This window comes from Lacerta agilis, chromosome 8 (genome assembly GCF_009819535.1).
Source record: "Lacerta agilis isolate rLacAgi1 chromosome 8, rLacAgi1.pri, whole genome shotgun sequence".
Classification (NCBI taxonomy): Eukaryota; Metazoa; Chordata; class Lepidosauria; order Squamata; family Lacertidae; genus Lacerta; species Lacerta agilis.
Window position 1 is genome coordinate 68,307,179 of NC_046319.1, and position 67,671 is coordinate 68,374,849.

At 44.4% G+C, this 67,671-nt stretch overlaps 2 protein-coding genes across 2 annotated transcripts; both read right to left on the reverse strand.

Annotated features, from left to right (window-relative positions):
• Positions 1-1,190: 1,190 nt before the first annotated feature.
• Positions 1,191-22,137, reverse strand: LOC117051983 (IgGFc-binding protein-like). The gene is made up of 14 exons (XM_033158710.1): positions 22,131-22,137; positions 19,631-21,040; positions 17,623-19,543; positions 17,363-17,454; positions 16,455-17,239; positions 14,382-14,955; positions 12,356-12,945; positions 10,953-11,520; positions 9,635-10,239; positions 5,852-6,425; positions 4,819-5,018; positions 3,739-4,119; positions 2,243-2,531; positions 1,191-1,321 (listed from the first exon to the last, which is right to left on the reverse strand). The coding sequence occupies exons 1-14, from the start codon at positions 22,135-22,137 to the stop codon at positions 1,296-1,298; spliced, it is 8,022 nt and encodes a 2,673-aa protein (XP_033014601.1). The 3' UTR covers positions 1,191-1,295.
• A 1,137-nt stretch (positions 22,138-23,274) lies between these two features.
• On the reverse strand, positions 23,275-24,587 carry LOC117051984 (IgGFc-binding protein-like). Its single transcript, XM_033158711.1, has one exon. The coding sequence runs from the start codon at positions 24,585-24,587 to the stop codon at positions 23,337-23,339; it is 1,251 nt and encodes a 416-aa protein (XP_033014602.1). The 3' UTR covers positions 23,275-23,336.
• Positions 24,588-67,671: the final 43,084 nt, after the last annotated feature.

The following is a 67,671-nucleotide window of genomic DNA, read 5'->3' on the forward strand; positions in this document are numbered from 1 at the left end:
AGGTTTTACATACAACTAGTAATCTTGAACTTGGCCCAGTAACAAATTGGCAACAGTGCAGATCTCTGAGCAGAGGTGTTATATTCTGACAGAGTCTCACTCAGGATCCAGAGTGGTCACTTTGTGATGGGAGTTGTACTACAAAACATTTGGAGGTCACCAGGTTGACAAAGGCTGGTCTGCAGCCTACAGGTCTGAGCTACATCTACCTGTAGGTGAGATGGGAAAATTGTGAAAGGGCACAACCAAAGAGTTGGAGGCAGTATTAGCAATCATCAACCATTTGAATGGTTGTCATGTTTTACATACTGGCCATGAGGAACAACACCACCAAAATATGGTCAATTTTTGCCTCTTGCTTTACCCCTGTTCTGTGGGAGTCTTCTTATGAGGCGATTTATTTGCTTATTTAACAAATTTGTTTCTATTGCTTTTCTATTTCCAAAACAGTTTACAGAAACAATGAATTGGGGTTATTTGCTCCCTCTCACTAAATACTTTTCCAAACATGACTACCAGTTCTTGTCTAGCAAACCTACTTGTTACACACACACTCCAAACCAGGAAAACCTGGGCAGTTGCTGATGGACTACGTCTTTGTGGAAGGCCTAGCACTCTCCCAAATGCCAGCTACAATCATCCAGGCCTGGTGGTACTCTCAGTGCTCCTTTGGCCAGCACTGTAGCCCAGGCAGCTGTGTAAAATCATTAAATTGCCAAGAAGCTGTCAAGATGGACTCACACAGATGCAAGGCCTTTACCAAAAGCATTTTTATTGATTTGTCTGTTAGATTCAACTTGGTCTGGGTCAAGACATTACTGTGAAATGCCCGTTGCCATGCCCCAAAGACAGCTGCAGCCTTGAACCAAGAATGAATTTGCTGTGTACCTTGGGAACAGCTATCACACATCAGATCAGAATGTGTTGTACTGTTTGGCAGAGCGACCCCTCTAGGTATGCTATGTGACACTTTGAGACAAATGTGAATGAGCTAGTGAAACAAACTGAAAACATCAAACAATGCAAATTCAAGGAAGCAGAGCCTAGCTAGTGACCGAACTTATGTACAATCTCTGTGGGGCTGAATCTCAGCATTACTGAGCTGGTGAACCCAATCTGCTTTGCTGCAGGGAAGTACATTTATTTAAAAGCAAGAGATGTTCCATTGTACTTGGGAGACCAGCTGCCTGTCCTATCCCTAGGATTCAGTCAGGGAGAAGCTGTTTCTGTCACAATACCGGTCCAGATATTGCCTCAGAGGGGTTGGCATCCAAAAGTGATCTCGATTCTAGGTTTCAGTAGGAGTGGATTTTAAAACGAGCTAAAAATATAAGGGAATAATAAAGCATTCAGTGCCTTGTATATCAAACAACAGTATTCCAAATCCCTTGCGGGAGTATACCCATACTTGGACATGCCCATGGTGGGCAATTCCAAACTGTATATAGACATTGTTCTTAACAGGAGACCCTAAAGAGCCACTGCTAAGGATGAATAAATCTGTCGAGGCTTGTGTCATAAAATTGCCGTTTTTGAGCTATTTTAAGGGGAAATCAGGGGAAATCAGCACTGCGAACACGGGCTGCCATACGTCTGGAATTTCCTGAACATTTAGTTGATTTCTGCCTGGACACTGCTGACAAATGCAGTTTTCTGGGTATGTCTGGGAAATTCTGGATGTATGGCAACCCTATTTCTACGCATGGGTCAGAGTAGTTTTCCCCTTTCCCCGCTCCTGCATGCAGAACATTCTTTCCACAACAGAGCTACGATGGTGAAGAAGCACTTTGTATATCATTCTTCCCTAATCTGGTGCCCTCCAGATTCTTTGTACAACAACTCTAGGCAGCCCCAGCCAGGATGACCAATGGGCAGGCTGTAGTCCAGACCACTTGGAGAGCACCAGGGTGGAAAAGTCTGCTGGTTCTCAAGCAATGCCATGGAAGTCCTTGTTTAGCCTGAGTCCTGCTTCTAGGGAAAAAAGTATTGTGGAGAGGGGGAAGAAAGGAAGGATGTGAAGAAAGCAAGAAAAGAGTTAAAAGGAAGCAAAGATGAAATAATGGAAGAAAGAAAAGAGGAGGAAAGAAGATGAGAAATCATAAATAGAGAAAGGGAAATAGGTTTACCTTAACACTCTCAAGTATGAGCGACAATTTGACAATAATAATAATAATAATAATAATAATAATAATAATAATGCAGGCATTGGGGGGAAATTGATAAGGTTTCTGTCCTTACATACCATTTTGCATTGCTGTTGTGACTCGCCAGTGGCTAATGACCTCTGTAATGGTGTGTGCTACTCTACCGTTGGGTAACCGCAAGTCATCTGCACCATTCCCATTGAAGTTTCCACAGGCTCCGAATACTTTGTTGGCCAGTTCACCACTGATGGCCACTGTCAGGTCTCCTCTGGTGCTATAGAGTACTCGCACGCCTGATCCGTGTGCCACTGTCACCAGGTCCTGAGCCAGGCTTATCGATACTTCCTTTGAGGGCTGGACTGGAAGATGCACTGGGTGCCCATTAACCTATAACATGCAAACCAACTGGTCATTTAGAACTGCTACAGATGATAAAGACAAAACAAGGTGAACAACAATATAACTTTAGAAAATGTGTGGTTGCTGGAAAGATATAGCTTCTGCTAAACTCACTGTTATTCCCCATGATATGATCATGACCTACCCCTTAAGCCTCTGCATTGGCTCCCACAAGCCTCATCAATTTCAAGCATTTGTCACAAAACTTCTAAAGCTCATAGCCTTAGACTACCACCCCGCTCCATTTTCTGTATCATATGTCTAGCACATTTACTAGGGAACCTTTCCAGAAATGTATATGAATACACACATGCCCATATATTTCGATACTCTTATCAAAATTCCTTTCATTTTCCTTTGAAATTGTGTAGAAGTTTCTCTTGAGAGGACCTTCGAATTCAACTTGAGTTTCAACCACGCCATTGCCTATGACTCAGAAGTGCACCTATTCTCTCTCTCTCTCTCTCTCTCTCTCTCTCTCTCTCTCTCTCTCTCTCTCTCTCTCTCACACACACACACACACACACACACAGAATTATGTCACTAGCCCCTAAGAAAACCACTGATAGTCTTCTAAATCTCTGGACATTTTGTTTGAGCAAGACTACCCTTAAATTTGCTGATTCAGTGGCAATTCTTAGCATCTTTGTTTCTTTCTCTGATCTCTGTGCCCCTGCAACTCTATGCTCTACATTTGTCAATGCATTCACCTCTCCAGAGATTTAATATAAAGCTTTCCTATATCAGACTAGTCTCATCCAACCTGCATCTCTATTGCCAACTGACTGTGTGGTGAGTGCTGAATGTGTGATGTGTGTATTTATGTGGGTGAGTATGGTGCATGCATGTGTGAAAGTGTAGAGTGGCTCCACCCATTGTCAGTTATTGTTTTTCCCGCTATAGGCTTTGGCCCTGCCCACTTCTGGCATGAATCCTATGGAAGGCTGGCCAAAGAGAATTAAGCCCACCCTTATAGAGTGTCTATTACAACTGTATACACTAATTTAATGCTCATTAGTTACAGCATTCCAGGGCAGATAGATAAAAAGAATGACAAGTTAGTGGGAAGAGTGGGAGGTGAGATGGTGGGGTGTTGATTGGGAAGGAAGCTTATGTGGAAATAAGAAGTGGATACTGAAAGGTATAAAGGCTGATAGAATATGAGTTCAGTCAACTTCCATTCTTTACTTCTTACCGTGACTGAGCTGTCCTGCTTCACCAACACAATAAGTTTGTGGAAATAGATTGTGACAGTGACCACAAGGGGTGTGGGGCATGTGGGACACTTCTGCAGCTGAATCACCACCCGGAACCAAGATGTAGACTTGGCGTTAATAAGCGCAGAAATCTCATAGGACCCTACAGGGGGAACCTTTCCAGAGACCCCGTCGTAAGTTGTGAAGATGTGCCCCTGGGAAATGGTGCAATGGCCCTCTTGCCGGACACAGGTCCACTTGGCATTACTCAGGACACAGGTTTGTCCAGCTGCACATGGTAGCGGTGTGCATACGACCCGACCTTGACGATGGCAGATACACTGCTCCCTGCAGTTGGCTGTGATCACCTTCACTCCAACCTGCCAATAAAAACACAGTTAGGAGCTGCGTTGAAAACAGGTGACTCTTGCATTTTGCCATATTTGAAATCTTATAAGGTATGGTGAGTTTACGTGGTATCTTCCATATGTTATCATCACAGTTTTGCTGACCCAACTGCAAATTTGTGTGTGAGAGTTTGACACAGAAAAAATAGCCTTTTCTTTCATCACTTCAGTGAGAGAGAAAAAAAAAAGTTGGTGCCTCCTGATTTCCAGTTGGAGCATATTCCAAAGCATGAATACCACCACACTGAAAGCTCTGCCTAACAAACTTCAAGGGCATGTGCTTCTGGAACCTACACCACTCCCATTTCTGCCTCTACAACATTATTTCTTCCCATTCCTCCATAAACTTCCCAGCTAGCCTTCTGCTTCCTGTTGGAGCAAAAATTGCCGAAACCCTTCTTCAGGTGTTATTTCTCCTTAGTGCAGAAGAATTCTTAACAAGAACAATCTGTGAGTGTGCAGCTGTGGTTATGCCTCTGTTTGTAAGTGTGCATGTTAAAGTTCTCTCTCTCTCTCTCTCTCTCTCTCTCTCTCTCTCTCTCTCTCTCTCTCTCTCTCACACACACACACACACACACACACACACACAACAAAATTCAAGCATTCCAGTGTAGCCAGCTTGTGTATTGGGATAACATGTTCTTGTTCTTTCAGAAAGTGCTTGTCACTTGCCTTAAACCATGTGCCCTGGTGAAAGCACCGGCATTGACTAATAGGCACACAATGATACCCAGCCATAAAGTAACCCTTTTTGCACTGGCAGCCTTCGGCACAGTTGCTAGAGCACTTGGTGATGCCGACTGCTTCTCTGCAACCTCTGGGGCAAGCTCTGACACAGATATCGTAGTGACTGTTGACTGGGCACTTCATAGCTGCAAGAAAGATTGGGGGAAATAAGGTTACTATCTGAAAGAGGGAGATGAGTATGGATTAGGAACATAGGGAACTGGGATACTTAGTAAGTTCAGACCATTGTTTCATTTAGCTCAGTACCATGGATAAGTACCATGCACCATGGATAAGAAATCACCATCCCAAGTGCCAACCTTGGCCAATCAAGGGTACAAATTTGAACTGTGAGATCATTTCCCCAAAACTGGATTCAGCTGCCTCACACCCGACAACATTTTGGGGGGGGGGGAGAGAGGATAGAGAATAGGGATTGGTAAATCTCACAGTTTTGTTTATTCCCAGTTCCTTGTTTTTCCAATCTTAAAATCCACCTTTCCACATCAGTTTGCTTTTTTATTTTTTAAAATCATTGGGAAAACTCAACAACATTTCAATTTGATTCTCCCCCACCCCCACGCGCCAATATACACAATTTTGTGTGCAGTTTTGCCTAACACACACATTTTTGCAAAGCAATTTCCCCTAATATAAAGCATCTTTGTGAATTATTCCCCCCAGTATATGAACTTTTATGCACACTTTATTATAGTATATGCACTTTTGAACACTGGGTTGCAGCACTGCATTTATAAAATTACCATTGTTTTGCAAAGTACAAATTGGGATGTTACATGCTGCCCCTTCCATCACCAAGCCCGGACTATGAGCAGACAAGTTGGTGACACCTGTTCTTGGATGTATAGTTGAGATTGTTAATAGATACTAGTGTGCACATATCAAGAGGGATGCTGCCAGAGGTTGTGAAAGTGGGGTGCCCGTGGCCTTAGAAAGCTAGTTCTGTAGGAGGACTTACGGCAGAATGCTGCTGTCCTCCAAGGCTTGATCTGGACACCTGCAGCTTGACAGGCAGTGACGTAGGCATGGATAGCCCGGCAGAGGATAACAGTGTTCCCTCTTGCTTTGCAGAGGTCATGCACACAATTGTTGTAGAAGTCCGCAGGGTTGATGGTGGAAAAGCAGGCACTGAAAGGCCCATATGGGGCTTGAAGTATGCCACATTGACTGCTGTGTACATAGCTGGCCTTCCGGCTCTCTCTGCATGCACCACATACTGGAGCGACACAATCATCTACGCAGACAGCCGTGGGGACGTCCACTCTCCAAGCAGCTGCAAAGACTTGGACGCTTGAGGCTGGGTGGCCAGTGGGCAGGAAGAGGTCATCATTGGATCTGCCATTATAATTACCACATAGGCCACAGGTCTGGCCCTGATAGGATTCAGGTACTCTGACAACAAGATGGTAGAGCTGGTCAAAAGAGACGAATAAGCCAAAGTCTGTCCGAATCACAATGTTGTCACCATGGTAGTACGCCCACATACCATCACTCACCAACCGGAAAGGTAAGTAGGTGGTCGCGCCATTGACCTGTGGCAGTGGAAAGTTAGGGAGAATCAGGCAGGCAGGCAGTTTAAGACAATGACCACTCCTCTGATGTAGTTTCACCTTTTGCCCTTTTTTATTGGTCTGTTTTCTACGTATGTTCCTTATGCGTATGTGCAAACCTAGCATTAGCACATAACATCCCTGAGCACTACTCTCTCCAGATTGCAAGCAGGGCCCATCATTGTACTGACATCTGCCCTGGACACCTTGTGCTGGATGGCTTGGAGCCACCATTTTAGATTTCCTGTAATGTCAAGGATATACTCTGTGGTCAAAGCACAAAATTAAAAAAGGTGTTGCCAAGCCGCCCATAGACTAATTGTAGCGCTGCTGCTGCTGCTGCCAGCTTTGGCTACAGGGACTCACTAATGAAGTAGAGGGCCCACCTATAGAGACTTTCCCAAGGCCTCCCCCAAACCTAGATGTAGCCTTGCTTATATGTATATTGATTGTCACCCACCAGCCACACATCAGTTCTACTCGAACATAGGAACATAGGAAGCTGTTTTATATTGAATCAGACCATTGGTTCATCTAGCTCAGGGGTCTGCAACCTTTAAGACAAAAAGAGCCACTTGGACCCATTTCCGAAGGAAAAAAAAGAAACTGGGAGCCGCAAAAACATTGCGACATTTAAAACAAATATAACGCTGCATTTTATTTTAAAAAATCCGATTTAAATTTAAAAAAATCCGATTTAAATAAAAAAAATCTGATTTAAAAAAAATGATTTTTTTTAAAAAAAAAATCATTCATTTTTATCCACCCTGGGGACCACTACCAGGTCACAGCCTGATCCAAGGTGGGTTGCAACAGCATACAAATATTTGATTTGTTGTTGTTTTTTTAAAAAATGAGTCCTCAACTGCACTCTTGTGTTAAATGTTTGTCCCATGTCTAATTGAAGACTGCTGGCTTTTACAATAATGCTAGTGTCTTTTACCCTTAATATTCCAGACCAGAGGCTATGCTCACCTCTTCCAACCTCCTCTCTTGCTAAATAAAGCACAGAATTGCACCAGAGAAGCCTGTGATGTTTGTGCTGACTTGCATACAGGTGGCTGTAGTAGTTCGTAGTGTTCAAAGCTTTTTAGGGGAGTTCCCTGCCCCCTTAATGACAATGGCGATAGATTTTGCACATGAACACAGATCCAAGTTAGGACTCCTCTCTTCCACGCCAACAGGTGCTTTGTCAAGGCTCCCCTAACACACACTCAGGACAGAGGAAAAACTGCAACCTTTTGGGGCGTCATTTTCCTACCCATGTCTCTGTGAGAACCAGCCCTTTATTCTGCCTCCCGTAGTACATCCTCCCACTTCAAGAATTCATTTCCTTTGGACTTTCGGCTCATCTCCACCCTTATTACTCCTTGTCCTCGTGAAGGAAGCATTTTCACAAGTTTTCTTTTTGGTGGGCTGTCCGTGCTTCCAAACGCCTGGAAGTCACGACAGGGGCTTCTCCCCCACCTAGTAAATTCTGCCTCTGCATAAGTTACGCAGGTTTGGTTTTCTTTACCAGCCCACCCACCCCACCCCCCGGTCGAAGCAGAGCAATAAGTCATTTACCTCAGCAGGGGACAAGCTCAGCTCCACTAATGAAACCCTTCCAAGGAGTGGGGGGGCGAAACTCGTGACCAGCAGGTAGGTGGTTGGAGAGCACCATCGGAGGGGGAGGGGGGAAGGAAATGAGAGGGGGAGGGGGGAAGGAAGCGAGAGAAAGCTTTCCCAGTTTTTATGCAAGCCGGAGCCTGAAAAGTTGCCAGAGCGCGTGCGGCAAGGAGACTAAAGAAGTGCTATTGTGGGTCGAGTGACCTAGAACTGGGAGAAAAGAAAGCGCGGGAGAACAAGCCCCTCTTTCAGCCGCCGAGGAGGAATCCCCCCGATCTCCTCCAGCCACAGGCTGCCCAACCAAACCGGGGCAAAGCCAAGGCACCGCTCTTTGCGCCGCACGTTTGGAGAGGCCACTTTGGAGAGGCCACAGCTGGAGGGCGTGGCGCAGGCGGCCAACTTGCGCTCCCGTGCTCCGCCCGGCAGCCTAAGCAACACACCTGAGGAAGCAGCGGCAGAGGACTCCCCCTCCCCAGTCCCAGTCCCCTACCCCAAGGGACTCGTTGGGGGGGTTGAAAAAGCCCCCCGCCCGCGGCAGGCAGAGAGCTCGACGGCGGTTTCTGCCCAGCCAGCCCAGCTTTGCGCCCTGGAAGGCGGGGGCGACGCGACTAACCTTGCCTGGTGAGGTCCGCCGGCGGCTCCGCTCGGCGCTGCTGCGGAAGAACGCACAACTGCCTTTTTCTCCATGCAGCCTTTTTAAGCAGCCACGTCCCTGCTGTGCGTGCTCAGGCTCCTAGGCGCCTCCAAGCCCCCTCGCGACACGTGCACCCATTGGCTCCTGAGACGCGGGTCCCGGGCAAGGGTGAGTCCCAGCCTTGCTCCAGGGCAGAGAGAGACGTGCGCCCGCAAGAGCGCGGTCTGAGGCTGTGAGCGGAACCAGGAGTGAAGGAGGCAGCGGCAGGGAAACAGGCGCTGCTTCCTCAACCATTTTTAAAAAGAGGGCTTCCCCCCTCGCCCTCGCCCACCATCCGCCGCCCCTGGCCCAGCCCGCAGCTGCCTACCTCGTCGTAGCCTCGACGCAGCAGCCAGCAGCAGCTCCACACCAGCAGCCACACCTCCGGAGGGAAACTGCTGCTGTCTGCTGCTGCGCCTGCGCTGGCAGAAACAAGGCACAACGCATGAGCAGAGCAGCACAGCAGCAGCGCCCTCAGCCTCTGGGGGGCGGGCCGCCGGCCAGCTGGAGGGCGGCCGCTGCCACTGGCCAGCTGGAAAAGTGGACAGGCGTATCCGCCCCGGAGCCGTGGCAAAGGTGTAAAAGAGCCGCATGCGGCTCCGGAGCCGCAGGTTGCAGACCCCCGATCTAGCTCAATATTGCAATATTGTCTACACTGACTGGCAGCAAACTTCGAGGGTTACTCAGGGGTTTCTGCCAGCCCCAGATGTTGGGGATTGAACCTGGAACTTTTTTCATACAAGGCAGATGCTCTGCACTGAGCTACAGCCCATCCCCTGACTTCATCATTACCCATAGCTATATTGTTACACAACCTCATTGCTGTAACCATTCACCCTATTCATTCAACCCCTCATTTCTTTCCAGCAAGCAACCATGTTCCATTGCTCTCTGTTTCACAAAGGCTTACCAGGACAATGCCTCTCTTTTCCCGCAAGATGGAGATGGTGTTTTGATAAGCTGTGACTGACACGACCTTTGTCACAGAGACCTTGCCCCTGGACCGCCTCTCATTCTCCACGTTGACAGAGAAGGGCTGAAGGGAGGTCTTGTGTGTGCAGCTCCTAGCCAGGGTGTAGGTGCAGTTGCTCTGGAGGTCAAATATGGTGCCATCAAAGGTGAGATAGTGTGGGTCACCAGCCACATGACAAGACCCACTCCTCTTGGGGGCAAGTGAGTGGCACTTCTGGACACCTTCCACCACACGACACTCCTCATTAGGACCGCAGGAGGAACGGTGGCAGTCCATGATGCCACCTACTTGGCATACACATCGCTCCTTGCAGAATCCGTTGAGATAGAAAGAGTCACCCGCCTTGTAGTAGAAGCTCTGGTGGACACAGCCACACTGGGAGATGGGAACACACTGGTCGCCACTCAGAACATAACCTTCATTGCATTCGCATCCCTCGTGGCACCTAGTAGTGCACACTACTGGGTTAAAGAGGCTGAGACATGTCACTGGGCAATTGCTGGTGCAGACTTTATAGTGGCTGTTTGCAATGCATTTAGGAGCTGGAGAGAGACAGGAAGACATTATTGACCTGGTTGAACCCCACTCAGTCTGGCATCTTCTCCTAATCCCCCCAACCAAAAATGTAAGTGTAAGAAGAGATAATAATTTCAGACATTTCCAGCTCTTAAGTTTGTTTCTAGCAGGGAGACCTCCTGATCCTGACTTTAGGAATAAGTGCATAAGCTAGATCAGGTCAAAAAGTCCATCCAATTCAACATCCTATTTTTCCAACCAGATTCTTCTGAGAAGTCCACAAGGAGAGGATGAAGAAATTGGTTTTCCCATCAGGCTCTCCAGCAATTGCTACCCAGATTTATATGACCTCTGAAACCTGGAGGCTGCCTATAGCTATCATGACTATAGCTATCATTGATGATGAACATAATATATTACAATGTATTTATATACCACTTTTCATCCCACAGATAGTTGTCTAATCCCCATTGTGTCTATGCAAGTGGCAACCACCACAATCTGTAGCAACAAGTTCCATACATTGTGAACATAGGCTCTTCCTCTTATTTGTCCTGAATCACCTGCCAATCAGTGTGGATGACCTCAAGCTCTAAGTACTGAGAAAGGGAAAAACTTTCTATCCACTTTCTCCATCAAATAAAATAATTTTGAAAATTGGCCTGGGAGTTTATGTACTCATCATTCCTTGGTAGGAACTGGGGTTCACTTTCTGTAAGGTTATTGCCCATGAACTTACTACAGAAACTGGCAGATCTCCACTCATAGACCCTGGTGCCATATGCTTGGCAAGCTGCGGCATAGGAGGAGATGATGTGACAGACGGCATTTTTATTGGACTTGTTGGAGCAAAAGTCAAAGACACAGTCTTTGAAATATGATTGAGGTGGCACCTTGCTGTGGCACTCCCTGAAAGGGCCGCGCATGTCCAGCAGGAGGCCACACTCCTTGCTCGTCTTCTGTGTGTGTTCAATGTTCACAAGGTCTGCACAGTCCTGCTTCTTCTTCTCAATGCACCCTGGGATGTCCCGGACTTTCCAGCTTCGGCCAAAGTCCTCTGGGTTAGTTGTCAGAACTTGGCTGTGTTGCAGAGTCATGTCATCATCTGCCCGCCCATTGAAATTGCCACACAAGCCACACACGTCACCCCTGTAGGCTCCTGGCACTGTAAGACGGATATTGTTAGTCCCATCAAATGCCACAGTTAAACCAAAATCAGTCGTGATCACAATATCAAAGCCGTGGCGGTAGAGGGCAACTTTGTTGTATTCAATGTTGTAGGGCAGGTGGACCAACAATCCATTCAGCTGGAAAAGGGGCAGGGAGAGGGAAAGAGAGAAAAGAATTTAGAGACGTTGTATAAAGCAGATGTGGGACAGCACATGCTTTTCAGGGAAAAGGTCTTGCCTTCACTCAAATGGACCAGGTAGCAGTAGGTGATGGGAAAGACTCTGCCTGCCAATCACTGTCTCAGGGCCACTGTCAGTCTAAGTAGACAGTAATGTGCTAGATGTCCTCCAGATGTTTTGGGCTATAACACTCATCAGTCCTAACCACCACAGCAAATAAATGAACACATAGTTGGACCACCTCTAGGTATTCAGCTTGCAAGTCTAGATATTTGGGAATTAAAGAACACAAGAACAGCCCTGTTGGATGAGGCCAATGGTCCTTCTGCTTCATTATCCTAGTTCCCAGGTGCCCCTGGGAAGCCTACAGGCAGGATATGAGTGCAACAGGGCTACTCTCCCCACTTGCAGTTACAAGCAACTGGTATTCAGAGGCATTCTGTCTTTAACAGTGGAGGTAGAACATAGTCATCATGACTAATAACCATTGATAGCTTTGTTCATGTATGCTACCTTGGATTCTATTACGGAAGAAAGTATGGATATAAAAGAAAGGGAACAAAGAAGCAAATACATAAATGAAAATGGCGAGCTGTGCCTAGCCCTAGGAGAAGATACTATGGAGACAGAAGAACTTTAAGAGCTCCACTTCAATACATAATTGTGAATAAATCACCCTGTTTGGGTTGTTTGCTGCTTTCATACTGAATAATCAACCTCAGAAATAAGAAGTAATTGATAAATCCAAGAAACTGCATGAGTTCTGGCAGAAGGGCAGAAGAAGTGCACTCACCAAGACTTTACTATGGCTGACTGTGACTGTAAAACCATAGACCTTGATCTCAATGGCTTTGGTGGCAGAATAATCCTTGCCTCCCTGCCTTTCATGCCGAACCAGGACTTGAAACTGGGTCAGGTTTGCTCTCTTGTGGCAGATTTCAACCAGGCGATAAACACAGGTCCCGTAGAAGTCATAACGCAACCCATCAAAGGTGACGTAATGCAACTGTCCCACAGCAGAGCAGGTCCCATAGAAGGTGGGGTAGCACTTTCTCATGCCATTGACCACATGGCACCCTTCCATCTCCCTGCAACGGGACTCCTGGCAGATTACTTTTTTATCTTGAGCTCTGCACAAGCAACGCTGATGGCACTGCTGGTCACCCCAGAACTGCTCGTTGGGTGCATAGAGCCGACCATGGTAGGCGCAGCCACACCGGTTTTTGGGAATGCACTTGCCACTATCCAGCACATAGCCAGCCTTGCACTGACAGGTCTCTACACAGGGCAGGTGACACTGCTTTGGAGCATCAGGGTTGGTGCAGGTGGCAGGACATGCTGAGCCACAGGGCATGTATTGGCTATAGTCAGGGCAAGACATGGCTGTAGAAAGGAAAGCAGAGGTGAGTAAAGCCACTGTTCTTACATAAAGCCCTATCTTTGCTTGATAGCAACATTTCATCTAATATATTGAGGTTCTAAACCAGGGTTCTCCTATCAGCTGGCAAGGCCAATGGCTAGGGATCACAGGAACTGTAGTTCAAGAACATCTGGAGGGCCATATGTTCCCCATCCTTGCTGTAAGCTTATCTATCAAAATAAAACAGCCATTTCCCCCCACAAGGTGGTTCAGGACTACTGAACTGTGGAAGAGCCTTTTAGCTAAATAGCAGGGTCAAATCTTTTTATTTTATTTTATGATAGTGTATTCCTGAACACACTTACTTAATATATGACCATATATGTGCATAGTATTTCAGTATTTCAGTTATGAAACACATTCCCTTCTGGAACCACAGGTTGCATTACTGCAATGGGTCTATGCAGGGCTGAATTTGAGGTTGGTCTGGAAGCTTCAGCAAGTGCAAACTGTGGCAGTTCAATTGCTCACTTGGGCAGGATATTACCACCATGTTATGACACAGCTGAAAGACTTGCACGGGCAGCCAACTAATACTGGGCTAAGTTCAAGGACTAGCTTACTTAGATCAACTCATCCCTTATATACCCAACTGATCACAGCACTCTGCAGGAGAGGGCTTCCTGCACACATCATCTTATCAGGAGGACCATTCTGTCCAATATAGTAATTAGTTCTTTAGCATCATAGACCTACCCTTGGGAACTCCCTCCTATTAAATATTAAACAGGCACCACCTCTGTTGTCTTTTGGTCCCTAGTGAACACCTCACTCTTTGCACAAGCCTTTTAAGCAGAGATCATTCCCAGTCTGCATCATTCTCAGTCTGTGTTAGAAACGTTCTTATATATTTTAGATGTTTTAATGACTTTATCTTTTGTGTGTTTGCTCCCCTAGACTCCTTTGGGAAGAAGAGCAGGATATGAATTTCACACATAAATAATAAATACTACAATAGGACCCTCATCTAGGTAAAGGTAAAGGGACCCCTGACCATTAGGTCCAGTTGTGTCCAACTCAGGGGTTGCGGCGCTCATCTCACATTAATGGCCAAGGGAGCTGGAGTACAGCTTCCGGGTCATGTGGCCAGCATGACAAAGCTGCTTCTGGCAAACCAGAGCAGCACACAGAAATGTTGTTTACCTTCCCGCCGGAGTGGTACCTATTTATCTACTTGCACTTTGACATGCTTTCGAACTCCTAGGTGGGCAGGAGCTGGGACTGAGCAATGGGAGCTCACCCTGTCGTGGAAATTTGAACCGCTGACCTTCTGATCAGCAAGCCCTAGGCTCTGTGGTTTAACCCACAGTGCCACCTGCGTCCCAGGACCCTCATCTAGATACCCATAATTGCATCAGTCGCTTGATCCCTGTCTCCATGAATGCTCTGCAGTACTCACGGCAGCCGGCATGTTTTCTCCAGGCAGATATCACTGCCCCTTCTCTTTGGCAGGCGTCAGCGTAAGTCTTCAGTGCTCGGCATAATATCTGCTTGTAGCCCTCAAAGGCACACAAATCAATCACACAGTCGTTCAAATAGGGCTTGGGGTCAATCAAGGCATGGCAATGTCTGAACAGGCCACCTCTGTGCTTAGTAAGCAGGCCGCAAAAAGTATCTGCTCTGTATCTGGTCGCCAGCTCCGGAGAACAGCGCCAGCATTTGCCATGGCAGCCATGACTGCATTGACTATCACCATCTTCCACCTTCCAGCTCCTGCCAAACTCCACAGGATCGGTGGCAAAGCCTCCCAAAGATGTCATAAAGTCATCACTGGGGTCCCCATTGTAGTTGCCACAGAGGCCGCAGATATGGCTCCGAAAGGCTGGCGTGACCTTCACCACTAGGTAATAGTTCCAGTCATAGTAAACTTTCAGACCAAATGATGTTTCAACAACCAGTTGGCCTCCTCTGTGGTATAAGGAAAGCTTCCCATCATGCATGCTTATGGGCAGGCGGGAGCGTACTTGGTTGACCTGGAAGTGGCAAAGGCAGATAAAGAAAAATCATTTTTTTGAAGTTAAGATTATATACACATACTCTGCGAATTAATTGTATTGAAGTGACACAGCAGCATTCCCTAACCCGATGCCCTCCTGTTTTTTGGGGGGGACTCCAATTCCCATCCGCCCCAGCCAATGTGGCTAATGGCAAGTGATGATGGGTGTTGGAGTCCCAACAATATCTGGAGGAACCCAGGTTTGCAAAGACTGTGATGAAACAAAATGCCAACATTTCCAGTGAGGTCAAACTTCTCTTTCAGAAAGTTTCTATTTAAAGAAGCAACTTTAGCTGTGATTCTGACTAATAAAGTAGAATCATTTGTGATCACATGACTTCCAGGTGACGTAAAACAAGCTCTCTGATTTTAAAAGACAGTCTATTGCATATCTCCAGGTTCCAAAAAGGATCAAGAAGACTTTGTAGCTGGAGACTTGCTGCCAGTCAAAGCAGGCAATACTAGGCAAGGTGGAAAAATAATCTGACTTTTCAAAAGGCAGCTTCTTATGTTTCTGTGGCTCAGTCAGAACATATTTACTTAAAAACAACAACACCGAGAAAGGAGTAGGTCCGCATGAATCTGTCAGTTTTTCTAGGCTTAAGTTCACTTTGCTGCATTTCTGCTTCACTTTGCAATTCGTTTATTTTAAAAATAATGTTCTCACAAAGTTGTCAACATTTCAGTATGCATTTCTCCAAATATGCACATTTTTGCTAGCAGGTTTTTCTAACAATGCATTTCACTGCTGTTGGTGTTTTTATGCCTGCTTTCCCCTAATACCACATTTTCGGCCCTTTTCTCGGTTGCAGAACTACAATGCAAAATTCAGAGAATTGCAAATTTTGAAAGTGAGCTGCTTGAGTATGCATATCATTTCAGAAAATGTGAACTTGGTAGGCTCACATTAAAATACGAACAGAGCCATATTTCTTCCTGATCCCTACGGATCCTTATACTTAGAATAGTCAAGTACTTTTGTGGGAAAGCACCTAGAGATGACAAATGCAAATTTGGAAAATCAGGGAGTTTGTTACTGAAAAACAGTGAGAATAGCACAGTAAAGAAGGATGGTTTCAGATAAGTGGATTCTGACAAATGTAGATAGGAGACAAAATCTCCACCACCTCCAAATGCAACAATTAAAAGAAAAATGGTGTGGGAAACTGTTGGCCTTGCAGAGGCTGCTGAACCTCTCTCTCTCTCTCTCTCTCTCTCTCTCTCTCTCTCTCTCTCGTAACCGACCCTGGAATGCTATAGTGAAGGACAGGCATGAGAGAGAAATAAAATAAATAAACAAGTTGTAGCCCTCCAGTTGTTATTGGACTTCAGCTCCCATCAGCCCCAGCCAGCATGGCCAACTTTCTGAGATGAGTGGAAGTTGAAGTCCAGCAACAACTGTAGGTTCCCAACCCCTGGCATAAGCCAGCACCACTTCGTCACTTTTAATAAAACCACACAGAGATGGGCTCTTACTCTGACAAGGCCATATTCGTACTTGACCATGGTGATGTTGGAGCCATAGACAGAGATGGTGACCTGGCTGACGAAAGAGAACCGGGAGTTCTTCTGGCTCTTGGTGTAGATATGGAAGAAAGGTAGCACGGAAGTGGGTTGGCAGGTCTTAACCACGGTGTAAGTGCAGGTACCTTGGAAATCGTAGCTGCGTCCGTCAAAGGTGTGGTAGTGGGGTTGTCCAGAGGCCCAGCAGATGGACTGAGCGGGCGAAACAGACACACACTTGGGTACACCATTCACAACTTTACAGGTTGTCCCTCTCTTGCAGTGAACTGTGCGGCATGCTTGTGCTGCTACTGGCATACATTTGGGCCGTCCATTTGTAACTTGACATACAGTTCCCCTTTGGCACTGGGTACTTTGACAGGAGCTCGGCAGAGGAATGCACTGGGGCCAAGCATTCACAATCTGACAGACAGTCCCCACACTGCAGCGGAATTTGTCACAGGAAGGTGGGTTGTGCACACATTGGGGGATTCCATTAACAAGCCGACACACAGTCCCTACTTGACAATGTACAGAAGCGCAAGAAGGTGCTGCTGCTGGAACACATGTTGGCCGGCCATGTGCAATCTGGCACATCATTCCCTGTGCACAGACAGTTTTGTTACAAGAAGACAGAATGGGTACACAAGTTGGCAAGGCATTGATGACCTCACAAACAGTCCCTCTTTGACAATGTGCTCTGTTGCAGGATGGTGGGAGAGCAACACATCTGGGCCAGTAATCCACAATTTTACAAACTGTCCCATATTGGCAACGGAACTGGTCACAGGAAGGAGGGCTCGGAACACACTGGGGCCAACCGGAAACCATATGACACACTGTTCCTGCACTGCAGCTGAATTTTGCACAGGAAAGTGGGCTGGGAACACATTGGGGCCCACCAAAAACCTTTTGACATACAGTTCCAACATTGCAGCTGACATTTCCACAGGAGGGTGGGATGGGAACACATGTGGGCCAACCAGAAACGATTTGACACACAGTCCCTGCACTGCAGATAAATTGCGCACAGGAGAGTGGGATTGTAACGCATCTGGGCCAACCATAAGCCATTTGGCACACAGTCCCTGCACTGCAGCTGACATTTCCACAAAATTGTGAACTGGAATGGGGAACGCATTTGGGCCAACCACTACTGATCTCACATACTGTCCCTTCTTTACAATGGAATTTGTCACAGGAAGGTGAGACGGAAATACATCTTGGATGCCCTTCATATACCTCACACACAGTCCCTGCATGACAGCTGGTTTTTTCACAGGCAGCTGGGCTCATATGGGGAACACATTTGGGCCAACCATGACTGATTTCACAAATTGTCCCTTCTTTGCAATGAAAATTGTCACAGGAAGGAGAAATGGAAATACATCTTGGATGCCCTTCATATATCTCACACTTGGTCCCTGCACTGCAGCTGATTTTTTCACAAGAGGACAAGCTGGAATGGGGAACACATTTGGGCCAACCACTACTGATTTCACAAACTGTCCCTTCTTTGCACTGGAACTTGTCACATGAAGGTGAGATGGAAATACATCTTGGATACCCTTCATATATCTCACACTTGGTCCCTGCATGACAGCTGGTTTTTTCACAGGCAGGTGGGCTCATATGGGGAACACATTTGGGCCAACCACTACTGATTTCACAAATTGTCCCTTCTTTGCACTGGAACTTGTCACAGGAAGGCGAGACGGAAATGCATCTTGGATGCCCTTCGTATATCTCACACTTGGTCCCTGCACTGCAGCTGATTTTTTCACAAGAGGACAAGCTGGAACGGGGAACACATTTGGGCCAACCACTACTGATTTCACAAACTGTCCCTTCTTTGCATTGGAACTTGTCACATGAAGGTGAGATGGAAATACATCTTGGATACCCTTCATATATCTCACACTTGGTCCCTGCATGACAGCTGGTTTTTTCACAGGCAGGTGGGCTCATATGGGGAACACATTTGGGCCAACCACTACTGATTTCACAAATTGTCCCTTCTTTGCACTGGAACTTGTCACAGGAAGGCGAGACGGAAATGCATCTTGGATGCCCTTCGTATATCTCACACTTGGTCCCTGCACTGCAGCTGATTTTTTCACAAGAGGACAAGCTGGAACGGGGAACACATTTGGGCCAACCACTACTGATTTCACAAACTGTCCCTTCTTTACATTGGAAGTTGTCACATGAAGGTGAGATGGAAATGCATCTTGGATGCCCTTCATATATCTCACACTTGGTCCCTGCACTGCAGGTAAATTTTTCACAAGGGGACAAGGGGGGACGGGGAACACATTTGGGCCAACCACTACTGATTTGACAAACTGTCCCTTCTTTGCAATGGAACTTGTCACAGGAAGGCGAGACGGAAATGCATCTTGGATGCCCTTCATATATCTCACACTTGGTCCCTGCACTGCAGCTGATTTTTTCACAAGAGGACAAGCTGGAACGGGGAACACATTTGGGCCAACCACTACTGATTTGACAAACTGTCCCTTCTTTGCAATGGAACTTGTCACAGGAAGGCGAGACGGAAATGCATCTTGGATGCCCTTCATATATCTCACACTTGGTCCCTGCACTGCAGCTGATTTTTTCACAAGAGGACAAGCTGGAACGGGGAACACATTTGGGCCAACCACTACTGATTTCACAAACTGTCCCTTCTTTGCATTGGAACTTATCACAGGAAGGCGAGACGGAAATGCATCTTGGATGCCCTTCGTATATCTCACACTTGGTCCCTGCACTGCAGCTGATTTTTTCACAAGAGGACAAGCTGGAACGGGGAACACATTTGGGCCAACCACTACTGATTTCACAAACTGTCCCTTCTTTGCAATGGAACTTGTCACATGAAGGTGAGATGGAAATGCATCTTGGATGCCCTTCATATATCTCACACTTGGTCCCTGCACTGCAGGTAAATTTTTCACAAGGGGACAAGGGGGGACGGGGAACACATTTGGGCCAACCACTACTGATTTGACAAACTGTCCCTTCTTTGCAATGGAACCTGTCACAGGAAGGCGAGACGGAAATGCATCTTGGATGCCCTTCGTATATCTCACACTTGGTTCCTGCACTGCAGCTGATTTTTTCACAGGAGGCTGGGTTGGAATGGGGAACACATTTGGGCCAACCACGACTGATTTCACAAACTGTCCCTTCTTTGCAGTGAAACTTGTCACAGGAAGGCGAGATGGAAATACATCTTGGATGCCCTTCATATATCTCACACACAGTTCCTGTACTGCAGGTGAATTTTTCACAAGAGTTTGTAATGGGAATGCAGGTGGGCCAGTCATCAACTAATTTACAAAGCGTTCCTTCTTTGCACTGGATTTTGTCACAAGAGGCTGGGATTGGAACACACATCGGCCAACCATCTATAATTTCACAAGTAGTCCCATCTTTGCAGCCAAGTTTGTCACAGGTGGGTGCGATAGGCACACACTGAGGCCAACCATCAACCATTTTACAACTTGTCCCCCCACTGCAATGGATTTTGTCACAGGACGGTTGGATCTCTGTTGGTTTATCTGGGATGCACGTCGGCCAGCCATTGACAATATCACACACTGTTCCCATTTTGCATTCAGTATTCTCACAGGATTGTGGCAGGGGCACACAGGTGGGCCACCCATTCACCATTTCGCAGACATTTCCCACTGTGCACTGGATTTTGTCACAGGATATTACGGTGGACACACACTTGGGCATGCCATTGGTGATCTCACAGATTGTCCCTTCTTTGCAGTGAATCGTGCCACAGGAAGGTGCAATGGGAGCGCAGACAGGAATCTCATTAACTATCTTACATACTGTCCCCTGCTTACAGTGAACTTTGTCACAGGACAGTAGGACAGGTACACACCTGGGTGAGTTGTTCACAGTCTTGCATTCAGTGCCAGCCACACAATTTAAATTGGCACAGGATGGCCCTGGGACACACTTAGGCCAACCATCCACAACATTACACACAGTCCCTTGCTCGCAGACAGTATGCAGGCAGGATGGTGGCAATCGGACACACGTTGGGTGGCCATCGATCACCTCACACATGGTCCCTTTGTCACAAAGAAGGACACCGCATGTTGCTGTTACCGGGACACATTTAGGCTGACCATGGACAATCTCACACTCAGTCCCAACTTCACATTGGACTTTGTGGCAGGAAGGCTGGTGGGGCACACACTGGGGCCAGCCATCGATGAGGCTGCACACTGTTCCCGGCTTGCACTGAGTATTCTCACAGGATGCAGGTGCTGGGATACATTTAGGGAAGCCACCAGCTAGGTCACATATTGACCCTTCTTGGCACTGGACGTGATGACAAGATGGTGGGTGAGGGACACACCTGGCATGCCCCTCTACTATCTTGCACACTGTCCCCTCTTGGCATTGGATGGTATTGCAGGTCTGAGGTTCTGGGATGCATTGTGGCTGATTGTGCGTAATGCTGCATACGTATCCCTTTCCACAACTCGTTCCACTGCAGGGGATGGGATGAGGGCTCAGTGGAGGCAGGGCTGCTAGAAAACACAAAGAATCACTGAGGGTAAATGGAAGAGCTACCAGTACAGAAATATCTTGGAAGGCCCAGAAAGACATGAAAGAGAAAAGGAAATAACGCCCTGTTCCACAGAATCTCAAAGCCTGTCCCACACCACCAACCATTTCTGTACATCATGGGTGAGGAACCTGTGGCCTTCCAGATGTTGTTTGGTGTCAGCTCCCATCAGCCCAAGCCAAGCATGACTGATGGAAAGGGATAATGGGAGTGCAGGTTTCTTCATATAGCACTGTCCTTCCTTCTTTCCTCCCATATCAACCTGCCTGTGCACTCAGCTAATCAGAGAAGGCTCTTTGTGTTCAGCCTTAAGGAGAAGTAGGTCATGTAAGTACAAAAGCACATAGAAACATAGCAAGTGGCCTCCTACAAAGTCAGACCATTGACCCAACAAGCTCAGTATTGTCCACACTGACCGGATGTGGCTCTGCAAAGGTTTCAGATAGTGAGTCTTTCCCAGCCCTACCAAGAGAAACCAAGGACTGAGCTTAGGACCTTCTGCATGCAAAGCAGTTCTTCAGGCACTTCCTCTTTGCCTTTCTTTGCCTTACACTTTCGGTGACTCTCACTCCCTTGCTAGCTGGCTGATCAGCTGGAACTGTTGCTTGCAGAAGGTGGTCAGTTCTAGACCATTTGCAGATTGTGTCTATGTTCCAGGCTCAGTCCTTGGCATCTCCACTTACTAGAGTCGGGTAAACAGAAGTTGGGTAGGGCCCTGCAGATCTGCTGCTAAGGAAAGCAGATCATTCTGCACTACTGGCAGGTGAGCAAATGGTCTGACCTGCCATAAGATCACTTCTGTTTCCCTTTTTGCCAAACTGCATGATGTACCTGTGCTGTTCAACCTTGGGTCCCCACCTGTTGTTGAACTACAACTGCCATTATCCAAAGCCGGCTGGAGATGTTGAGATATGGGATACAGCAATATCTGGACACCCAAGATGGGAGAACACAGTGCTGCATGACACTTCTCTCAAGCTTCTGTAATTCCCTTACTAAAGCAGCCTAAATGTTCCATAGGCTACTAGCAGTTTAATCCTTTGATCACTCACTTGTCATAGAGAATCCAGAAAATGGATTGCCAATCTATTGCATTCCAGTGCTTTCTGTGTTCCCCATCCACCTTTTTCAGACCTGATTTGCATCGATTTTTAAAATTAAAAATGCAACAGAAGTGCCACTCTGTCTGGTGTGCACATGTAATGTTACTGAAGCTTTTCAGGCCTAATGTCCTTTTAATTAGAAATTTCCTTCTTGGATCTTCTGCTTCCTGCTCAGTAGGGACATGGCATTATAGATTTATTTTATTTTGAAAATTTCTAGACTGCTTGATGTGTGTGTGTGTGTGTGTGTGTGTAGGCTGTGCATAGTATTCAGTGATAGTGAACATGTAATAAAATCATTAAGCAAATCATAAGTACATTTAACATTGAATTTCCTAGCTCCTGTTCTCTCAAGGGAAGCAAACTTTGCTCATTGGTTTGCTCTCATTCTTTTTCTTTTCTTTTCTTTTTGTCAACTGCAATTTATAAAAAAAGAAAGAAGTGAGGAAATGAAGAATCAAAGACCCTCTGATTAGAACAGGAACTAATTAATTAAGAAGCTTTTAAGAGGCAATTCCTCTCTAATACTACAGTTGGTAGGAGCCACACAGAGGAAACTTATTCATAAAACTGTAGGGATATTTACTGAATGAGGCCTCTGAATAAACATTATTGTAGGATCTTGGCCTTGCTGGTAGGCAGGGTTTTTTCCCCAAGCCAGAATTCATTAGAACTCAGCTCCGGCACCTTTCAGGTGGGCGCCATTGCCATTCTAAGAGAATGAGGGAGGCGTTCACAGTGAATTCTGGCACCTCTTTTTCTAGAAAAAAGCACTGCTGGTGGGGATTGCTAAATTTAGTAATAGCATTAAAAAACTGCATGGAATGACCATTTTAATCACTCTTCCAGCTGATTGGGTACAAGCAATGCCTCAGCAGTGCTAAATGGCTCTAGTGCAGAAGCAAACTTTGCCTTAATTGTGCGCAGACTGAAAAAGACACAATAGCTCCTGCACTAGAGACTGGACACTGGTGGTCTTCCAATAGCTGCTGGACTACAACTCTTGCCATCCCTGTTCATTGGCCATGTAGTTCCGAGTTGGAGTCCAACAACATATGGAAGGCCGCCGCTTCCTTACCTCTGGGATATGGTGATATAGGTTAATAAGAAGAAATAGATATGGCAGCTGGAGATGACTTTGAGATCTTGGATACATCAGGGGAACTCTGGATGTGCAGCATGTAACAGGAAGGATGGAAAGGAGGAAGGAAGGCAGGACTTACAATGGATGGCAAAGGCCACAGAGCCATAGCTATTGTGTGGGGCGACCCCAATGCTCAGAAGGCTGAAGGTAGACTTGGGGTGTTCTACAAAGTGCATTGCCTGGTGCCCACTGAAGAAGAACTCAGTCCAGGAGTAGGAAGTGCCTGGTATGACCCGCCAGTGTGCATAATGCAGTGGTTGCTTGTCTAAGGTAATGCTCTGGCAAGTTCTGCTCTCTGCGACAATGAGTCCCAGGTTGTGGAAGCCTTCCTGACCCAGGATGCCGTAGGATTTGGAGTAGTCAAACATTGCAGGGACACCAGAGAGGAAGGGGTCATAGGGAACACCCTCTTTGACCCCTCCTGTGGCGTAGAACAGCACTTGGACACCCACATTGGAAGAGATGTACAGGGGCTTTTGGGCTCTCACTTCAACTGCAATCACCTGCCCATCTTGCAACTGGTGCTTGGCATGATGGGTGCCAGAACGGATTTGGAGGTGTGTTGTCTGGCAAGCAGCCACATAGGCCACATCGTAATTGGTCTGGAAGGGCAGTGGGGCTACCAAGAATTCTTTGCCCCATTTCCGGATGGGCAGCAGTTGCTCAAAAACATGCTGGCAATTGTCATGTGCCCAAATGCAACTGTGGCCAGACAAGACTACAACTGGCTTGTGGGAGACCACTTTGGTGCCAGAAAGGTCCTGGTGGCTTTGGATCTGGACAGCTTGGTAAGCTTCAAGGGAGACAACGAGCTTGCTTCCTGGCCCATAAGTCACCCCATGGAAAGTCACTTGGCCGGTGACATAGATGAAGACTTGAGTAGGGTCCTGGCTGGATACCACGGAGAACTCCTGGAAGCCCTTGGAAGGCTCTCCAGAAGGTGTCACCACGTAGTGAGTATTCCCAAGTAAATACCTGGGGTAGACAACTGTGGTGGCAACTGAGTTGGGTTTGGAGCTAAGTGAGAGGACCGTGACATCATGGGAGGCCCTGACGATGACGGCAGAGTGGAATGTGTTGCTTCCAACCATTTCGATGTTACTTGGCAACTGTACTGGCACGGTCTCACCACGCTTGACAGCGAAGTCCCTTAGGAACTTGGTCTTGTAGACGGCAACTGTGACAGAGGTGCTGTCTTTTAGGCCAGTGACGAAGAGTTTGAAATTGCCATCCTCAAAGCTTTTCTGCAACCCGTTCTGCATGAAGGCTGTAATGAAGTGCTTCCCTTGGGCTCGCCCAGAAACTCTGCCTAAAGAGATGAGAGAGGGGTGCATTTGCTGAAATAATCGAAAATCAAAATGGCTCTGAAGGCAGTATTCTGCCTCTGAAGGCAGAATCAAGCTGAAGGTTCATATATCCCAGCCTCCTGTTCTCACAATGGCAAACCCGATGCCTATGGGAAGACAGCAAGCTGTACTGTTTTCAGGGGCTGCTTAACCATTTTTATTCTAGTAAGCCTATCCAGCAACATTTGTAACAATTACTGATTTTATCTGAAGAAGTGTGCATGCACACGAAAGCTCATACCAAGAACAAACTTAGTTGGTCTCTAAGGTGCTACTGGAAAGAAATTTTTATTTTGTTTTAACTATGGCAGACCAACACGGCTACCCACCTGTAACTGATTTTATTTTGTATATTATTTATTTATTTATTTATTTATTTATTTATTTAGACTTACTAGTCACTTGTTACCTAAAGAGCTCAAAGTGACTTGCATGACTTTTTTTAGACTGTTTTTTTGTAAACAAGTTAGAGGTCTTTTGTTCTAGCAAGCGGTATATCAATTTTGTTAAATAAAAAATAGTGAGTGCAACATAGATTGCAGGTTGCACATGGGCCCCAAAGCACTTTAATCTATAGTTTTCTGTTAGAACTGTGATACTTCTATTTTTAAAATAAATAAACAGATAAATAAATAAATAAATAAATAAGTTAGGTTTCTAGTCTTCATGGTCACAGCTGTGTGGGGACTTCAATATCTAACCCTAAAAAGGTTTCCCACTCCTGTCTTCTAATGCAACTAGTTTAAATCGATTGAGATGTTCTGAAAATGTTTTAGTATATAATAATAATAATAATAATAATAATAATAATAATAATAATAATAATATTTATACCCCGCCCATCTGGGCAGCTTCCAACAAAATATTAAAATTCAATAATTCATCAAATATTAAAAGCTTCCCTAAACAGGGCTGCCTTCAGATGTCTTCTAAAAGTCAGATAGTTGTTTATTTCTTTGACATCTGATGGGAGATCACTCCACAGGGCGGGCGCCACTACCGAGAAGGCCCTCTGCCTGGTTGCCTGTAACCTCACTTCTCGCAGTGAGGGCAACCACCAGAAGGCCCTTGGAGCTGGACCTCAATGTCCAGGGTGAACAATGGGGGTGGAGACGATCCTTCAGGTATACTGGGCCGAAGATTTATTGGAATCTGTGGTGAAGTTTTATTAATTTTCAAATTAATTGCTCCAATTTTTTAATCCATGCATACTGCTGCTAACTTACGATATAGGATGTTCTTGTTTTTAATATATACCGGTAATAAGCCTTCTAAGGGCTACATCTTAAGAGGCAGCCAATGAACAATAAATAAACCAACAAATGATTTGTGAAGGCAGAATTGCTTTTATTGCAGCTACATAACTTACGTAATTACATAAATTATGTGAGCTATGTTGTCGTTACCTTATTCCACCCCATACATTTCAATGCAAAGGAAATGCAATGCAAATGAGGGGGGAAAACATAATGAAGTATTTATCATTGCAGACTGAAAGTCACAACAGCAAATACCAATTGTATTTGTTGGACTGATTTTTGTTCTGAGCATGAGACAAATAAGTTATCATTAGCAATTTGTACTTCTGTCTCTCTATTTGTCAAAACTGTTGGACATTCCTACCCATCCCTGGCATGTTGTCTCCAGAAAGTTGCCTAGACAGGAATGTGGCCCTTGGTCTGAAAAGGATTCCCCACTCCTGACAGAAGTCCTCTGTTATTCTGGGTTAATGCCCTCCACATTCGCCACACAAAAGTTTATTGCCATGACTACACTTACCACACAGAAGAGCGATCCAGGCCCATAGAAGCAACATTTTGATCATACTTCAGCCTAGAATGTAAAAATATAAAGCATATATTGGAATTCCTGAATAAGCTGTATTCAGCACTAACAATGGGTTATTGTTGGTTCCATACCCTCCAACATTTCTCCATTGAAAATAGGGACATCCCTTTCCATAATGATAATTTTACTATTTATACCCCACACATCTTACTGGGTTGCCCCAGCCACTCTGGGCAGCGTCCAACATACATAAAAACATAATAAAACATTAAATATTTTTTTAAAAAACCCTTTCCTATACAGGATTGCTTTCCGATGGCTTGGGGGTCAGATAACTCCATACTGTCCAACATTTCTCCAATGAAATAGGGACATCCTAAGGAAAAGTGGAACATTCTGGGAAAAATCAGAAACTGGGACAGCTTCTCTAAATCAGGGATATCCCTGGAAAATAGGGAAACTTGGAGGGTCTGTGGTTCTTCCACATGAGGGAGCAGTTTTGATAATATTTGCGCCACTGAGGCACAAACTACACCAGTAAGGCTCACTGACCATAATGGGGCTTGCTTCTGAGTAAACATGCACTGCACCAATAAAATCCTGTGCATGTTTATTCAAAAGTGGTCCTGATGTGTTCCGTGGGACTCAGACCCTCCAAGTGTCCCTATTTTCCTAGGACAGCCGCATATTTACAGAAGCCATTCTCGTTTCTGATTTGATCCCAGAATGTCCTGCTTTTCCTTAGGACGTACCTATTTTTATCAGAGAACTGTTGGAGGGTATAGAGTTATACAACCCCCAAGCCATGTGAAGGTAGCCCTGCATAGGAAAGGTTTTTTTTTAATTTTTTAAAGAATGTCTAATGTTTTATTATGTTTTTATATATGTTGGAAGCCTCCCAGAGTGGCTGGGTATAAATAGGAAAAATCTTATTCTTGTTTTTATTATGTAATAGGACGTCCCTATTTTCTTCGGAGAAATGTTGGGGGATATGTAGGACTTCCTCCCTAGTAAGAGTGTTTAGGATTGCAGCCTAATGCCTTACCTTTTCTGAGATGAGAACAGATATAGAAAAGAAGCTTACTTGGGCTGTTTAGGGACAATCATTTCCTTATGGAAACAGAACACCCCCCCCCCTTTGCACTACTCTGGTACTGACCCAGAACCATGACTAGCAGCTTAATATATGTGCAAACATAAAGTAGGGGGAAGAGGGTTGCTATAGGGGAAAATAGCCTGTCCATTGTTCCCAACTGTAGCATACCATCCAACATTTCTCCAATGAAAATAGGGACGTCCTAAGGAAAAGGGGGATCAAATCAGAAACTTCAAATCAGGATGGCTTCTGTAAATCCAAGACAATCTCTAGAAAATAGGGACACTTGGGGGGTATGTTGTAGTACTTGTGTGGGCCAGGCACCCCCTCCCCCCATGCCCGACTCCCAGACAGAACAGACAGAACAACATCACTTGGGGTCAAATCAGGCCTAAACTTTATCGATTCCAGATGTAAAGGTTTGGCATAGGCATTGAGTATAACAATTGAACCTCCAGCCCACTTGCTGGGGTATACATTTTGGGGTCAACCCGAGGTGAAGAGATCCTATGGCACACATCAAGTAGGAACCCCCTGCAGCATTGCCACCATGTGGAGTGCTATAACCCTAACCACTGCCTGGGCGTCTGGACAGAAGCAACTTCCACTGGATCCCTTCAATGGCATAACCCTGGAAGACTGGAGGGGCAGGCAGAGGCTACAACCTCCCGTCCACCAAAGACTAAGGCTTACCCAATGCCTAGCTGCCGAAGATGCGACAGTTGCTATGAGACAGGCAAAACCAAAGGACATAGCCAATTAGTCCAATGGACAAATTCCTGCCTGGTCTCAAATACAACAACCAAAAAATATTCCATAGCAAGGTCAAGCACACAGCACATAAAGCCAAGGCATAGGGAAGGTGGGTAGGAGATCCAAAGAGGGAGGTGGATGCTGCCTGCCAATATATACCCCAGAGGCAGATCAGAGTGAAGCCTACTGTCTTCATCCAGTCTTCCACCTGGATGGAGCTAGCCAAGCAGTCTGCTCGTGACTAACCAATTTGTGGGCAGGCTATGATCCACTTCTCTGGCTGGTGCAAGGTCCATTTTGGAGTTGCACCAGCCAGGGAACACCCCCCCCACACACACACACACATGCAATAGGCTGCTCCTCATCAGATCCTGATGAGGGAAGGCACTGTCTTGCAATGTTGCCTAACCAACAAGGGTAAGGGATCTTCCCCATTTAGCTCACACAAAATGCTATGTTTCTTTTGCTGTAAATAATAAAATACTTGATGCCACAATTCCTAATCAACTCTGATTTCGCTGACTCTGCTTATAGCATGCACATGTCTTTTGGATGTGTGCCGATGCTTCATACAAGACTGCGCCAAGAGCACCTCCCAACACAGCTGACAACTCCCCAAGTAGGCATGTGAGGTTCCACCAAGTCCGAACAACCTAGGTCAATCCAACCAAGCACGTTCCCCCTGGCTGCTTGGTAGAGCAGAGGGTAAGGCATCCCTTCTAGCTAAGGCAGTGGAGGACCTTGGCACCTCAAATTTCAGCAGTGCTCTGTGCGACACCAAAATTCACCCCCCCCAACCGCCTCTTCCATTCAACCTCATACTTGCAGCATCTTCTGTCGAGCCACTGAAGCTCCATGCCCAGTGTGACCAAACCGGTTGGGCTCCCCTAAAGTTGCCTCTGCTAATGGTGATGCCTTCCCAGCAGCTTAGAGTAACTGTGCCACCGGCTCAATGCATGCATAAAACCCCAGATTCAATCCTAGCAACATAAGGAAACCTATCAAGTCAGTCCATTGGATCAGCTAGATCAGTATTGTCTACACTGACTGACAGAGGCTCTCCAGACAGAGGTCTTTCCCAGTCCTACCTAGAGATGCCAAGATTGGCCCTGGGGCAATCTACATACAAAGCAGATGTCCTACTAGCGAGCCACAACCCTTCTCCAAGTAGCACTGAGAATGGCTGAAACTCTGGAGATCCACTACCAGTCAGTGTTGACAGAACAGAGGTAGGTGGACCGGTTTGCTCTGCCTTGGCATAGGGCAGCTTCCTATGTTCTGAATAAGCAGCTAGGGAAGCATAATTGGTGAGGGAAAGAACTGGCCGTGCCACTCTTCTCCTGCAGGGCAGCATCATGGAAAGCCCAGTGATGAACTAGGCTGCTCGCTCTGGACCAAAGAGTGAGGTCACATCCTGTTTTACTGAAAGAATATAGGGGAAGGGGTACTCTGAGGGACTTTCAAGTACACACAAGTAGGGTTTTAGGGTTGCACCAAACACACTGGGTTTGGTGTTTAGCACAGTCGCATGGAAAAAAAGTACAGCTGTACCTTGGATCCCGAACGCAGCAAACCTGGAAGTGAGTGTTACAGTTTGCAAATGTTCTTTGGAGCCCGAATGTCCGATGCGGCCAATCAGAAGCCGCGCCTTGGTTGTTGAACATTTTCAGAAGTCAAACTGACTTCCAGAATGGATTCTGTTCAACAACCAAGGTATGACTATACTGCAAATTTCTCACTGAAGGGGGACAGAGAATCCCTTTTAAAAACACCACATATTTTAAAGGCTCAGCATGCACTGTAAGATGTCCACGAGAGTCCATCTCATATTTTCTCAAGAGGGTGTCAATCACCCATTCCATCAAGGGCGAAACACTTAAAAGTTTTTTTCTGTGGTGCAGGTTATTGACTTAAGGGTACCTCTACAGTGTATGCATACAAATTGGCTGCCAAACCAAAGCAACGGGGGAGCAAATCTTTTTGGCTCCTCCAATTCAACTGTAAAAGCACTTAACACTGAAGGACCTGTGCCCATCCTTCTGAAATTTGGCAGGTTTCTTACCTAGGCGCATCTCTATGACATATGCCTCTTTCATGCAAATTGGTCACAAAACAATGATTAAGCAAATTAAGCAAAGATTAAGTGAATAGTTTTTTTAAAAAAAAACACAAAAACACAAAAACAAACCACCCTGAAACTATAAAGGCTGCCCTTGCAGGAAAAATACAGCAGAACTCCTCCTGAAATTTCATCTAGTTTGGCCACAAAACAGACAAGTTATAGACGGCCCCTATTTTTAAAAAATAAATAAAGCTAAATGCAATTGTTTTAGCTGCTTTAATATCTGCAGTTTTCCTGCATGCAATTGTTATCTATTAATAATTCTATTGTGAAATTGCTCTGAGATGCTTCTTAGGAAGCAATTCATAAATGAAATAAATATTCATATTAAAATGTACTTTTACCGAAACTGTACCATAAGGTTTGGAAAAGTTTGAGGTCTGATTGGTAGCTGCATTCCAACCTGCATATAATCTTGGAACTAGTGAATTAAATTGGTTTGCTTTAAAATGTGAACCAAATGTATTTCTCCTACATCCCTGCCACTCCCCACCCCCACTTATAATATCTGTTCCTTCCTACCTTGGTTGACTTAGTCTTCCCAGTCTTGGTTTACCTCATTCCTAGCTCCTGGCTGAGATCCTGGTCTCAAAATCTTGGTTTTCTAGCCTCTGTGATCCGGATTCTAGCCAATGGGGGTGAAGGGACACTCCTTTTTGACACCCTTCAGCACTATTCTAATTGCCGCTTGCTTATTGGATGCCTGAGAGCAAGGAAGGTGGGATCTTTCTTCTGCACAGTTCCCTTGGGAACCAATGATGAAATGGTACTGGTAATTCCAACAACTGCCATGTGGGGGCAGCCCTGTGCCCATATCATGTGGGGGTTCTCATCTTTCAATGCCTCATAGGCTCAGATCTGTTTGGGGGGGTTGCTTGTCCCTAACAACAAATTAAAGATGTAACAGAGAAAGGGGGGAAATGTCAAATACAACTGTCCTAATATTCATAGTGTTCCCGCCGCAGCCCACAAACTCACAGATAATGGCAAGAAATAGTGCCACCAGATCTTTAAAAGTGTTGTTGGGCCCTGACATATGTGTGGGGTGTGTTTAGGGCTGTACTCTGTTTCAGACAGCAAATGGGCCTTCATTGAACTTCTATCCCATGAGAAATAGAATTGTATAGTTGTAGGAATATGCAGCTGCTTTTGGCATTATCAGCACCCATGGGTAGGCAAACTAAGGCCCGGGGGCCAGATAAGGGCCAATCACCTTCTAAATCTGGCCTGCGGACGGTCCGGGAATCAGTGTGTTTTTACATGAGTAGAATGTGTGCTTTTATTTAAATGCATCTCTGGGTTATTTGTGGGGCATAGGAATTCGTTCCCCACCCCCCAAAAAATATAGTCCGGCTGCCACAAGGTCTGAGGGGCACTAGACTGGCCCCCTGCTGAAAAGGTTTGCTGACCCCTACTCTAACCATTTGAGCTACACTGACACTGGGAAGAGCAAAGAAAGACCATCAGTTCTAGTACAATGCATGCTGTGATGCAAACTACAATATTTCCAGAGTTTTGTGTGTACTGAGAAGCAAGCAAGAGCACCAGCCATGAACAAGTTAAAAAAAAAACACAAACAGAGAGCATAATGGGCCACACAGGTGCGTGTTAGGGGCGAGTGAGTCTCCAGTTTTCATTTCCCCATTCATAAAGTTTAGTTCAGCATTTTTCGGCGTCAGTTTGCAATTTTCAGCAAAAGATCCTCGTGAAAGGTTATCAGCTTTTCCTAACAGAACACACTTCTTTTCCGTGTGTGCATTTGAATTCCCTTAATGTGCATTTTTTTGTACATAATTGCATCACAAGGTTTGGAGAAGTTAGAATTTCGAAAGATAGCTCTGTTCTGGTTGGCATATTGTTTCAGGAAGTGCAAATAAGGTAGGTTCACCTAAAAAAATTAACCATCCTGAATTTCTTCTCCAGTCATTTGGGGGGGAGGGTTTAAAACAGAAAGCTGCAAATCCTGTTGTCCATGACACAATATAGCCTTTGAACTCCCTGAGCAGGCGCCACTTAGTCTGGGTCTTGAGAGGACTCTTGGCGTATTTAAACATGTTTGCTTCAGACTCTAATTTCTTCCAAAGCAGGCAAATGTTTCTTTGTTTCTTTATCTGCCCAGCTAATATAGTATATGCCAGAATAAATGGATCCAATGGATAAATCTTTCTGCTGGGGATATTCAGATGCTCATTTACTCATCATGTACAGTAGGACGGAGAAACTGTGGCCCTCCAGCTGTTGATGGACTCCACCTCTGTTTAACAACACCAGGAGGACCACGGCTCTATTCCTGATGAACAGGAAAGAATGCATTCCCCATCATTTCCAAGCTCAATCAAGTTCCTGGAGGAAGGCAAGAATATCCCACAAATCTCTGGAAAAGGACCACTAGACAGAGCAATTTTGTTAGGGCTTTGTTAGGGCTGGCACCCAATTAATTAGTCAAATGAGTTTCAATTTATTCATTAGCTGATACAATCTGCACAAATATGCATATGTATAAAACAGTACCTGTGATGAAAACAAAGCATTGATTTTGGGATATTTAGTTGATGCATGCACATTTCATAGCAGTACTCATCTTAGAATAGGCAACAGGGGCACAGACAAGGCAGGACTTTCAGACAAATTTCCAAATGCACTGTGTCACCATTCTTCTGAAAATGAACAGAAGGGCTCTCAAACTCAGCCTGTTTACCAAATTTTAAAATAATACAACATCTAAAAAGGGGAGCTCATGGAAGACCATCAAGTCCGGAGTCTAAAATGACCTTCTGCTGAGAGGCATTCCTTCCTTTCTAAGAAGGGAGGTGGAATGCCTCTTCTAATACAGAGACCACCCCCTTCATTTGTAATAAGAAGTTACATTAAACATATTTAACATTTTTTGAACTACCAGTTTTGCTGCCTGATTAATTAGGAGCACCTTTTTAACCAAGCAAAGCTGTTGCTATTTAATGAAAGATGTAATTTTTTTAAGTATTTAAATTGTCACAGCAATGGTTAAATATTTAATTGTCAAAACAAATAACACAAACAATGTTTTGAAATGCCTTGAAATGTTTGGAAATAACAAAGGTAAGCTAAAAAAAGATTTTAATTAGGTGGCTGAGCTGAATGTTCAATAATAAGCTTCCCCCCTCCTTTTTTTTAGGACCTTGTCACGCAACTAAAATGTCCCCCAAACACTTCCCCAGTGCTTACCTTGTCACACAACTAAAATGTCTCCCAAACACTTCCCCAGTGCTTACCTGTCCATTCACTGTTGTTCACCGCTCAGATTGGAAATCTTCTTTTCACGGAAACAGTATACCGTTTTCAGGTATCTGGGGAGATTTGTCTGTAATGATCTAATTGAAGGCGAGTTAAGCTAGTGCAGAGTAAGGGAACTGCATTCACTCCGAATTAACTCCATTTGCCACCAGTGACATCACCATGTGAGGTCAAAGTTGCTCATGAAATGTGTCATTCCCCTCCATTTTCATTCAGCCCTATAACCAATTAATTTAACTGATTCACCAACTAAACACTGCAGCCATACAAGTTGTATAAGAGGCAAATTTATTCCCAATTTTAGCATTAATTTTTATCTCAGAAGCAGTTAAAGTGTGGGCAGACTAAGAGAGTTGGTTATTGCAGCTTCTTATCTCCTCAAAGCACAAGGAGAGCAGCATTTGATTAGCATGAAAAGTTCATGATTTCAAAGCCATGTTTGGTATTTAGGCGGTCACAGTGTTGCAAGTCTTGGTTTGTCCTTTTCATGGTTGAATCTGCAGTGTGTTTTCATGGGGCCTTCTTGAAATAGATCCCCCACCCACTACTTTATCGAATGAACATCTTATGTGGAATATAAGCCAGAGTCCCAGCGGAAAGACTATGAATGCCACTTGAGTATTTTGTCTCCTTGTGGCAAATACAAGTCTCGTTGGGTCTTGTGCCCAATGAAAGATAGGAGACCAACCCAAGAGGCATTGTTTATTTGTCCCTCTCTGACCAGAGTTGTGAGCCATGCTCTGCCATTATGCTGTGGGTCAAAGCAAGATCATGTCAATGCCCAATTATGCCTTTTCTTTCCTTAACTGCTCAAGAAATTAAAAGCAAAGACACGGTCACTGTGGAGTCACTGTGCTGAGATTTATGGCTGGGGTGTCTGATTGATCTCAATCCCAGCCAGGGAGGAGTGCATGAGCTGACTGTACTACATCTCTGCAGAGTGGCAAAAGTGCCCTTAGCCACCTGTTAAGTGAGGGGGGGCGGGACAAAAGAAGAATCACAGCATGCCTGCAACAAGATCCACAGAACCTTCAAGTGTCCCTATATTCCAGGGACAGTCCCGGATTTATAGAAGCCATCCCAGTTTCTGATTTCATCACGGAATGTCCTGCTTTTCCTTAGGACACCCCTATTTTCATCAGAGAAATGTTGGAGGCTATTGGCAACCCCCCTAAAAAATGCATTTTGAAAACATGATGGTTAAAATATTACTTTGTGAACAAAATCTGGAGCCTGAATTATGTAAATGCCTCGGGAATCTGTCCCATGAAGCCATTGCAAATAAAGGGTGCTATCTCTAAAAAGGCCCTTGGAGTCAAATCCACAAGAATTCTACTGAAAATGGGATGAACCCTGATAGAAATCAAGCTTGAGAAGGCTGTTGAATGACAACATGCCTGACCTTGGGCCAGGCTGGCTGGGGCTGCATGTTCTCCATCTCTGATTCGGCAGATGTAGCCTGTCTCTCAGAGTTGGCTCAAGACTAGACTTGGTGGGCAAAACGAAGGCAAAGCTAAGCACTTTTTCTGCACTGAATTTCAGCGGGGCTTAATTCTCCTTCGCTCTACAGCTTCCTTTGGGGATGGACCGATAGAGTTGCAGAGCACATGCCTCTCATGGATGTTCAATACCTGGGACCTCCAGTTAAAAAGATCAGGTAGCAGGTGATGGGAGACACCTCTGCCTGAGACCCTGAAGAGGTGCTGCCAATGAGAGCAGATGCCAATAAGCAAGAGAGACACTTAGAATGACCTGGCATAATAATAATAATAATAATAATAATAATAATAATAATAATAATACCCCACCCATCTGACTGGGGTTCCCCAGCCACTCTGGGTGGCTTCCAGCATTAAGAACTTTCTAATACAGGTCTGCCTTGATATGTCTTCTAAAGGTTACTTATAACCTTGACATCTGATGGGAGGGCATTCCACAGGGCAGGCGCCAATACCGAGAAGGCCCTCTGCCTGGTTCCCTGTAACCTCACTTCTCGCAGTGCTGGACCTCAGTGTCTGGGCTGAATGACAGGGGTGGAGACTGGGGGCAATGAGCAGGGGGATGCCATTGGGCTCATGGCCTGCTTGTGGGCTTCCCAGAGGCATCTGGGTGGCCACTGTGGGAAACTGGTTGCTGGGCTGGGATCACACCCACAGCATACATTTAAAGCACTCTTTAACAGCCATGGCTTCTTCCAAAGAATTGTGGGATCTGTAGTCTTGTTAAGCATCTTGAGCAGGCACAGGCCAACTCCGGCCCTCCAGATGTTTTGGGACTACAATTCCCATCGTCCCTAACTAACAGGACCAGTGGTCAGGGATGATGGGAATTGTAGTCTCAAAACATCTGGAGGGCCGGAGTTTGCCTATGCCTGATCTAGAGAGTTGTTAGGAGACCTCTCACAGAGCTCCGATGCCCAGCATGCTTAACAAATTACTCTCCTTCCTTGAAGGTTTTTAAACAGGGGTTGGATGGCCATCTGTCATGGATGTTTCAGTTGAGATTCCTGCAGGGGGTTGGACTAGAGGACCCTCGGGACCCTTTCCAACTCTGCAATTCCATGTTTCTATGAAATTACAGTTACGAGGATTCTTGCAGGGTAACTATGACTGCTAAAGAGCACTTAAAATGTTTGGTGCAATTGAGACCTGGATGGACTTTTGGTCTGATGCAGAATGACCTTTCTATGATCTTATTCCTAGCTTCTGTATCAGGAGAACATCCTGTTAGTGAACCTCCTTGGATGACTCCTAAGATTAAACTACCAAAGGAGTAAGGCACTTGGTCACTGCGGGAAACAGGAAACAGTGAACTATGACCTAGGCAGACCACTGGCTTGATCTGGCAGGGCTGTTTTTTATCTTAAGCCACCCTGCTAAGTTGCTTTGTGAGGACCTTCCAGCTGCATTAAAAATGGCAATTGGAAATTGGAAACTGGAACTCTTCAGTGACTAAGGTTTTTTGTTTGTTTTAAAGACCTTGAGGCACTTATGAGTTATGTATTGCATCCAGAACAAAAGCCATTAAGCTTGTGATCTGCACAGCGGCTCCTGGAAGGCTCAATTATTGTGAGCACGGGAGCACGGGGACCTCAGCTGTGGAAAGAGGATTTGCAGCCCTACACAAGAGGGCCAGATGACAATAGGAGCCGTGGCTAATTGCAGCCTGAAGGACCACAGTGACCCCCCAGTGTCAACATCCCTTCAGACAACCTTAGTAAAGCAGGAGTATGAAACAATGGCGATTTCTGCCCCTTTGCTTGTTAAGACTTCTCTTCAAAGGATGAGATGCGTCCCGACTGGTTACAGTTTCAGGATGTGCCTTTAATCAAGTTGCATAGTGGCTGAGATATACTTCTGGTCCCTCCAGACATCCCTTTTGTTGTGAAGTCATGATTATTTGCACTCATGATGGTATCAAGGTGGTTATAAACAATCCTGCTTTCAATACCCTTTGCCTGCAAAGGTTTTGGGGTGGGGATATTGCTTTGTATCCAACTGCTGCATGCCCTGCAACTTCTTGCTGAAATCCTATGAATTTTTGTACCACAGATGTTCCAAGTTATTATAATTTCTCCCAGTGTAGCCATGCTGCAGTGCAAGGCTGCCCCTCCAGATGACAATGGAGAATAATTGCAGGACAACTAATAAAGCATAACTCCATGTGTCCAGTACAGCATAAATCTACCACAAATGCACTAGCAACGCTTCAATTACATGTTGCATAATACACCCCTTACAAAACATGAGTCTGGAGAGGGCCCTTATTTTTTGTGTGGGAAAGAGGGCAAAAACGTTAACAAGCAACTGTTGCTTGGGAAAAGGTCATCGGTGACCATCTTAATCTCTTTCCCAGCTACATCATTTTGTGGTGAAGATAATGACAGCACAGAAACAATTTCTTCACTGGTTCATTCTGCCCTTCCTTGCTGTTTGCCTTCTTATCTTAGGGGTGCCAACTGACTTTGGGGTGGAACCCTGTCTGGCTTGCTGTTATGCAACTCATTAGCAGCAATCCAGTCTGCAGAAAACAGCAGGAAGGTGACACTTGGCAATAAGCATGATCACTGGCCAACATCTGCAGACCAAGCTGGTTGAAAGGCACAGTGAAGAAATGTGGCAACCCTATCTGGTATTCTCGGTACCCTCTTGTCCTGGGGAAGGGCCATAGCTCAGTGGTACAGCATGCATATATTTGTAAATAAACCATATATCCTAAAGACACTACAGTCTCCACTGGACCTCACTCCGAAGGAAATATGAACCCTGGGTGAGTGCCTGGAATCCCTGGAATCTTGCACCACTTGGAAATTGGGATGACATGCAAGAATACATTTATTTTTTTGCAAAGCATATTCTGCTCCATCAACATTTATGCTTGCCCTAATACTTGCATCGTTGTATATTTTCACATATACCAATATCTGCATTTTTATACACACTTTACATTGTAGTGCACATTACTTAGCTGCAAAATTCAGAAAATTGTGAAATTTGAAGGGCAACTGTGTTCTGGTTCGCATATTGTTTTGGAAAGTATGGATTAGGTAAATTGCGCCCTAGATGTGAACTGAATTTAATTGGTCCTTCATCCCTATTGAAGAGGGAGAGTTTTAATTTTCTAGTTTATAAGTTTATAAGTCTGTTTGTAACCAAGCTTTCTTGGTTAGCTTTCTCTCTCTCTGTATAACTTGAAGAAAAAAAAGTTTTTAGCTAAGAGCTTGTCTGCTAATGCATTCTTTACTGACATACTGTTAATCCAGAAGTGGGCAGCTAAGGGAGGGGGCTTCCTCCCCTTCTCCTCCCCTTATCTCTTTCTCCTGGTACTGCATGGCAGTGGAGGATTCTTTTTGGCTAGAGCTTTCAACTTTCGTTGAACTGAAAGTCAGGTTTTTTTTTTAGTGGCTCAGAGCCGCGCATTCGGTTTTCTCTGAAGGACAGTCTCTGAACAGAGAGAGAGAGAGAGAGCTTTTAATTTTGAGCTGGATTTTCTGGGCTGAAAATCTTCCTGTTTTTGGAAAAGAAAGAGACCCTTCTCCCTGAATACAGGTAGATTCTTCTCTGAAAGACAGTCTTTTAATTTGCTACCAAGGAGAGACTCCTTGACAGCCATTTGGACTCCTTCTTTGGACGTCTTTAAGCAGAGACTTGACAGCCATTTGTCAGGCATGCTTTGATGGTGTTTCCTGCTTGGCAGAGGGTTGGACTGGATGGCCCTTGTGGTCTCTTCCAACCCTATGATTCTATTCTGTGATTATATATTGAAAGTCCCCTGGATAATTTGATCTTCCTTTATGTAAGTCCCTCTTAAGTCATTTTAACTGATCTTCCTTTTTCTCCCTTTTAAGTCTTTTAAACTGATATTCTTTGTCTCTCTCTCTAATGCTTTTTAAGTTCTTTTATTTGATATGTAGCTTCTACTGATGTGTAGCATTCCTAGCCTCTCTATAAATAGTATTTAGACTTTACCTGAGTTTGTAAAACTTTGGCTTTTGTCTGTAGCCCCTTTTATTTGATACTATTTGCCTGGCTTTTATTTGATACTATTTGCATGGCCTTTTTAATATTTCTATGTTATTGGCATAATATTTAGCTTTTACTGTAAGCTCTGTCTTTGTGCTACTTGCTCTTAGTACATACCTCTCTGGCATATCATTAATCATGAAAAGGAGCAGGTTAGAGCGCCCCTTCGCTGGAGCGCCCCCTTCCCTGGATGGCACAGGAATTCCTGGCCGAGGGATGTGAGAGTTGCCAGACAGCCAGAGACAGGATAATTCTTTGATGGGTGGTCCTGCCGGTTGGAAGGAAAGGCGGGAGGTACCAGGGGCTGCTTAACCCCCACTTTGAGATAAGAGTGTGAGACAGGAATTTTCACCCAATAATGAACTCAAGGCTGAAACCCTTTAAGTAAAAGCTTTTCTGTAACCTGTTTAGATGAAACCTTTTCTGATAGATATGAACCTTGATTAGTAGTGCATTCCTTACTGGCATATTAAGCCAGGAAAGGAATAGATCAAGAGGGGCCCACTCAAGGAGACAGGCAGGCACCAGGAACGAACTCAAGACCTTTTGCCTTGAAGATAAGTCCTTGATAACAGGAATTCTCAAGAATGTTACTAATGGTGTGACGTGCAAGAAGCAGATTCCTGGGGAGGGGGAATGAGGGGTTTGAAGATTATATAAACTGTATGCAACTGATGCTCGGCGCAGTTCGCTGTGAATTATCACGCGGGTGCCTTCCTGCCATTCTAAATGACAGGAATAAAAACTCTTTCTCTATTTCAAATCCTCAGTGTCATTTTTTGACTCCTTCCTCCCTCACCCCCCCGGGTGCAACAAAGAACCCAAGGTTAACGGAAAGGTCTGCAATAAGGCTACACTATGACTTGTGGACTTCCTTCCTGGTCCAGCTCCCTGTTTCATGCTGGAAACCCAGAGCTACAACATCCCCAAGAGGTGCCTGTCCACCCTCCACATCAAGACCTCCAGGCCACATAGGAGCTCTACTATGGATACAGTTTTTTTGGGGGAAAGTCTTAACCTCCTTAAATAAATCTATCCCACAGGGGGAGCCTTGGAAAATCAACCATGCAGCTTTCACCCATGCCTGGAAAATAACTGGAAGTGCCAACATACAAATCTTCCAGCAGAGGGCATCATTGAACTATAATAGGGAAATCACCTGCATTTATTTAGTAAAAAATGATGACAGTAAATCTCCATTGTTGGAACAGTTTGGAATTGCAAATTACCGGCAGAACTAAATGCTAAGGGAGAGGGACAGACAGGGGTCTTTCTGTGGGTGGAGCTATTTCTGCCCTTGTCATAAATCAAGTAGATAAAGACATTTGTCTGCTTTATTTCTGGCATTTTTACCCAATTCTTCCTCCAAGGAGCGTGAGCTGGTGCATATACTCTCACACACCCAACCAACATCTCTCCATCCTCATTCCAGGAATGTTTGGCTAGCCTTAGGGGGAATCTACAGGAGCAAATAGAGAGATCTGGGGAGCTGCCTTTGGCCCTCAGGTTTCCCATCTCTACCCTAATTTTGGTGGTAGCACCTCAGTTGCACAATATTCTCCCCAACTGCAGCCCTCTAGGTGCGCACATTAACATATTTTGGTACCATAAGATGACCTTTATAGTCTTCCAGGCCTTTCATGGGAACCATGTTTGGTCTTCATATGTTGTTTTCAGAACAATTTATGATGCTTTGCTCTCTTTTCTGTGAATGCTATATTGATCTGAAATGTTTTTAACGTGGGAATTGTTGGAATGTTGTGTGGACCGCTCAGCCTTTCACAACTCAGCATGTGAACTCCTTACTCTTTTTCAGTCACTTTTGGGGCATTTCACCCATTGATGGATATACTTGTTTGCACATTCAGTTCTGAGCTAGGTGAACCAAATGGTTGGTCTGAGCATAAATCATCTTCCTGCATTCCTAGGAGAAAAACATTTGCTCTGCATGCACAAGAAGCCTCCACTGCATGTTAGTTTGTCACATAAATGCCCAGTGTTGTTCTATGCCCATGTAATAAACAAAGAACACCTCCTGAACTGACATTTCCCCCTGGGGCAGGGGGAATACTCTGATGGAAATATATTCAATTTACTCAGATGAGAATGGATTAACACAAGAACTAGGGTTATTAGAGAACTAGGAAATATTAGTCTTTGACTGGAATTAAATCGCTCACTTTTCAGAGATCCTTTTATTCTGTAGTTTGTGGCTCACAGCCAGAGCTTTCAATAGGGAATTTACATTGCTTGCAAACTGCTGTGTAAGTTGACATTACCGGACGATAGCATTAAATAGAAACCTCTCTGTGTTAGCTTAAGGTGTTAGACAAATAAAACACCTGCCTGCCTACTCACGTATGTGGAGATTTCCACTGAAGTCTGGAGACTGACATCTCAAGGCTCCCAGACCCAATGACCAAACCAAATTATTCCCTTCTTCCCTCTTGGAACCAGGGAGGGTAGCTGTTGCAATTTTCCCATGGCCTTGTCTGCAAAATTAAATAAATCAGATCCAACATTAGAAATAACACCCACTAACCAGAACAGAAGTAGGACCTGCAGCAAAATGTTGCAGACATGTTCATGTTTACTGTGCCAGTCATTCATTCATGCCCTCCTCCACAAGAGCAACCTTGCTTTCCATGCAGAAGGACCCAAATTCAATCCCCAGCATCTCCAGGTGGGGTTGGGAAAATCCCCTGCCTGAAATCTTGAAAAGCTGCTGCCTGTCAGTGTAGACTACACTGACCTAGATGGACCAGTCTGTCATATTCCATGATCACAGAGCACACTCCACATTGAGCTGTTTTCTGAGAGTTCTCTTCCCTCTGCCTCCCCCATTTAGGGTTTTTACCTCCTAAAGGATTCCAATACTTCTGCGTGTGAGTTTTTTATTTGTTTGTTTTAATATCATTTGAAGTTGTATGTGTTTTACCCCCTCCCTTCCAAAAACCGGACTGGGTTCCCCACAAGTCAGATGATACCTGCCCCTTATGCAGTGATGGGAAAGTTGTGCCCCTCCCTCCAATGCTGTTGGACTCCAATTCATATCATCCCCAGGCAGTGTGGGCAACTGTCAGGATGATGGGCGTTGTAGTCTAAGAAAATCTGGAAGGTCACAGGCTCTCCATCCCTATTCTCTGTCCCTATTCACCAGCGACAGAGATTTTAGAATAGGGTCTCCAATGGCTTCATTGTGTTGGGGGTCATTATCCAGGGAGCCACTCGGAAACCACAGTGTCTGTGAAAACGGGTGTGGCTGGCGAATTCTGTCGAAAGTAAGAGTTGGGTGGGGGAAGACAGAGAGAATATCAGAAAAGTCTGGCTGCAGGGTCAGGCCATTGGGATCATGTTCAGCATCCTGTTCTCACAGTGGCCAACCAGATGCTTATTGGAAGCATGGGTGCAGCTGAAAATTATGGCCTCCCGTGTCCCCTACCATCCTCATCAGGATTGCACCTGACTTGAGTGCTCCAGCAGTGTCACGTTCAAAGAAACTAGGGCCTTTGACGTCAGCATTTGGCCAAGCCCTCCATGTAGAAAGTGTGCTGCCCTTTCCCATCGCTGCGTCCCACGGTGCGGGAGAGCTTGTCAACCCCCAACACTTGCTCATAGTTGGAGAATGACACATCGCCTGCAGTGAAAATAAGCCGCACGACATCTGTTATTATATTTTGTTGTGTTTATTTATAATATTTACAGGGAAAGTTGTGTAAATAATATCCTGCAAGCAAACTGGAACAAACGCAGGATGAAAGTTTGCTGTTGTATAACCTCCCTGCAGTCAAATCAGAATTAATGCACAATAAAGACAACAACAACAACAATAATAATTTATTCGACCGTCAGTCAGAACACAATCATTATCCATACAAATTTTAAAACCTGAGACAACTCAGAGGGGTTCACACTAAAACATACCCTAAAAGTAGATTATACATAAAGACCCATATCGATATTATTGATTTTAACCTTACGTCGTTTAAGGACCAAAAAAGAAATTTGGCCACCTCAAAGGCTGTGGTACCAGTAAAATTATTCACCAAAAATGAAACCTGACATTCTCCATCTACCAGGCTAAGGTGGCCTAAGAGTGGAGCTATCAGTCTTTGTCTAAGGTCTACATAAAATGGACAGGTCAGGAGAATGTGTTCGGTTGACTCAACCATTCCCAAGGCACAGGGACAGACTCTCAGAGCATATGGGACTCCCTTGTATCTTCCCAACAAGACCGCTGTTTCCAGGACATTTAACCTTGCTGCTGTGAGGAGTCTGCGATATTCCACATATTGGATTTCCACCAGGTAAGGGGACTGGATGCAGTCTAACATCCGCATGAGTTTTCTGCAAACAAAGCAGAAGAAATGCACCACAAAGACTGCACATTGTCTGACCTCTGCATAAGCATTGCACAAGCTAATAATAATAATAATAATAATAATAATAATAATAATAATAATAATAGAATAGGGTCTCTAGCTGTAGCATTATGAACTCTGCTTCTGGCACAAATCTTCATTGTCCTGCCTGTACTCAGTTCATTGGTTATCTTGGTTTTTCTTAGCTTTATTTGCCCATCAGCCTTGGAGATTACCATTATTACCATTTTGTCATCCCTTCCAATAATAGCTGAACAATTATTTACTTGTGGAATACCCTCCGTATCTGGTGCACTTTTTTCACTTCAGCAAAAAAGAGGTGGAGTGGGCAGGAAATTGTTTAAGCACACACTTACCTTGAATTGTTTGAATAATCCCTGCGATCAGACTTGTCAGATGCAGCGTGGACATTATTCTAGTTGCCAGGGTGATTGTGGTGTTCATTTCACGCTGGTTTCTATACTTCATTTCCTAGAATGAAGACAGTCTGAATTCTTTTCTGGCTACTGGCTTCACTCATTAATTAAAACCATGAAGGTTGGGAGCGGGTTAGTTTCTCACAAAATGATTGGAGAGGACAGTGCTTAAACATTATGCCTCTTATGCTTTTAGAGTACAGCTGCCATCAACCCCGGGCGGCATGGCCAATGGACAGGAATGATGGGAGTTGTAATCCAACAACCCTTGGAGGGCTACCATTTCAGTCTCCCACTCCTGATATTCTGTTTTAGGGATGGAAGAGAAATTCAGTTTGCATTCAAAGGTAAATGCAATCTAATCTGTACTTTCTGAAACAATAATAAAAAAGCAAAGCACAATCATCCTTCAGAATTCACAGCTCAGCCAAGTACTGTGCACAAGAAACCCCAGCATGCGCTGGGTTAAAGTGCCAATAAAAATACAGATAGTTGCAAAAATTACATACAATAATGCATTCTTCCAGGGGAAATTGTTTTACCAAAAAGGTGAATATTGAGCTTAATTGCATGCACATGTGAAAATTGGGAGAAATTTGCACTAAAGTACTGATGAATTTTCATGTGGACTTTAAAAAGAAAAAGAAAATACAAATGTAGAATTGTGGAGAATGAAATTTAAGACTAGAAAACTAGAAAACTGGCATATTCAGTCATCTCAACTCAGTTTCCAGTATGTGCTTCAGCTTCTGGGAAGCTCCAGGCTTATTCCTCAGCCTTATGCCAAGAGTAGAAGCTACCATCATTCTCTGTTTTGTTCTTCTTTTAAAGACCAGACCCTTGACACACTCCAGCTCTGTTCCTGATAATGAGGAAGAAGAGAAAGCGAAGGAGGCACACAGAGCTGTTCATCCATTCTGTGTTGCTTTTTCCTGAATGGCTGGGCTTCAGTGAAGTATTTTTTCAAACTCCAGCTTTTCCTCATGAGGGGATGAGAAGAGGGATCTGCTTTCTCATGAGAACAAAAAGAGAGAGCTGCCATTCCCTTCCATATACTGCTGCAGTGGAGTTCCGGAAGTTTCCAGCAAAGGAGAAACCCCAGCCTTTTAGGAGGAAAACCAGCTCTTTATTCTGGATGTAAGCCTGTGGAGCCTCAGAACCTCTCACTGCAGTTAATGTCAGCAGCCATCACAAAAGGCTCCTCCTCCTCTTCACATGCTATTAGGAGGGCCCTCTCGTACCTACTGTTGCATGTCACCCCAATCCCTGAATGGTGAGATATCTCAGGGGTTCCAGGCTCTTGCCCATGGTTCATGTTTCCTTTGGAAATGAGGCACAATGGAGACTGTGGTGTCCTTAGGATAGATGGTTTATTTATACATATATACAAGCTGAGTCTATGATGGAGGGGCTCACAGCAATAACACCCCAAATGGGTCTCGTTTCCCGAATCCTTGGATTCAAGCATACATCAAATATTGCTCTTTCTCTCTGTCTTCTCCCAGCTTGCTTATTTACATCTGGCCCAAAGCGCTGCAACTCAGCTCTAAACTCTGGCTTCATACTTCAGATTATACATGAGCAGGGGCCCCACCCATTTGCTCTGATTCAGTGCTTGTTTATTTAATTAATTGATACACCACACCTTTGGCATGATGATTAGACTCCGTTTTGCTGCTGGGTTTAGCCACAATAACCTGTCTAAATAGGTACGATTAATTTTTTTTTGCTTTTTGTGGGCTTGAAACCCCCACAAAACTCCATACATATGACTGTGCTTTGTCTTTTGCAAGCACCAGGCTCCCATGTCTCACTTTGGGAACCTTCAAAGACAGATTATGGTAGGGGATTCTTATGTTTAAAAGTGGGGGATGGGCCTTAGAGTCATAGAATCATAGAATTGTAGAGTTGGAAGGGACCACAAGCGTCATCTATTCCAACCCCCTGCAATGGAGGAATCTTTTGTCCAACATGGGACTCGAACTCACAACCCTGAGATTAAGGGTCTCATGTTCTATTGACTGAGCTACCAAGGCCTTGGAACTTGACAGCCGTCAAATGCTCTCTGCATTTTGGCCAGCGGCAAGAGGAACTTGAGGGCAGTTATAGTTTCCACTTCATTTTTTAAAGGAAACCTCCAGAGTTCTAATTCCCCTTTCTCTGGAAATAGTTATTAAAAGTTGCCTGTCAGCAAAAAGGATCCAAGTATTACAAGTTCTCTCATCCAGATGAGATAGTAAGCAAGGCCAAAAATCATTTGTTCTCTGGCCAATCATTTCCCAGGAACCTCCGCTGATTAACTGCTCTCTCGGGGAGTCAAGAACACCTGCAGCACAACAAAGTTGCAGAATGTATTTGCTTGATAAAAGTTGGAATAAAGAATGAGAATTGCCAGCAGTTCCCTTGCTAAGGTCCAGCCCACCTCACCCAGAACTCATGTCTTCTGATGCCAGTAGCATAGGATCAGGGGCAGAGGAAGGCTCTGCGCTGCCCGGGGTGGCAGCGCGGAGGAGGCACCCCCTGGGGGCGGGGCATCCTGACGTTGCGTCCTGACATCACGACGCAACGTCAGGACTGAGTGCGCACGCGCAACATTTTGCGCGTGCGCACTCCGTGGCTGGGCCCCCGCCACCGCTTCTGCGGTGATGTTGCGAGCCCACCAGGTGAAAAGGCGGCTTGTGGGGAATGTCGCACATGCGCACTTGCGTCTGGGCCGGCGCTGCTGCTTCCACGCCGGCTCGTGCAGCGGGGGGGGGGGCAGCCCCATAGCGGTGCCGGCAGGTGGGCCCCGCACGAGCCGTGGGGCGGAGCGGCCTCACTCCGCAGCTTGCTCAGGGTCGCCGGCGGGGAGGCCCAAGTGTCACCCCCCTCCCCTTGTTGCTCTCCCCACAGCTTGCACAGTTCCCTCCTTCTCGTCGAGGCAGCTGTGGTGCGTGTGCTGCTTGAGTGCTCTGCTGCACTCAATGCACCTCCTCCCTGTCAGATTCTGAGTCGTCGGCGAGGTCTTCATGGTGGACCCTCAGTTGGGATGGCAGGCTTGGCCATGCCTGTTGCGCCAACCTCTCGGCAGCTTCGGTTGCCAGGGCCTCCTCCAGAGCGACCTGGAATGTGAGGTCGTTCTTGGCGTAGAGGTATCGTTGCAGCTTCTCGTCCCTCAGGCCACCAACGAGGCAGCCACAAAGCATGTTCTCCAACTCTGAGAAGTTGCATAACCGGGTGGCTTGGTGGATGGAGGTCACAAACTCACTTATGGTTTCCCTGGGGCTTGCCGCTTTGCATAGAAGGCTTCTCGGCAAGCTACCACCGAGGGTTGCGGTGAGAAGTGCCCCTTCAGCCATTCCATTATTGTTTGGTAAGAAATGGTAGCAACATCTTCAGGCGCAAGGAGAGCCAGGGCGATTTTGAACGTCTCCTCTCCGCAGACACTGAAGAATGTCGCCCTCTTCTTGGCATCATTGGTGACCTCTTTAGTTTCTAGGAGGAAGTTGAAACGGGTGGCATAACCTTCCCAGTCTCCTGATGCTGGGTTGAATGACGAGAAGCTGCTGTCGGTTGCCATTCTGAGTTCCTTGGGTCCTGGAGCTGAAGCCTGATGCACGGTGCGATGCAGCGGTGCAGTGCCTGGCGGTCAGCTCAGCAGGATCCCACCTTCATCGCCAGTGAAATATACTCAGAGTCGAGTGTGAATTTCATGTTCTTTATTCAGCTTGTAGTAGCAAAAGAAGAATGTCTGTTTCCCCAAAATGTCTGCTATATATACATTATTTACACAGTGGGCCTTGCGTGATTGGCTACTTCTGGGCTGCTCTTGTAGGCCAACCAGGTTGCTGACTCACTTCATCCAGGAGCCTGGATTGGGTGGCTCCTGCAGACCAATCAGACTGCTGCATTCTGGATCCTATTGTTCTAGAATTCAGCTCAGTACATAACAAATAACAATAATAATAACAAAAAACAACAACACATCCCAGAACATGTTAGCTATCAAAAGACACCAAGAATGTGTGGTCCTTTCAAGTTGAGTGGAGCAATCAATCTTTAGATGAGGAGGAGAAAGATTGCCAGAAGGTGTGAATACTGGGGGAAGTGTAAGGTGAGAACTTTGTTTTTCTGAGAACAATGACAACACAAGACACTGGGCCCAGAGAAATACCACCTATGGAGTTGGCAGCCAAGAATGAATGGTTAACATTAGTCAAACTTAAGTTGCACTTTCAATCATGAAAAGAGTTTTTGGGTTGAATAAAGGTCAAGGTCCATTGCAGTAATTTCACAATAAACTAGTTGGGGTTTGGTTGTAAGGTATTTGGCAAACTGAATGATTTAGCAAGCCGATTTTGCACAAGGTGATTTCGAAAGCCAACGAATTCTAAAATTTCAGAGAGCTCAATCCCTACTCCCATCAGCCCTAGCAAAGCATGGCCGATGGCCAAGGGTGACAGGAGTTTAGAGTTCAAAAAGTGAAATTCCGGACACAAAAGTTGTTGAGCTTTTTTCTTCCTGCTTCCAACTGCAAGCTTGTAAAGGGCTTGTAGTTCTGCAACATCTTGAGGGTACCAGCTTGATGGAAGGCTGAACCACAGCTTTGGCCTTCAGGGACAGCAACGTGGGGCATCCTCGCTCAACACAACTAGAAATGTGGCTGAGATGAGTTGGACCTGCTTCACATCCTCAGACTCTGAGCTCCATCCCTTTCTGGTATCACCTGGCTGGGCGGGGGGGGGGCAAAAACCACTGGCATCTATTATTCTGCCCCCACCCCACCTTACCAGGATTCTGGTAGAGCTGGGGTTTGTATGAATTTAAAGGAACCGCCCAAATCTCTGGCTGCTGGTCTTTAATCTCTTCATGGTAAACTGCAGTTTCTTAATATAACAGCAGTTTTCTGAAATCATTACCACATCCTGGATGAATTCCTCTTAAACTTGCCTCATCTCCTTTAGCTATTCCCTAAAATGGTATCAAACATTTAAAAAGGGAAAGGCAAAAACAATTGCGGAGGCTCTGTGCTGGAAAAAAAGTAGTTTCTCATTAAAATGGAAATGCTATTTTAAGTGCAATGACCTAGGTTTAACCCCGGTATTGGAAATCCTATTAGACTGCAGAAATCCCTATTAGTTCATTTAAATTTCCCTGGCTCTTGACAGACAAAGGACTCGGATCCGGATCTCGTTTTCTACTAAAAACTTTACAGAATCATAGAACTGTAGAGTTGGAAGGGACACCAAGGGTCATCTAGTCCAACCCCCTGCTAGGCATTAATATCACTCATATCCATAGGGTGCACAGACAAAGCAAGGAGCACTGTTGCAGCAGGTGCAGGACATGGCTATGTGAGCAGAGGCATTGATCCAACAGCTGACATGCCCCCTGCATTCCTGTTATAAATGAGTGGGGCAAATGGGGCTTTAGCAGGGATGCAGCTTTGGATTAAGCAAACAAATGAAAACACACATGGGGGTTGGGGTTGAGTTCATGCCGACACTGGCATTTCCATGCCCCAGGCAATGGAGGGGGTGGCCATGCTGGCTTAGAATCAGACTGGGCATCAGTCATCTCCTCAGTGGGCAGAGGCCAATGCCATACCCTCCAACATTTCTGTGATGAAAATAGGGACGTCCCATTCCACAATGATAATTTTACTGTTTATACCCCGCTCATCTGACTGGGTTGCCCCAGACACTCTGGGCAGCTTCCAACATATATAAAAGCACAATAAAACATTAAACTTTAAAAAACGAACAAACAAAACCCCTTCCCTATACAGGATTGCCTTCAGTTGGCTCAGGGGGTCCATAACCTCCAATATCTCTCCAATGAAAATAGGGGCATCCTAAGGAAAAGTGGGACATTCCGGGATCAAATCAGAAACCAGGACTTCTCTAAATCAGGAACCACCCTGGAAAATAGGGACACTTGGAGGGTCTGCGATGCAGATGAAGGTTCTGGCGGCAGAACAGGCTGGACTGGCAAACAGCTACAGCTCTCTCGCTTAAATAAAAACCGGAGCAGAAATTATGGCTTAGCCCAAGTTGCCTAAGGGAGTGGTGTTGCAGTCCGATATGGCCACGGCAAGTCAGGGTGGCCTCTTGACTTCACCACAGCCAGGGAGGACATCACATCCTCCTCTACCGGCCATGCTGGCTGCTGCTGCTTATCCGTGGTTGTAGCTAATTGCAGGTGAGCCAGAGGGCAGGGTTTTGGAAGAAGACCAGAAGGAAACAAGATCCACTCTCTGGTTATAAAAGCCCAGGCCTCAGTTGTCGCTGGATTCCAGAGGGGTTGGTTGATTCAGGATACACACCCAATGCCTATGCTAAAGCCTGCTAACATCTATAATCAGTTGTGACCTGTTGAAATCCCGTTTAGTTGCCCTGTGGCTATGACATTTTTATCATGCCTTCACCCAGGGGCGTAGCTAGCTGATCTGGCACCTGGAGTGGAGGGGGCAGGGCAATCCACCCACAGGGGCACTGCAGTGATCTGCCCGGGGGGGCGCTGTGGCGAGCTGCCCACAGAGTCTGCCTGGTGGACGCAAGCCCCACGCTGCTGTTTTGGGCAGCGCGGGGCCCAAGCCACCGTGTCACTCCCAGGAGAGACACGTGGCTCGGGCGTGCTGCAGGCCAGACCCCGCGGTAAGTGCCGCTCCCTGTGGTATGCCATTTTGTCACCCCCTCAGGGATGACACCCGGGGCAGACCACACACCCTGCACCCCCTTCCTACGCCCCTGCTTTCACCCCACTGCCCATGGCTCCTCTGTACCCAGACCCACAGGTAGAGACTGCCTTTCATAAATAGGGACACATACTGGGGAGGGAAGAGGGAAAATAATTTGAATTTCACTTATTGATTTGAACTAAACATCTAGCTCTTGGCTGTGGGTCTCTGGTCTAATAATACATTTCAGCAGGCCCTTCCAATGAATACCACAATTTCTGCAAGTTGGACCACAATGTCTAAAGTTTCAACATCTCATTCCAAAGAAATGTACAGTCCCTAAAACTGCACCAGGCCCCTGGGGCATGAGGACATAGGAAGGTGCCTTGCACCAAATAAAACCGTTGCTCCATCTAGCTCGCTATTGTCTGCACTGACTAGCAACAGTTATCCACAGTTTCAGTCAGTGGATACTCCCAATCTTACCTGGAGTTGCTGAAGATTGAACCTGAGACCATCTGCATTCTGCCGTGGGCCTTCCTCATATAGTCCAGTATTGCAATAGTTAGGTTGTGAAATGAGTTACTGTTCCGAAAAGAACACAATGCACTGGAGTTGACACTTGATGGGCAAGTTACCTTTTGACTCAAATTGGAATCTGATTAGCCAATTGCATGCATCACTGCAGAATGATCAGAAACAGGCCAGGTATCCCCCACCCCCCACCCCATATCACCCCATCATTTTCAACTAGCCTCCACATCCTTACCCCCAAGACTTGGACAAGTAATTTTTAAGGCTTTGGGGATCTGCAGGGAAATCTGGTCAAGCCCCTGAGATTTGACAAGAAGCTCTGCAGTCACAGGGCTCAGGTGAGCAAGGCCCAAGAAACGGGTCAGCCTAAATGACTGACATCTTGTAAGCCCTCTTCCTAACACTTTCTTGATCTGCCTTATGGCGATGCCAAAATGCTCTGCCCCAAGGCTTGGCATTCAATGGAAATTCAGTGCTTATACTATTGGAACTTAAGGGCAGAGTTTTAAATACCTTCACATGGGATAATGCCACAGACAATGGGGAACTGTAATGGCCACAAGGGGCATGCAGAATATTTCGCTACCTCTTGTACTTACACAGTTTCTCTAAACCAGAGTTGGGATCTTCTAGTGTTAGGGGGATGTCACCCTGCAGGCCTCTCTATCTGGCATGGGGGCTCTCCCCAGGCCACACCTCTCCCCAGCATTGATTCACTCTTCTTGAGTGTTTTTTGTCTGACTGGAATCTGTCCTTAGTGCTCTTGGTGGCAGTCACAATATGGCTGCTCTGTGGCTCATGGCATAACACAAAATGGCTCACTTAACTATCACTTAATCAGCCCTGAGTGCTCACTAGAAGGACAGATCCTGAAGTTGAGGCTCCAGTACTTTGGCCACCTCATGAGAAGAGAAGACTCCCTAGAAAAGACCCTGATGTTGGGAAAGATGGAGGGCACAAGGAGAAGGGGACGACAGAGGATGAGATGGTTGGACAGTATTCTCGAAGCTACTAACATGAGTTTGGCCAAACTGCGAGAGGCAGTGAAGTATAGGCGTGCCTGGCGTGCTCTGGTCCATGGGGTCACGAAGAGTCAGACACGACTGAATGACTGAACAACAACAACAACTATTACAGCTCTGACATCACCCATGGGTTAAAAACACCCAGGGCAATTAAAACAATTAAAACACAACATTAAAAACAGTTTTAAACAACCTGAAATTACAGAAATAAGGTGGGTTCTAAAAATATTATTATTATTATTATTATTATTATTATTATTATTATTATTATTATTATTATTATTGAATTTATATACTGCCCTATACCCGGGGGGGTCTCAGGGCAGTTCACAGAATAAAGTCAAGATATGAAACCACAAAATAAATAAATAAATAAATAAACTCAATACCCCCCCAAAAAAGAAAAAAAAACATTTCAAAAGGGCATAGGATGTAAATCAGATAAACCAAAGACCTGGTTAAAAAGGAACATTTTTACCTGACGCCTAAAGGTGTTTAATGAAGGTGCCAGATGAACTTCTCTGGGGAGAGCATTCTACAGACAAAGAGCCACTGCAGAGAAGGCCTGTTCTCGTGTTGCCACCCTCCAGACCTCTCGAGGAGGAGGCACACAAAGAAGGGTCTCAGAAGATGATCTCAGGGTCTGGGTAGGCAGTGGTGGAGCTAGACGCTCGGACACCCAAAGTGACACTCGGGGGCGGGACGATCCGCCCGGGGGCTGATCGGTGCTCAGCGATCCGCTCAGGAGGGAGTACAGCACATGCCGATCCACCCAGGGTGGATTTTGTCACCCCTCTCTGGGATGACAACCGGGGTGGATCACCCCCTGCCCCCCTTCCTATGCCCCTGCAGGTAGGTTCATATGGAAATAGGCGGTCCTTGAGGTATTGCGGACTCAAGTATCAGAAGTTGGGGTAAGGAGGTACGGAGGTATGTCTTTAGCATTTGCCAAGAGCTGTATAATGAAGGTGCCAGATGCCCTTCTGAGGGAAGGGAGTTCCACAACTTAGCAGCTGCCACAGAGAAGGCCCTCTTCTGGGTCACCATACCCCAAGCTTCTGAGGGCAGTGGGACAACCAAGAGGTCCCCATCTGCTGACCTTAGCACCTGTGTGCTCCACCTGTAGGCCTTTTAGGTCTTCTAAATCCCTAAACACGAATGTGAGCACCTTGAATTGAGCCTGGAAATGAACTGCCAACCAGCCCAGCTATTTTAAAACAGGACTTATGTGAGATTGGCCAATAATCTGATTGCTGCATTTTGCACCAATTGAAGGGTGTTGTTGTTTTTTAGTCATCTTCAAGGGCAGCCCCAAGTAGAGTGCATTTCAAAAAAAGAAAAAAAATGCCTAGACGTTACCAGAGCAGGAAGTACAATGACAAGTACAGGTAATCTCTGTCCAAATAGTGTCATAACTGGCAAATCTGCCAGAGCTGAAAAAAGGCACCCTTAGCCACTGAGCTCACCTGAGCCTTCAAGTGACAGTTTTGAATCCAGAACTTGGAACCATGCAGGACACTGCAGAACATCTCTAGCTTCATAGCTACTTCTTTGTAACGGCCCTGGAGATAGGAATGGAATCACTTAAGCACAGTTCCCACAACCCCCAAACACTTCAGATGCACCCATAGGATACAATGGTCAACAGTATCAAAAGTCGCTGAGAGATCAAGGTGAATGAGCAGTCCCTGCCATCTCTTTCCCAATAAATGTCATTAACCAGGGCAACCAAGGCAGTTTCAGTGCCATGACCAGGCCTGAAATTTGTTGGGAATGGATCTAAGTAACACGAACCCTGCCCACAACTTTCCTTGGGTGGGTTTGGACCACCAACCTTCTGGTTAACCACCAGCTACGCTGACCTCTTGTGGCACCTGAGATGCCTTTGTATCCTGCCTCTTCAGATCCTTGCAACACAGCTCACAAATGGTAAACGATGTTTTTTAAAAATATATATATATATAAACTGAAGCCAAGAACTGAACCAAGCCGCACAAATTAGAACTGGGTGTGTGCAGAAAGAAGAGAGAGATAAGATTTTGGGTGGTGGGCAGGATCAGCCAAATTTCACAAGTGAATTATATGTGCAACAATGGTTTCATATTCTCTATCCTACCATTATTTGACCTTTGTAGACAGCTGCTTCTAAATTAGTGAAGAACTTCCTCTACAGTTTGGTGGAACTGGGCTTACTTAAGACACCTCGCCCCTATAAAAAGGGAGAACGAACGGTGAAGAGATAGAGGGGTGGGTGGGCAGAACCCTCCTTTTCTCTCCTTCGCCGTGCTGCAACAGGTCTACTGAAGGGCTAAAGGTAAGTTATTGCTTTGGGTTCTTTTTGTCAACCACCTCTGCTGAATGAATCCAACCAAGGCCATACCTGAGCTAAGGGACCTTTTCTGGTCACCACCATTAACCATAATTATGGTGACCAGAAGGTAATTCTAAATTCATCTTTAAAATAACGACAACAGCATCAACATTGTAGAGTTCTTTCACCGCAACAATATAGTGCTTGCTTCATTGCTTCATTATTTTTAAAGACTTCTGCCACGCTACTGTCTGAGCAATTCAGCAAGGATACTAATTCAACATACCAAAAAATATTTCGAAACACAATCCCAAAGTTCAGAAATGCGGAACCTTTTCCAGCATGAGTGTCATATTCGCTCACAGGCAACTTTCCAGGAGACGCATTATCAATGGTGGATGGGGCTTATTTCCAGGGCTTATTATTCTGTATTTTACATTGGATTTTTTTTTAAAAAAAAAATGTTGTATGTTTCTTTGAATCCTAACTTGGGAGAAAGGTGGAATATAAACATATAATGGTAATAATAATAATAATAATAATAATAATAATAATAATAAATAATTGCCATGTAAAGAGCCTCTCCTCTGCCATTAAACAGCTTGCCTGGGCCTGCCTGCCTCTTCTCATGTTGCAGTGGGTGTGGCCACCTACTGGCAGCCACACAAACTGCACTCACTGCATGACGACACCTTACATTTCCATATATATAGGAAGAGACATATGCAGCTCCCTGGTGGGGCCCTAGCAAATAGGCTGAGGACACAGCATCGGATATCAGTCAGGCTCTCTCATCACCAATCCTAGCCCCATGCCTTGTTGTAACCAATAATGTTATGTGCTACATCTCCCTTTTGTACCACTGCACTTGGCACATAGCAACCCTCTTTGGTGCCAGCCCACACTGCAGATAAAGCATTCTTTTCCTGTATGCTACTCCACTGAAGTCCAACAGTTTCCTTGTTATCAGGCAGTTGTTGTAGGGCCATTTATTTCAGAGCTAACGAAGCATTCAAACTAGTTAATTGCTCAGTCCTGGGAAAACATTACCACATTTCACTAGCCTAATAAAACTCACTCTTCCTTTCCTCCACTACTGCCACAAGAACAGATTTCCATCTCCAGTTGTGTCTTTGGCACTGTGCCACATCATGTAAACCTATGTATTCTGGAGGGTGGCCAGGCCCAGAGAGCCACAGAAACGAAACTAGAGACAGGAAGAAGAATTGAGCTTGGGAAAGCGTGTCCTCCATAAAAGAGGGCACGTGTTGCGGTGCGAATGGCTATCCAACCTAGTGTTGTGGGTAGTAAATTTGAAAGATAGTCACAACCCCCGATAGGTGGGTCCCGTGTTGCTGGGGTGTAATCTGGCCAATGGGGTGCCTCAAAGAAGCAGCAACGCGGGACCTATTTAAGCCCATGCGAGGCTACTGAGCTTCCTCTTTGGGGCTTTCACATTGGAACACCCACCCACCTCTCCCTATATTTAGGGTTTGCGCTTGACCTTGCTATGCCGTTGTGTGTTGCCTGTTGTTGGGACAGGGGCATGGCAGGAATTTTCCCCATTTGGCTGATTGGCTGGTGCCACTTGGGTTTCACCTGCCGCATAGCAAATCGTCACAACTTGTAAGTTGCAGATAGGCTCTGGTTCAGGTGATAGGCGTGGCATGGGATGTGGCCACGCCTATGCAAATGCAGGATATTCCGGTAAAGGAATCCAGGGACTCATTGGTTTGGCGTTCCCCAAATGAGGTCCTGCCTTCGCCTGAGTCCAGGGGACACCAGGGCAGCTGATTGGTACTCCTCCCAGCAGCTGTCCCTGGTGTTCATCCTTGGCTGTCCTATGAATGTGGCTCTGGAACAGGTCTGCCTGCAACGGTGCAGGGAGCTAGTGGAACCAGAACCTATGCAACCACTCACTTGATTGTAATCAATAAAGTTGTGGCCTAAATTCTGCCAAAAACCAAACCAAATATTGTCTCCCGTCTGAATTTATTTGGGGAGGGTAAAAGGTCTAAACACGCAATGCTGAGTAACCTTGCAGCAATTTACATCAGAGCTCTCCCTGCCATGCCATATTGCACACCCCAGAATTACAGAAGCCATCTTGCCTACTGATTGGATCCTGGGTTGTCCCATTTTGGCTCCTGCAAGAGCATGGCCCCCCAAAGGTGCATTTTTGGGAGGGGGGCACACTCTGGCATGAGTCACCTGGCTCCTGTGGTAGTGTGGCCCTGAAAGAAGGGCAAACTGATTTCCCTTCACGGCGTGTTGGAGGGTATGCCATGCATCAGAGTGAAGTGGGGTTGAGGTAAGAGGAAAACAGCTATTAGTGTGTGAATGGCACAGCAGGAATGTTAAAGGTCCCTGTCCGTTCTGCATTTGCACATTTCACATACATTTGTATTTAAATACCCTGCCTCTCGCCTTCCATTCTAGCTCATAGTAGTGGCGCCCCCTGTGGCGCCCCTGAGACTCCATATACAGTGCAACCAAATTGGTTGCGCTTCCCTAAATCCACCACTGTCTCTTGAAGACACTTTTAGGCTCTATTCATTACATTTTCTTTTTTTAAAAGTCCTTTTTATGATTTTGTATTGTTTTATGGTATCTTGTGTTTTGTCGTACCTGCATGTATTGTTTTACACAATTGTGATAAATAAGTGGAGTAAATATTCTTTTATATTTAAATAATAATAACAACACCTTATTATTTATACCCTGCCCATCTGGCTGGGTTTCCCCAGCCACTCTGGGCGGCTCCCAACAGAACACAACTAACAATAATTAAAAAGCAACAACATTAAACATTAAAAACTTCCCTCTATAGGGTTGCCTTCAGATGTCTTCTAAAAGTCAGATGGTTGTTTATTTCCTTGACATCTGGTGGGAGGGCGTTCCATAGGGCGGGCGCCGTTACCGAGAAGGTCCTCTGCCTGGTTCCCTGTAACCTCACTTCTCGCAGTGAGGGAACTGCCAGAAGGTCTTTGGAGCTGGACCTCAGTGTCTGGGCTGAATGATAGAGGTGGAGACACTCCTTCAGATACAGTGAGGGGGGAAAGTATTTGATCCCCTGCTGAATTTGCCCATTTGCCCTCTGATGAAGAAATGATAAATCAATAATTTTAATGGTAGGTTTATTGTAGCTGTGAGAGACAGAATAACAACTGGGAAAACCCCAGAAACCCAGAAGACAAAAGTCAGAGATTGATGTGCATTATAATGAGTGAAATAAGTATTTGATCCCTTTGCAAAAGATGACTTAGTACTTGGTGGCAAAACCCTTGTTGGAAATTACATAGGTTAGACGTTACTTGTAGGTGGCAACCAGGCTTGCACACATCTCAGGAGGTATTTTGTCCCACTCCTCTTTGCAGATCTTCTCCAAGTCAGTAAGATTTTGAGGCTGATGTATAGCTACTCGAAACTTCAGCTCCCTCCATAGATTTTCAATGGGATTAAGGTCTGGAGACTGGCTAGGCTACTCCAGGACCTTATTGTGCTTCTTCTTGAGCCACTCCTTTGTTGCCTTGGCCGTGTGTTTTGGGTCATTGTCATGCTGGAATACCCATCCTTGACCCATTTTCAATGCCCTGGCAGAGGGAAGGAGGTGCTCACCCAAGATTTGATGATACATGGCCCCATCCATCGTCCCTTCGATGCGGTGAAGGTGTCCTGTCCCCGTAGCAGAAAAACACCCCCAAAGCATAATATGTCCCCCTCCATGTTTGATGATGGGGATGGTGTTCTTGGGGTTGTAGGCAGTATTCCTCCTCCTCCAAACACGGTGAGTTGAGTTGATGCCAAAGAGCTCAATTTTGGTCTCATCTGACCACAATCGTTCCGGTACTTCTGGGTTTCCTACGGACGTTCACCGGAATGGATGTTAGACAAGGCGGACATTCGTGGAGGTATTACTGTAGTAAGACTAAAACTGTAACACTAAGCATACTATATACAGAACACCACACCAGAAGGAAAGAGAGATAGAAAGTGAAACCCGTCCTAGGCTCCTTCTGGCCTATTAAGTCAGCATGACCTTGACACAAAGAGATAAGAGAACCAGTTTAAGCCAGCTGTACTCAGCTTATCTGAAGGAATAATTCAAACATCATGAACCTTCTGCTTGTTTCTAGACAGAATAGAAACTTACGTGTCAGAAAGAAACTTCCAGCTTGCACCAGTTTCTTTCACACACAGAAGCTTCCAGAACCCTTTTATAATAATAATAATAATAATAATAATAATAATAATAATAATAATAATAATAATAATAATAATAATTTATTTTTTGTACCCCGCCCATCTGGCTGGGTTTCCCCAGCCACTCTGGGCGGCTTCCAACAAAGATTAAAAATACATTAAAATGTCACACATTAAAAACTTCCCTTTTGGGCAAGACCAACATCTCTATCGCCGCTATTCTCCCCGAAAATGATAAATTTAATCCTTTCCATCGTTCTAGTTCCCCTTTGATTTCTTTCCAAATTTTTGAATAATTATTGTCGAATAAATTTATTTTTTTATATAAGATTTTTATTATTTTCCATTAAGACAAGAGAAAAACATAGCATAAACACCAACATTAACACTATACAAACACAATACATAAACACAATTAAACAATAACAATAAAAAGAAAAAACCCATACAAACCTTAAACTAACACTTATATTCTTACTTTTCTTGTTACTATCTTCTCTATTTTGGGGACTTCCCCCATTCCCTCCACTGTCTTCGAAATCATATATATCTTCTAGGTAGCTTTGTATCTTATTCCATTAACATTTGCCCACATTTTTAATATGCTTAACTTTACTTAATCAATTACTTAATCAATTATAAATCTTACCTTAACCTCACATCTTAACACATTTCTTTTTTTTTTTTTTTTTTAATAATAAAAATCATTTATTAATTACTTATACAATATTTTACAAATATATACAGTAAATATTCAAAATACAAATAAGATACATCATTCCAGATACAAATAAAAATAAAGATTTTAAACATAAGGCTGTTGTCGTGTTTTGTTAACATCTTATTGAGTTATTTATTCAAATTCTCCTTACTCTTTAGATTTGTATCTGCGCACAAATCCGAAGGAAAAAACAGAACAAAAAAAAAACAAAAACAAAACCAAAACAAAACAAAAAAAAACTTATATACAAAAGAAAGAGAAAAAAAAAAAAAGGGAAAAAAGAAAACCCCACCACCACCCCCATTGACTTCCTGTCCACCCAAACATATAATCAGGTCTTACTTATAAGCGTAAGTCGACAGGTCTGCATGTCCTCATTTCATCATCATTTCGCTATAATGTCTACCGGTACCTTGTTATTCTGTTGATTTCCTCTATTTATCTTCCAAGACTATTGAAAGGCTAGCATAGCTATTTGTCCTCTAGTGTATTTTTGTACATACTTTATGTAAGTACCCCATTTTTCTTGGAACTTTTGCCTAGATCCCCCTCTCAGGTTATTGGTCAACTGAGCCATTTCGGCGAGTTCTTGTAACTCGCTTTGCCATTCACTCACTAAAGGTGGTTCTTGCTCTTTCCATTTTTTAGCGATTTGGATTCTTGCGGCCGCCGTAGCATAGAGAAACACCTCTCTCAGTTTCACAGGAATTCCAGTATTCACAATACTCAGTAGGAAGGATTCAGGTTTTTTTGGAAAAGTAATTCCAAGCATTTTTTTTATCTCTTCATATATCGAACCCCAAAACTTTTTAATTTTTTGGCAGACCCACCACATATGATATAAATCTCCATTGTCACCCCCACATCTCCAACACACACAACTAGAACCTTTGTAGATTTTCGCCAGTCTTGAAGGAGTAAGGTACCATCTATGTTGCGCTTTCATCATATTTTCTTTTATCCTACTTGAGTTTGTAAAATTCATGGTGACCCTCCACAGATGTTCCCATTCCTCCATCATTATTGGCCGCCCGATGTCTTGAGCCCATCTCACCATAGATGGCTTCTTAACATCTTAACACATTTCTAACAGATAAATCATTTGCACAAAAATTTCATCTTAACAATATTGTCTAACTCAAACCTACTAAAGCCGATCCTCCATTTGATTCTGCTCAAATATTCAGTTTAACTGATTTAACTAAATAGTCTTTGAATTTTTTCCAATCCTGTGACGCCTTCTCCTCCCTCTGGTCCCGGATTCTGGCGGTCAGTTCTGCGAGTTCCATGTATTCCATCATCTTCATCTGCCATTCTTCCACCGTTGGTATCTCTTCCCCTTTCCATGTTCTTGCCAATAAGATTCTAGCTGCTGTTGTGGCGTACATAAAAAACACTCTATCCTGACTGGGTATCTCTTCATTGGTTATGCTCAGAAGAAATGCCTCTGGTTTCTTACGAAAGGTAACTTTCATTACCTTCTTAAGTTCATTATAAATCTTATCCCAGAAAGCATTTACCGCTGGACACAACCACCACATATGAAAAAAGGTACCTTTCGCATGTTTGCATTTCCAACATACATCTGACATTTTGGTATTCATCTTAGCTATCTTAACTGGTGTCAAATACCATCTATATACCATTTTCATTATGTTTTCTCTTAAACTATGACAAGCAGTAAATTTGATACCTTTCTGCCACAATCTCTCCCAGTCATCCATCATAATATTATGTCCTACATCCTTCGCCCAATCTATCATTGACGATTTAACCAGTTCATCTTTCGTATGCCACTCTAGCAGAAGATTATACATTTTGGAAAGGTTCTTAAAGTTCGATTCTATCAGTTCTGTTTCCAGTTTTGATTTTTCTACTTGAAAACCAACCTTTTTGTCCATTTTAAATGTTTCATACACCTGATAATAATGCAGCCAATCAGGGACCTGACTTTTAACCTGATCATAGCCTTTTAGCTTAAAAGAGTCCCCTTCCTGCTGCAATATGTCCATATATCTTAACCAGTTTGCAGACATGTTCGGTCTCTTATAGGCCTTGGCCTCCACTGGAGATATCCATCTAGGAGTCTTTCTCTCTAACAAGTCTTTATATCTAATCCAAACCTGATACAAGGATTTTCTAACTATATGAGTCTTAAAAGTTCTGTGGATCTTAACCTTGTCATACCAAAGGTATGCATGCCAACCGAACATATTGTCATGACCTTCAAAGTCCAACACATCAACATTCTCTAGTTTAAACCAATCCTTTAACCAGCAAAAGGCCGCTGCTTCAAAGTAAAGTCTTAAATCCGGCAGGGCAAAGCCTCCTCTCTCTTTAGAGTCTGTTAAAATCTTAAACTTGATTCTAGGCTTTTTGCCCTGCCATATAAACTTTGATAAGTCCTTTTGCCATTTCTTAAAGCAATCCAGTTTATCCAAAATTGGTATGGCTTGGAATAAAAACAGCATCCTTGGTAGGACATTCATTTTTATGACAGCTATTCTTCCCATTAACGACAACTTTAATCTTGTCCATATTTCCATGTCTTTCTTTATCTCCATCCACAATTTTTCGTAATTGTCCTTGTACAGGTTCAAATTCTTAGTTGTGAGATTGATACCTAGATATTTTACTGTTTTGACAAAATTGAGGCCAGTACCTTCTTGTATTCTTTGGATTTGTTCTGCACTCAAGTTTTTACCTAAAACTTTGGTTTTCTGCTTATTTAATTTGAAACCAGCTACAAGTCCAAATTGTTCAATTAATTCCAAGGCTCTGGGGACACTGCTTTCCGGTTCCTGCAGGGATAACATCAGATCGTCTGCGAAGGCTCGTAGTTTGTATTCTTTCTCTCCCACACGAATTCCTTTTATCTGTTTGTCCTTTCGTATCATATTTAGGAGGACTTCCAGGACCGTAATAAAAAGTAAAGGGGAGATAGGGCACCCTTGTCTTGTTCCCTTCTCGACTTCGAACTCCTCCGATATCACACTGTTTATTATTACTTTTGCTCTTTGTTCTGTATAAATGACCTTAATGCCATTCAAAAAATTTTCTCCAACTCCCATCTTTTCCAAATTCTTTTTCATGAATGTCCAAGATACTTTATCAAAAGCTTTCTCTGCATCAACAAATAATAGTGCCGCATCTGTATTTATGTCTCTTTCCAGTTTTTCTAAAATGTCCACAATAATTCTCGTATTATTACTAATTTGTCTTCCTGGCAAGAAACCTGCTTGGTCTCTATGTATATAGTCTTTCAACACTCTTTTCAACCTTGTAGCCAAAACATTTGCGAAAATTTTATAATCCACGTTCAAAAGGGATATTGGGCGATAATTTTTCATTTGAGTCTTATCAGTATCTGGTTTTGGAATCAGTGTGATAAAGGCTTCTTTCCACGTCTCTGGTGCCCTATCTCCTTCTAGTATTTTGTTACAAATTTCTCTTAACGGCTGCAAAAGCCAATCTTTCAATGTTTTATAATATTTTGCTGTTAATCCATCCGGTCCTGGAGCCTTCCCCAATTGCATATTATTTATTGCATCTTCTATCTCTTGTGTCGATATTGGGTGGTTGAGAGTTGTTAGTTTTTCCTCTGGGACTTTTTGCAATCCATTCTTTTCCAGAAATCGGTCGATCTCTGCTTCATCTGTCTTCTCCTCCTTGTACAGTTGCTTGTAGAATCTTTGAAAACACCATCTGATTTCCTCCGGTTTCTCCACATTCTTTCCATTTACTACCAAGTTACTGATGACATTTGCCTTTTGTCTTTTCTTTAATTGCCAAGCTAGTAATTTTCCACACTTATTGGCAGATTCGAATGTTCTTTGTTTCATCATTTTCACCTTCCATTCAATGTCCTGATTCATTATATTCGCATATTGGGATTGCAAGTATTTAATTTCTTTTTGAATTTTAACACATCTGGGATGTCCTCTTAATTCTTTTTCCTTTTCTTTGATTAATTTTAACAGTCTCTCCATTTCTGCATTTTGTTGTTTCTTTTTTTTTGCTTTTTCACTAATGAGGAATCCTCTCATTACCGCTTTACTTGCATCCCAGGCAGTTCTTTTCTCCACTTCGGAGCTCCAATTTATTTGAAAATATTCTTTCATCTTTTTCACCGCTCTTTCTACTAGCTTGGTGTCTCTCATCAAAGCGTCATCCATTCTCCATCTGAAGGAATCCTTGGAAATCATTTTTAAATTTAACTGTACCGGATTGTGGTCTGAAATTGTTTTGGGACCAATTTCTGCCTTTTGTATTTTTGGAGCCAATTCATTCGAGATCCAGATGTAGTCTATCCTCGACCATGACTGCTGAGATTCACTAAAATACGTTGCCTCTGTGTCTGTAGGGTTTTTTAATCTCCAAGAATCCACCAAATTCAAATTGTCTACCATTTCAAAAAAAGTCCTTGGGAGTTTCCCATCATTCGTTAATTTTGTTCTTTGAGATCTGTCCATTAATGTGGAAACTGCACCATTGAAATCTCCAAGGCAAACTACCTTGAAATCCAAATAGTCCATCAGCAAGTCATGTATTTTTTTATAAAAAATCGACTTTCCGTCATTTGGTGCATAAAGTCCCAGAATTAAATTTTTTTCGCCTTGTACATTAATTTCAATTGCGATGTATCTCCCTTCTTCATCTTTAAAAAGCTGTCTTGGGCTATATTTCTCCTTTGCATATATCACTACTCCTCTCTTCTTGACCTTGTCCGATGATATAAACTCTTGGCCTAATTTTTTGTTCTGTAGTAATCTTCTGTGACGTCGGGCTATGTGGGTTTCCTGTAAACATATTATATCCAAATTCTTCTTTTCTATGCTGTAAAACACTCTGCGTCTCTTTGGTCTCTGATTCAATCCCCGGACATTCCAAGTCATTAACTTGAGCGCCATTTTCCTTTCTTTTATTCTTCTCCTCCAGTTGCTTCTCCTTTTTTATCTTTCTCTGGATCCTGGCTTGGTCCTGGTAGTCCTGGCGGTGGTGGAAACACTTCTGGAAACCTGTAGAGTTGTGCTGGATCAAGTGGGGTACCTTTGAATTGTTCCAGATGCTTATCCAAAAACTTTTGCTTTTCCACCAAGGACCTTATTCTTATCTTTTTCCCTTCAAACGTAAATGCAAGACCTTCTGGAAATTCCCAACTGAAGGGGATTTTTCTTTTTCTTAGCTCAGTCACCAAATCGTTGTAGGGAACTCTTTTGTCCAGGAAAAATCTGGGGATGTCCTTATAAAAAATTACTTTATTCTGCTGTACCACCAGGTTGTTTCTATAATGCAAGTCCAGAAAGAAGTCCCTATCGTGTCGATCGTGTAACACAATCAAACAGTCACTGACTGTTTTGTTGCTTTTCTTTCCTCTGGAACCTCTTGGTCCGAATCTGAAGGCCTTCACTATGCGCGCTGAGACGTTTACCTCTTCTAGCTCCCAGTATGTTGAAAATTGCTCCACAATATACGCTTTTAGGTCTTCCCCTTCCAATTCTGGAAGACCCCTTAGACGGATGTTTCCCTCTCTCTGATGGAGTTGCAGAAAAGCAAGAGACTCTTCAACAGTTCTCTGTCTTGTTCCAATGTTCTCTATCTGCTCCAAATCTAAATTGTCCAATTTTTCCTCCACCTTTTTTATTTTTTCTCTGACCACTTTAATTTCCTCAGAATCCTTTTTCAGAGTAGTCACCTCCTGCCCAATTCTATTAATTTCTTCTCTGTTCTTCCTTACGTTCTCCTCAATTTGCCCAATTGATTTTTCCAGGGTCTGCGTGGAACTTTTAATATCAGCTTTTATATCAACTTGGAGTTTTTCTATTGCAGAGTTCACTGCTGTATTTCCTGATGAAACTTGATCTTGTGTTTGCTTCAACCCTTCAGTAACACTTTTCAATCCTGCTGCAATTTCTGCCACACTAGCAACCAATTTCTCCATTTGTTCCTGAAGAGTTAGGGAAACAGAGCCTCTTTTTTGTGCAGAGCTAGAGCCAGCTGTTTTAGATCTAGTGTCCATCTCCTGTGGGCTCTGCAATTGTAATCTCAAGGTCACTCCAGTTGCTGTGGTAACAATCTCAGACATTCACAGCAGAAGACCAACAATCCCCAAAAGTAAACACCAGGTGGCCAGCAGCTTGCTTCTGAGAACAAAGAGCCTGCTGAGCCAGGAGCCCACACCAGTCCCAAAAATCCAAGTTTTAGGCAAAGAGTTCAAATTTTTCAAAATAGTAAATTCCTTAAAGCCAAGAAGGGTTTATTTTAAATAGCCCAAGCCAGTAACAGTTTCTAGCTTGCAGTGTTACCACCAAATCCGTAAAGTAGCTTGTATCTGGTTACAAAAAAGTCAGAATGTCTCCACTGGTAAACAGTCACTGAAACACCAACAAAGAAAAAATGGCAACAATGTATTGCAGCCCGCTACTGACCCGGAATCCTAATCCAGAGGGTGAGGGGCGTCTTCTTTTGCCATATCAACTGTTTTTAAGTCTTAAAACCTCCTTTAAACAACTTTTAATCAACTTTTTAAAAGTTTGGCAGAGTTCGCAAAACTTTCCCGTTAGCCGCGGCTTTGATCTTTTAGCGCTACCAAGCTCGCGCAAACAGTTCAAAGGGAACAGGCTTCCTTTTACAGTTTCCTCTGCAAGCAGTGTTCTCCAAACTTGTCAAACAGTCCAAAACTTTTACTTACAGAGTTTCTTTGGAAGTTTCTATGTCGGAAGTGCTGGGTGCTCGAGTCTGGCGGGATCGCTGCTTTGATCCTCCAAAGGCAGTCGCTTCTTCAGTCCCGTGCCGGAGCTTCGCTCGCCTGATTTTCCCCCTTACGAGGGTCAATCAGGAGCGGAGACGGCACGTCTGGGACCCACGAAGCTGGCAGTCCACGGGACGCTCTTCCCGTGGCTTTAAGGGACCCGTGGCGCAGGCACGGTAATCCCTAAAGCCTACCGGAGGACGGAGCCGTCAGACTCCCGTCCGCCATTGACCGGCACCAAACCGGAAGCTCCTATTGTCGAATAAATTTATATTGTTTGCAGTCACCACAATACCTAAATATTTTGTTTTGTTAACTATCTCCCATTCCGCAACTGATTCTAATTTAATTGATTCATTCTTTCTTATATTTTTGGTAATTATTTTTGTTTTTTTAACATTAAATTTAAATCCTGATAATTCCCCATAATTTTGTAATTTATTTTTCAAATTGATTATTGATCCCATTGGGTGATGACAAAATGGGCCCAGGATTTAGGAAGACCAATCTACAGAGCGCAATGGGATAAGTTATGGAAAGTTAATATGAGATTTACAGCCTGTACTGGAATTAAGGAGAATATGATGAAATTAGTTTATAGATGGCACTTAACCCCAGAGAAAATAGCAAAATTTCTAAGACGCAATCGATGGATTGTTGGAAGTGCCATGAAAAAATAGGCAGTTATTTTCATTGCTGGTGGAAATGTTCAAAGATTTTTGGTTTTTGGAGTGAAATATACGAAAGATTAAAGAAGATGCTTAAGTGCACGTTTGGGGAAAAAACCAGAGGTCTTCTTATTAAGTATAACTCCTGAAAATATTCCAGAGGATAGGAAAAATATTCTTTTGTATGTGTGCGCAGCAGCCAGGTTACTTATAGCCCAAAATTGGAAAGGGGAGAAAATTCCGACAATTCAAGAATGGTTGATTAAATTAGTGGAATTCATGAATTTGGCTAAGATGACGGCAGCAATTCGAAATATATCCAAACAAAGATATAAGGCTGAGTGGAAATATGTGGAAGACTATCTGAAAAAAAAAGGTATAAGAACGGATTTGGTGATTTGCTTAGATTGAGATATATGTGGGGAGATTTATATGAAAATGTGAGCTATTTATTTAGTTATATATTTTACAATCATTGTATAAGGTATAGCAAGTTTTGTTTCATTATTAAGGGAAGTGATATACAGACAATTGGAAGTCAATTTTTAATTGTTATTTATAATTCTTTGCTTTTTTCTGTATGTTTTGTTTTTTCAAATATTATTTTTTGTGGATTATAATGTCTAGATTATATGTTTCTTAGGGGGTTTGTTTGTTTGTTTGTTTCTATTTTGTTTGATTTGATATGGTTGTATTTTAGAAGTCTGAAATTAAATAAAGCTATTTTTAAAAATAAAAAATAAAATAAAATAAAAACTTCCCTTTTGAATTAATTTG

Coding starts and splice junctions, on each gene's coding strand:
- LOC117051984 (XM_033158711.1), bottom strand. CDS start 24,587: ATGCAGAACGGGTTGCAGAAAAGCTTTGAGGATGGCAATTTCAAACTC.
- LOC117051983 (XM_033158710.1), bottom strand. Junction 14,956..16,454: donor ACGAATATGGCCTTGTCAGA/GTAAGAGCCCAT, acceptor TGCCACTTCCAG/GTCAACCAAGTACGCTCCCG. Junction 6,426..9,634: donor AAAAGAGAGGCATTGTCCTG/GTAAGCCTTTGT, acceptor CCACTGCCACAG/GTCAATGGCGCGACCACCTA.